Source organism: Lissotriton vulgaris, chromosome 4_1 (genome assembly GCF_964263255.1).
Source record: "Lissotriton vulgaris chromosome 4_1, aLisVul1.2, whole genome shotgun sequence".
In the NCBI taxonomy this organism is placed as follows: Eukaryota; Metazoa; Chordata; class Amphibia; order Caudata; family Salamandridae; genus Lissotriton; species Lissotriton vulgaris.
In genome coordinates this window covers 1927228284-1927300372 of record NC_141691.1, presented here as the reverse complement: position 1 = coordinate 1927300372, position 72089 = coordinate 1927228284, and positions in this window count along the sequence as shown.

Here is a 72089-nt window from a genome sequence, read left to right as displayed (position 1 = left end):
CCCCAGGGGTCCGATCTTCATGATCTTGGCCTCTTCTTGATCACGGTGGCGCTCTCCCGCCACTGGGAGCACTCTCCTTTGCCCTCTGTGTCTCTGAGAGGGGGGTTCAGCAGGGAGCTGTCTTCACTGGCTCCCTACACCAGCCTTTTACCTGTTCTCCTCCTGGGCCTCTCTTCTTTCTGCGTAGAGGCCCCTGCTTCTGTTCACTGTCCCTGGACTCTTCTCCTGGTGCTGTTCAGGATCCTGGGGGCAGTCAGGGGGTTCCTCCTTCCAACTTCCCATTGCTCCAGGCTCCAGCACCTTCTGCTTCAGCAAACCACACCCCAGAGAGAGCTTCTCTTCCTGTGCAAGCACTTTTTAAAAGTTTAGGAGGGGGGGCAGGAAGCCTCTGTTTGTCCTATCAAACAGCGAGACATCACTTCACTGCGCCTGCTCCCCCCTTCCTGCCCAGCCTCTGGGTTTGTTCAAAATGGCGTTGTCCAGGGTCTCCTGCCACATGGTCCCTGAAGCCCCTTCCCTTCACACTGCCTTCCCTCCCTGGTGCAGCTTGGTGCCTGGCACCCAGTGATAGCGGCTGAATGATGAGCCTCTAGACCCACCAATCTTCTCTTCATGGAGAGGAGGTCTTAGCTTGTGGAAGAAAGGTTATCAATCTAGCCTGCTGAGGTCTGCCCTTAGCCAGGCCCTGGTTATGGTTGACTCAGAGAAATGTGAGATTTCTGGATGACCCAAAAGTACAAATAGGACTTTGGACTCTGCAGAATACTTCTTCTCACACCAGTTACAGTGGACTTCAGTGCGTGTCTGGAATCTGTAGGCCTTAGGAAAGTTAATCTAGCCCATGAGCTCCACATCCCCATAGGTGAATAATTAAGTGAAAAACAGTAATACACACTGACTTTTCCTGGCATGTTTCTTCCCAGTGTATAATGCCTATTCCATGTCACCACCCCTTTCTGCATAAGTCCTGCCACACAAGTCTATATGCACCTGCTCTTTGGCTGTGCACGCTAGGAATCTCCCATGCAGTCTCCTACATCCTGAGTTCACTGTTGGTGAGCCCCAACTTATGAGGCTCGCCCACAGTAAAAGCTCAACAATTAGGTGCTCAAAAAGCAAAAAAATCCAGGCGGCCCATAGTGTCAGAATCACCGTCTAACATATGCTTTCCTGGCTATAATGCCTTTTCTAAAGCTTGCAAACACGGTTTTGTATTCAGACAGAGCCTCTGGGTCGTATGCTTTATGCCAGGCTCTCTCGAACTGGTGCAGTGTTTGTTTCTTCCCTCCTAAAGCCTAATTGAACCAGGTGGTCCCTTTGCCTTTGTTCCTCATACTTTCCCTACATGCAAGAGCTACTTTGTTAAAGGCATTGCTCAGCGAGAGTGATAAGGACTCACTTTCCTGGGCAAGGTTTCACTGTTCTAGCCTCATTGGGGCTGAGTTACGCAGGGTCCCGACAAAGTCATATTCTTTTTTTTTTCACCCAAGCAGCACTTTGCACTCAGGGGGAGGATGGACCACTTAATCAGTATGCGGAATCAGGCTCCTGATCAGAAAGTGATCAGACCATGCGCAGGGACTGATATCCGTCAGGCTAGCTGATGGGTGAGTGGTCCAAACCAGGTCAAGGGTGTGACCCTTGTCATGGGTGGGGGCGTTTACGAGTTGTTTGAATTCCAAGGTAGACAGCGCCTCATTCAACTGTTGGGCACAACAGTGTCTGGGTATCTGATCCCAGTGACAGTTAAAATCCCCCATCAACAAGATGCACTGAAACCGGGAGTGGAGGTCACTGTCTAACTCAATAAAAAGCTCCGTGAGGGGGTTGGTAAACCACCAGAATTATTTGACAAGTTGTCTGGGAAGAAATCTTTTCTCCCAGAACATCTTGACACTCAATGTTTTCTTGTATTCAGTGATCTGGATCGTGGCTTTGAGGGCATTCTCTACCATGGTGATCTTACTGATAAGGTCATCAGCCAAATGTCTGGCAGTATTGATGATAAGGATAAGCCAGTCCCTGGTACACTTCCATGCTACCAGGGACCATACCCATCTGAAGACCCTGTCCTCTATAAAGATGTGGTTTAGCATGTTCCTCACGATTAGGCTCCCAGGAGGCAATGTTGGCACTTCAGATATTCTGTCAAATGCAGACCGTGTAATATAATCTTTACGAGAGTATTTTCATTGTGGCCAGTGTGCCCGGGGTAGAGCCCTTTACTCAGTAATGTTGGTGCTATGAGTATCTCAGATACCATGTCGTCGTCAAAGGAGAGAACCTGGGGGAATTCAATGATGAGGAATGATACCCTGAAACCAATCCCAGGATGCTTGTTTCCACTCCAGGGAGGACTTGGCATGGCAGTTTGGACTGGACTGTTCCCATGGGGAGCAGGGTTAAGACTGATTTGCATATGGCTGCGTCCAAACTGGAATGGCATAGTGAAAAAAAACCCAAAGGGTCTTTAGCCTAGATCTCTGTAATGGGGGTGAAGGTTTGACACTGCTCAGCATTCTGTCCATCAATTGCTCTTTTTGCATTTGTCAACCTAAGTGGGAGTGGTATGCCCATAGAAGGGTCCTATGCTTGTCATGCCACTGGAGTCAAGAGTGCCTGGAAGATGAATTTTGATACCCCAAAACTGGTCAGAGATGCTAATCTCTGGTCCAGGGAGGACCTAGTCCAGCAGTTTGGCCTGGGCTATTCCCTTGGGGAGTACGGACAAGACTGATTTGCATATAGCTGGTTCCAAACTGCAATGGCATAGTAAGCAACAAAATTATGGATTTAGTCCCAAATCTCTGTACTTGTGATGAATGTTTGACATTGTTCAGCATTCTATCTATAAACTGTTCTTTTTGTATTTGTCACCCTAAGTGGGACTGGTATAGCCAGACATGGGTCTCGTGCTTGCCATGCCACTCGAGTCAAGTTTGCCTGCCTGATGAGGGATGATACCCTGAAACTGGTACTGGGATGCCTATTTCCGGTTCATGGAGGGCCTGACCTGGCAGTTTGGACTGGGATGTGCCCTTAGCGAGCAGGGCCAAGACTGATTTTCATATGGCGGGTTCCAAACTGAAATGGCATAGTGAGCAAATAATTTGTGGATTTAGTCCCAGATCTTGTATTGGGGTGAATGTTGGACATTGTTCAGCATTCCGTCCATTAATTGTTCTTTTTTCACTTGTCGCCCTAAGTGGGATGGGTATACCCAGACATGTGTGCAATGCTCGCCATGCCACTGGAGTCAAACAAGCCTGGCTGATGAGGGATGGTAAACCAAAATTGGTCCTAGGATGCTTTTTTCTGGTCCGGGCAGAACATAGGGAGCAGGGACAAGACTAATTTCCATATGGCTGTGTTCAAACTGGAATGGCATGGTGAGCAAAAAAAAAAAATAGATTTAGCCCAGATCTCTGTACTGGGGTAGATGTTTGACATTGTTCAGCAATGCATCCTTCAATAGGTTTTTCTTACATATCTAAGTTTGCTGGGGCATTCCAGGACATAGATCGCAAATGGGAGCGGCAGGAAAGGATCGTGTGATCTTGCAGTTTTTCCTCCATTGAGAAAAGAATAATCCGTCCTGATAGTACAGTTCATACACACTTTATAATGACTACAAAGTAAGAAGCCCTGTAATTTATGTTCTTTAGTCATGTTGGTGATGGTGATATCACTGTGGACAAGTATGTCTCTAAGACTGCATCCTTTCCGATAGGTGATCTTTGAGTATATCCAATTTTTTGCCAATGATGCGATGGATGTTCACCCTCAATTGATATGCTGCTACGAGGATATACACAAGATTTATAGAGAACAGAGAAAAGTGGTTGATAGATCCAAACGATCTGTGATTTGCAAAGTTTGCTGTATGTATTTTCTAATAACTGTATGCACACCTCAATTGAAACTGAAACCATGTAAATTGGTATAAAAATGAACAGAGCATAATGTGATTTTAACATTACTGACTATATCAAGGCTGTCCTCTGAGTACAAAACAATTCCTTAACATCCACTCATCTCATTGAATGGCACGTGCTGCATGAGAGTAAGGGGACGCCTTGCTGTCTAGAGGAACCCAGAAGTAAAGCAAAAGGGTATCCCATATCTGAAGAGTTTCCGGAACAGCCACTACTCTAATTTGCGTTTTCAAACAATCACGGACTATTTTGAAATATCCGATCTGTCTTTCAAATGAAGTGAACCCGGAAATTAAACAAAGGGCAACACGATATTCAAGAGTGTGCAGAATAACCACTGCCTATATTCTGATTTCGGAACAGTTACGGACTACATTGAAATCCCAAGCTGTTTTCTTGTAAAGAAGTGAACAAAGGCAGTTCCCCAACAGAAAAAAAGCGCTATATTGGATGAAGATGTTTTCCTAACCGGGGATACACCTCGTTATCATGTATAATTTTGCAAAGACGAGAGTAAACAAAACACAGTCTTGATAAAGAAGGTGCTATAAGGATAAAACCTTTCGAAAATCGTTGATTGCAACTAAGTTGGCCACAAATCCAATTGCTGCACTATCACCCTAGTTAATCATAAATAGGTGGTAACTAGTAGGGCGTATAGGTCATAAAATTATTTAAAAAAACAAAAAACAATTTGATTGACAGAATGTTGATCAATGTCTTACATTCACCCCAGTACAAGGATCTGGGCCTAAATCCATCGTTTTTTGCACTCCACCCCACCCTGGGTCAGATAATGGCTTTATGCAAATCAGCTCTGACCCTGTGCCCCATGGGAACAGTCCAGTCCGAACTACAACAGCCATATCTTTCCCAGACCGGAATCAAGCATCCGAGGACCGGACCGGTTTCGAGGTAACACCTCTCATCAGCCCGGCTAGCTTGACTCCAGTGGTGTGGAGGCTCCGGGACCCACGTCTGAGCTACCCCAGTACACTCAGGGCTGGGACTGACTGGGATGAATGTGTGACATTGATCCACATTCGGTCCATCACCTGTTTTGTTTGCAATTGCCGCCATAAGTGCGCTGGGGATGCTCAGACGTGGGTCCCAGGCACTCCACACCACTGGAGTCAAGCTAGCCGGGCTGATGAGAGGTGTTACCTCGAAACCGGTCCGGTCCTCGGATGCTTGATTCCGTTCTGGGAAGGACATGGCTTTTGTAGTTCGGACTGGACTGTTCCCATGGGGCACAGGGTCAGAGCTGATTTGCATATCGCCATTGTCTAACCCAGGGTGGTGTGGAGTGCAAAAAAACAATGGATTTGGGCCCAGATCTTTTGACTGGGATGAATGTGTGACATTGATCCACATTCGGTCCATCACCTGTTTTGTTTATAAAATTATTTAGCAGCATCTAATTGTGGCATCTAATGACAAAGAATATAGTCTGTATAAACTCTCGTAGATATTGTGGTTTTGGCCCGCAAATATATTCGTGTTACTGTCTCAAACTATGATTATTTATATGTGAGAATGAAGTGTTTTTAAAACATATAATGATCTATGATGTTTTGGTACTCATAGAAAACATTTATCAAATATTGGTTGTTACAATAAATTTTATATTGCTTTTTACATATTTCTAGATATCTTGTGCCAATATTTGGGAGTCCATTGAGCACTAGTGGGAGGGCATGAGTGGTGAATGTGCCATACAATGAGATGAGTGGATGTTAAGGAATTGTTTTGTACCCAGAGGACAGCCTTGATATAGTTCGTACATGAACCCTAGTCCTTTGGGTTTCCAAGGGTCCCTCTCTTTTTTTTGATAATGTTAACATTACTTCCATGCTTATGTTAGTACTGTAATTTTAATTTTGATTGTAATTTCGCTCCATTTAGTGCTGAGAATCACTGGTTTAATTATTTAATACTACAGGTCCCATAATGCTGGATAATGGTTCAATTGGGCCACTGAATATAAATGGAAATGAAGGAAGGACTCACCAACCATGAACAAGACTGTTTATAAAAACGATAAGGTGTGGGGCTGAGACACGGGTTTTAATAAAATAAAACTACTGTGAATAGAAAAGTTTGTAAGTTGTAATGCAGTACTTTTCTTGTTTAGTAATATATATATATATATTCACTGAAAAAACCATAGGTTTGACACCAGTTATAGTTAGCTGGAAATTTTACTGACATAAAACCAATGAAATTCCACGTTATAGTTAGTTGGACTCACTATAACTTGCTTGTATTTTAACTTTACAGAAACACACAGACACTGGATGATGTCATCAGTGATGTCATCAGTGATGTCATTTGAGATGTCATCAGTGATGCAGTGGATTGCGGGCGCGCAAGTTATAGTGAGTCCAACTAACTATAACGTGGGAATTTCAATGGTTTTGTATGAGTAATATGTTCAGCTAACTATAACTGGTGTGAAACCTATGGTTTTTTCCGTGAATTTCAAAGGTTTTTTAAATGCTAATTCCTAACTATAACGATTGTGAAACCTATGTTTTTTCAGTGAATATATATATATATATATATATAATATAGGTATGTAATTCTTAAACTTTTTAGAAACCCTCAGTTACTGGATGATTTCATCAGTGATGTCATGAGTGATGTCACGTCATCAGTAGTGCATTGCGGGGGCGCAATTTATAGTAGCTGGGCTAACTATAACGGCTGAATTTCTATGGTTTTGTATGAGTGAAATTTCAGACTAAATATAACGTAACTGAAACCTGTGTTTTTTCAGTGAATATATATATATATATATATATATTTATATTACCTACTGGCGGTCGCCAGTAGGTAGTTATAGTTAGGATTGTTTTCCATAGGAAATCCTCAACATTCTATTTGGAATAACTTTGGCCCTGGTGGATGAATCTTTGTGAATTTCTCAAAGAAGATGGCTCGGTCCGCTGCGCTCATTTCCTGAAAGTTTGAGGGGGATTGATCAAGTGGGGGCTGAGATAAAAGGGGGTCCCAAAACATGTTTTCTCCATGTTTTTTTCCATAGGACCTTTAGACTCGGCTACAGGTCGAACGGCTGAATGGATTTATAAGAAATTTGCCAAAACTGTAGAGTCCGGTTCGCAGATTACGCTTTTTTTGAAATGGTGTAAATCCGTTCAGTAGTTGTTGAGAAAATTAAAGTTAAAGTCAATTATATATCTATAGGCGCGCACACGTGCGCGCACCCAAACGGCTGCGCGTGAGCGGAATTTTTTTTGGCTGCGTGACGTCTGTTAACGTTCGATTCGAAGGAAATCAGGAAGTTTTGTCCGCCATTTTGTCACTGCGAGTAAATATATTGTTCATTTCAAAGCGTTGAAACATGGAAAGGGGAGAAGTTAGAGATTGTTTTGCTGCGTAGCTTTTCTCAGGGTGTGCAGTAATGCCCTTAAACGCGAAAAGATATAATTTTCCCTCAAAAAAAAATACGGGGTGCGTTCACCCGGTCGCGCACACCTATTTACAAGAGTGTGAAAATGGAGATAAATCAGAAGTTTGAGTGCTTAGATATAAGGTGGCTCTGAAAAGAGCCCTTGTGTTACTTGAGTGTTTTCTGCATTTATAAGTAAGTACCGATGCAGAGCCTGATGTTCCAGAGGAAGATTCTGTTTCCCTCATTTGTGAAATGAACACCGTCTCTCCTATAGACGTCTTGCATGTGGTATCGCAAGTTGTTGTGGTAAATAGAACCCATGCTATAATCTCTGAGGAACGCAGAAACAGATTTATTTACATGTCTCCTTGCTTTCTCAAATTGTGCACAATGTTGATTGGACCAATTCCATTTCTGTCTTTGGCATATATTGGAATATACCAAGGCAGATCGAGGAAAAAGTGTCATCAATTGTCGAAAGGTGTCTTTTAGAAGCATTTCCAGACCTACCCCAGTGATTGTGCCTAGATCGTTCCCACCACAGTGCACAATTATAAGGTCTGGTTCTGGGAGATGCATAAAAGTTTTCACCAATGGAATCAATTGGTGACATTTCAATCCTCTTTTGGAAATCCATGTTATGTGTACATTTGGTAAGCTGAGGTTGCAAATTCGTCTGCTTACTGCATATTTTTCACTCCAGTGAATATAACTGTGTCCTATTAGCCAGACCTTCATTTTCAAGGGATTTGTAGTCGTCCTCCGATCGGTTCTGGAAGTGGAATGGTAGTTAGAAGTTGAAATTCTAAATAAAGAAAAAGGAAGAGGCTGGGTGTGGTTTAAAAAATAAAAATGATTGGTTGATTGTAACAAGTGGAGATTGAACAGGTTAATGTTTATGTTAAACGAAAAGTACTATTGGGTGTGAAAAAACAAGATATGTAACAGAGCTGTGTATTGGTAGGTGTTTCTGGAGGGAAAATAGTGTTCTTAGTTTGTTGTAGAACGTTAAGACATGAACTTTTGACCTGTGCCTTCAGCAAGGTGCAGAATGAGCTGTAACCATGGAAACAGCCGGAGATGGCAGTTGGTGATGGGTTCACTCTTTGGTGCCTCTGCATTTGAGTCTGTTCTCTGGTGGCAGGCGGACAACTGTTTGTTATTGTGGAGATGAAAGGGTGATAAGGAGAGAAATACGACATAGCGTTTGGCCTGTAGAAGCGTGGGAGCAGTGATTAACTCTGAGTGAAGCGGAACTGTGTCGGTGCTTAGTAACAGAAAAAAAAATGTTAACAGTGGTATAACTGTCTTTACGGTGCGCGACCTACTAAGAAAGAGTTCACGGGCCGTAATTGGCTTGCAGGTTCTAGTATCAGTAAGTGAGGTTGAGAAAAGAAAACATTCTGGACTTGCGCCACCGGTGCGTTACTTTTTCCCATTTTAAAAAATGAGGCACTGGCGGCGGAAGGTCTTCATAAATAAGGTCCTCAGTGACTACAGTTAAGGTTATGTGGAACCCATGAATAGTTTTTCAATATGAAATCATTTCAGTTGAGATTATGGATTAAAAGAGAAACCATGAATATTTGAAATGTTTATTTAGAAATGTACTGTTTTAAAGGCAAATCATTATGTAATATGAGTACAGAAATTGCAAAAAACACAGTAATTGGTATTGTCAATAGTACATGGAATACAAACGCTATAGTTGAAGAAAAATGAATATAGTTGGAAAAAAACATTGTACAGTCTTATAAGGAAGTATATTATATTTTAATAAATGGAAGAAGGTCTCTGGCCTTTCAGTTTAGGAACGATATATGAAAATGCAAGTGGTTATACATCATTACTTTATGAATCAGCTGTCAAACAACACGAAATCATAATGTCCACTGTTAGTAAAGCAAATAGGTCTGTTCTTCAAAAGAAAATATGGAAAAGAACGTGAAGAATATAGAAAACCAAAAGGAAATGAGGACGTCAATGGCTTGTTTGAGAGTTATTGAAGCATTGTTTAGGCAAAATAGGTAGCTTCTGCTTGTAACAGGAAATCAGTTTTATCATTTGAAAGTATGTCAGCTATCCAATGGAAAAGAGTAAAGCAGTACTCATGATCTGTTAAAATCGGAGCCTCCTTTATTATCAGAGGGCAGCTCGGTGGGTTTTCGATGTAGCTCGCTGTTAGGAAAGAGTTAACCGTCCATTGTGTAGACAAAGTATGCAGCAAGTGCCTCTAACATGAAATCATTGTTATCATCTGAAAACATGTCAGCCATCCAATTGAGAAGATGAAAGGAGCATTTATGATCTGTCATTATTGGGGCGTCTTTTACCATCATAGGGCAGCTCGGTGGGTTTTCGATGTAGCTCTCTGTTAGGAAATCTTGCGCCGCTGCGAATATATTCCAATGACCCAGAACTCCTTGTATCGCTGCAAAGGCCATAAACCCTCCGTTGTAACAAAGCTGTTCATGATCAAGTAACGGATTCATGAGGTGATTGTAATTCGGTTCAGGAGGTACCAAATTGCAGAGACATAAATCCAGGGCCCACGTGAAATCACAGCTCAGGCAATGAAATACAGGCTGCACACAGGTGAAATACGAATATCGAAATGATAATCGATATGAAGTATTCAAAGTTGAGAGTGGTAAGGTGCCGTAGTACAGAAGCATTCTCTGTCGAAATAGTTCCAAGTAGTCCGGTTCGTTTGCGAAGGCAGGAGGGACATCTATTTTGAATTTCCCAAGATGGTACAGGAAACGGCACAGCACTGCCGGTTGTATAGCAACTCCACAGAATTAGGTCGCCGGCTATGCAGTGGAGAGGAGCAGAATGACTTGATACATTTTCTAGGAGTCTAGTCACTTATATATTGCTTAGTGCTTATCAAAAAAGTAGCTTTTTTTGAACTGGAGGATGCGTTAAAAAATAAGGGAGTGATTTGAGGGAGTTGTAAAGCAAGGTTAATTTTTTTTTACATCAATGCTCTTTTCTGTGAATGTTAGCTTAGTGAAAGATATGTGTGTGAGCAGATGCAACGTTCAGTTTTAAATGTGACAATGGCGGTCTTGTTCATGTCTTCCGATTCAAGGTCGGTATTCGCTGCCAAATAGAAAGATTAGGAAACGCATGCGTGGGGTACATAGTGTGCATTCTTAAAGGAAAGCAAATGAAGGGTTATTTTTACCGCGTTAGCATTGTCGTTTAAAAAGTTATAGTGATTTCTATTATATGTGAAGAAAGTGTCACTGATGAAGACTGAAAATAAATCCTTATAAATGATAGGGACTGGTGTATTTTAGAAAAGGTGTGTAACATTACATGAATTGTGGAAAAAAAAATAATGTAATTAAAAGTGTATGGTTTGAAAATGAAAAGTAGAGGTTTATAGTTCATGTTTTGAAAGCAGTTCTAGAGGGTCAGATGAAAGTGTATGGTTTGAAAATGAAAAGTAGAGGTTTATAGTTCACGTTTTGAAAGCAGTTGTAGAGGGTCAGATGCATGATAGATTTATAAAAAATAGAACATGTTTTTAAATAGTATTTTGGAAAAAGTATGTGCCTTTATGTACTATTTACATTATCTGCCTGTTGCGTATTTTCGAGTTTTAGTAATCCTGTGTCTTATAAGTTTTCTAGGGGCGGTTTGAGGTTCGTGGTGGGTTTGGGCAGGGAGGGTAGGTTGGGGGTTTGTAATAGGGGGTTCGGGTGGGGTGGAGTGCGGAGTTTAGTGAAAAGTGAGGGGGCGTGGAGTTACGGTGTTTGGTAATGGAGCAGAGTCAGAGAACGCCACATTTGTGTTATGGGGTGCCACGGAAATATGTATTTATTCTCAGAGGTTTATTATATTAAGGATATATATCAACATGGTGGCTCTTGTCGTTTTGTGGTTCTGTGCATGTTTATAATGCTGGCCCTGTAGTTTTTGTTTATGGACCTTATTACGACATACAGGGGAGCTACGTTGCACAGTTGGAGATCAGAGACTTAGGAAATAAAACTTTATAATTGTAAGGGCTCTAAGCGATAGAAATCGCCCGTTCTCGGTGTAAAAAATATCACCGCTATTGGTGGTATTTTCTACGGTGTTAGTACTCGAAGGAGAATAGTAACATATATGTGAAATAAAATTATGTAATAGGCTCAGCATTTCACATTATCGCGTGAAAACAAAAGTTGCTTTTACATAGCAATAAGTCTCTTATAATTAAGGTACGGAGTGTATATAGTGCTATTTAGTACTATGCTATGTGATTGATGTCGAATATTTCATAAGAGGAGGCTTTAAAAGTTTTTCGATAAACCGGTTTTCTAGGGAAGTGGGTGGAGTGTTCCGTGTAAATTGCAGAATAGAAACAAGTAAGAACCAATTGGAAGTGTTGTTTTAAAGTCACATGACTGCACATGCGTGTCTCGACGCCTGTAGGCGATAGGTGGGTGCGCGCACCCGGTCGCGCACTATAAGAAAGCGGCGAAAAAACATCTCATAATATGTTCTTGGAGCACGTTTTGGTAGAAAGAGTTAGTTCTGAAAAGAACTTTTTTTTTTTTTTTTTTTTTGGAAACAAGTGTTTTGATGCTTTTGATTTCTTAAAGTTGCTACGACATTTTTCAGTATGTCATACTATCCAAATAAAGTGAAGAAATTTAACTTTTCTTGGAGCATTTATGACTCTCAATTGTGTGTTTAATTAGAGTAAAGCTTTGCTCTCCGTATACAAGAAGTTCTCCACAGTTCGTGCATTTCATGTGCACGTTCGCAAGATATGGTCTCAAGTCCATTTCAGCACTCAATGGAGATACAGGTCGTCCTCCGGAAGATGTGCTGATTACTTCTGATGGTAATAGCGTCGCCTCTGTTTTTCTTGTCAAAGGTGGTCGCTCATTTCCTTCAGATTCGGAAGATAAATGCGGAACGGTAGCCATTGTAGCGAAGTCTTCGGGAAGATGTTCGACATTGTTCTCTCTTGAGAGTAGAAAAGAAAGTGATGGAAGTGGGTGGAGTGCTGCGTGTAAATTCCAGAATAGAAACTACCAAGAACCAATTAGAAGTGTTGTTTAGAAGTCACATGACTTCACATGCAAGTGTCAGGTCCTGTACGCGATAGGAGGGTGCGTGCACCCGGTCGCGCACTACAATGAAGCGGCGAAAAAACATGTCATAAGATGCTCTTGGAGCATGTTTTGGTAGAAATAGTTAGTTCTGAAAAGAACTTTTTTTTTTTTTTTTTTTGGAAACAAGTCGTATGATGATTTCGATTTCTTAAAGTTTGTACTGCATTTTTCAGTATGTAATACTATGAAAGTGAAGTGAAGAAATTTATCTTTTCTTGGGGCATTTATGACTTTCAATTTTGAGTTGATAAGAACGAGGCTCTGCTCTCCGTACAAAAGAATTTCTCCACACTCGATTGAAATACCTGCATACATTAACTGGATCCAAAGAACAGTTCTCCAGGTGTCTTGTATTCAATATTTTCAATGTTTTAATTTGGCTCTCGTAGAAATTCAAGTAAGTCTTCCCAAGCATACTCAGCACAGCTAAGAGTGAGGAACCATGTAGGAGTTCCTAAGTTTCTTAGCATACATTTCAATTCCCCATGACGATGGTACCAATACTCATTAGTACCACGCTGACATGCCATGAGATTAATTAGCTGAGATTCCAAAACACTGTCTTGCAGTTTCACTTTAGCCATAAAATCCCTTGCTGAAATATTTTGTAGATGTGTTCCACTTTTCTGTTTATGTTTTCCTGTATAGGAAAGTCCAGACAAGTCACTCTCAAATAGTAGATGGAACAAATATGGAATGCATTGACGAAACCTTGGATCTTCTGCATATAATCTTGACGTCCGATATTCAGATGCAGGATTTTGAACAGGTCGGTCGTCATATCGTCCACCTTCACCTGTTGGAAATAACTGTGGAAAACAACGAGCTTCGAAACTTTCTTCCCATACACTAATGGGACTTCCTTCGGCTTTTTTCATCTGAAACAAGTCAATAGCATTCCCCATTACTTCTTTGGAATGCAACGGATGAACACTATAATGTTCGTACATTTCTTCACTTCTAGAGACATCAACTTTTTCTATTTGTCCAGGAGAGACATCAGTGTTGTCTTGTACAGTTGTTTCCTCATCTCCCACATACACATTTTTATAGTACTGATTATTTTTTACCAGATACAACATTGCCTTTTTGACTTTTCTAACATCCACTAATTCTTGCCAGATTTTCTTACTTTTTGTCGGAACACCATTAACTAGAATAACCAGAGGTTCCTCTTCTACTTTTTCAACACCAATTGTATCAATATTTTTCTTAAAATCTAGAGGCAAATAAACAACTCTTCCCTTTAATCCTCTCTGTAAATCTGAAGGAGGCAATTTCCCTGTCTTAGGCTCCATGCAAACAATAGCCTGAAAAAGATGCACACATTGAATCAGAATAGACTCATAGGTATTTAAATCCATCAATTCAGAAGGAATGTCTACCAACTCAAGATTATTATGAACAGCTCTAGCAGGCATTTTGTTTTCATTTAATTTATTATAGCAATATGTACAAATATGTTGATCAGAGCCCAAATCAAAACAATTTTCAACCAACAAGTAAGTTGAAAAATCCTTCCACTCATCATTATTTATCTTTTCGCTTTTTACATATAAATCAACTAATCTAGTCTGATGCTTATAATGAGTCCGTCGACAACAAACACAAGAATAATTAGGCCTTTCACTTGAATTGACTTTAAACTTTATAATTTCATTTTCAAATATTTCTGTACTTAAAATCTCTACATTCTCTTCTACATTACCTTCCATTAATGGATGAATTTCTGCACTAACCACTTTTTCACCAAAGTAACAAAATTCAATTTCATCACATATATTTTTGACATCTAATTCAGTTCCATGCAAAAGAGCACTGTTTAACTGTTTTAGTTTAAGTGCTGGACTTTTTGCATAGTACAACCTTCTCACTAATTTCCTCACTTTATTATGATGCACTGCTAACATCCTAAAATGGTGAAAAACACTCTGACATACTTTTCTAGAAAGACAAGCCAGTGAATGACCATGAAAACCTGTTTTTTCCCTCACTCTACAAGGATCTAACTCTTGTAAAATTTTCATTTTTTGTTTCAGACTTTTTTTTAGTGTATGTCCGTAAGAAAGTGCGATACAAATCAATTGATTCCTGTCAGACACTACAAATACTACTACAATTCCATGTATATACTGAAGCCTTAGGACATCTCCCTAAAACTTCATCAGCTAACAACTCTTCTGTATTTCTAAGCACAATCTCTTCTTTTTCAACCGGACAACCGTCCTTCACCTCATATGCTCGACCACTGGTATCAACTGCATGTACCAAATCATTATCCTGAAAGTAACTTTCTTCATTAAAAAGTGGCTCAGAACTTGAACTATGCCTTCATTCTCCAGAAAAAACATCACAGAAATTAGTTCGATTAATTACTCTCTTCCACTTACATTTTGATTTAAACACATTGATTATCTTATCAAGTGTACGAATTCTATTCATTACTAAACAAAACAATTTATTTTTCACTTTAAATGCTTCATCCACGATCTTAACTATGTTTTTTTTTCTTGTAAAAAGCTGTCTTTTTTTTATAACTTTTTACATTTTTTAATAAATTTAATACAATTCTGTTGTAAAACATTCGTCTACGAATGTCAGAAAATTGTTTGCTTCTTCTATTGCTTTGCAAGATATCGTCTCCTTCTACACGTCTAACATTTTTAAAAGTACTTCCTGTCTTTTTTGAAATAACAGGTGTTTCATTCTTCTTAGTAAAAAAACTTTTTTTTGCTTGACATTTCAATAACTTCCTGAGAAAAGTTTTACTTTGCTTACCAGGAGCATTTTTCTTTTTCTCTGAAGATTTTATTTTGGTTGGTTCTTAATTTCCTTTTTCCTTAGACCATAATTTTCTCTTATAATTTTTTTCTCTTCTTGTTTTAGAAGGCATCTTTTTGTTTGTTTGTATAGATGATTATAATCTGTGGAAAACAAAAAATAACGAAATCTATTACATTTTCAGAAACAGAGATGGTATATTACATGTAATATCGTGCACATGTGCCTAACATCACACCAAATCTATTGCATTTTCAAAGCTTGTTTACTTTGGTTCCATCAAGAAGGCATTCAGAGGTGTCACACATTTCCCATAAATTCTGAATGATTGACATTAATGCTGGTCCAGAGATAGTGTGAAGGTTTCATTGGCATACTTACAAGTCCCTTCCGCAATTTTAGATATAATTTACTAATTAATGTTATATCTTGTTTATATATAGGTGACCTGTTTTTGTCCTGTAGATACAGAGAAATAATTTGTGCAGAGACACACATACTGCTGGCAGAGACAGAGATGGTAGATTACATGTAATATCGTGGACATGTGCCTAACATCACATTCTGAGTGAAGCTTGATTTTAAATAGATGTGGATGTATCAGCTTTAATGTCAAACATTGCGCACGCAGCTTGTAAATATGCCAATGAAACCAATGCACTATCTTTGTATCAGCTTTAATGTCAAACATTGCGCAAAACTCTTGTAAATATGTCCCTCTTTATCTTATATTCCATCTCAATTGATACCATTCCTGAAATACTTTATGCATCTCCCACACCATTTAATATGGTTCTCTATCTGCTATTCCTATCCCTCTCCATACATTGACTGCTTCCACCCATGCTAAAGGTTGCACAAGGCGCTTCAAAAAAAGGAGCATATTTACAAGTCCAATGAAACCATTACACAATTTCGAAACCAGCATTGAATCCAAGCATAAAAACAATTTATAAAGAAGTCTACCTTATGAACACACAGCTATGTCAAAGATTGCGCACACAGCTTGTAAATATGCTTCTCTTTTTTTGTACATTCTATCTCAATTTATGCCATTAAAAAAAAGCTTTAAACATCTCTCACAGCATTTCATATTCTTGTCTGGGTGTACATTTAATGTTAGCACTCTAGTTGCTCATTATTTCAAGTTCAAGTTCAAGTTCAGGGATTTATATAGCGCACTACTCACCCAGAGGGTCTCAAGGCGCTTGGGGAGGGGGGGGATAATTTTTTGTCGAATAGCCAGGTTTTGAGTTTTTTTTCTGAAGGAGATGTGGTTCTGTGTAAGGTGGAGGTGAGTGGGGAGTGAGTTCCAGGTCTTGGCCGCCAAGTAGGAGAAGGATCTACCTCCCATGGTGGATCTTTGAATACGCAGGACTGCGGCGAGGGCTTGATTGGAGGATCTTAGTTGGCGGGTCGGTGTGTAGAAGGACAGTCGAGTGTTGAGGCATTCAGGTCCTAGTTTGTAAAGGGCCTTGTGTGCATGGGTGAGGAGACGGAACGTTATTCTCTTGTTGACGGGGAGCCAGTGGAGGTCTTTCAGGTGTCCGGTAATGTGATGTTGGCAAGGGATGTCCAAAATGAGTCTCGCTGATGCGTTTTGGATGCGTTGGAGTTTTTTCTGTAATTTGGCCGTGATTCCGGCATATAGAGTGTTTCCGTAGTCCAGCCGACTCGTGACCAGTGCGTGGGTGACAGTCTTTCTTTTCTCGGGGGGGATCCAACGGAAGATTTTTTTGAGCATACGAAGTACGTTGAAGCAGGAGGATGAGACTGCGTTGACTTGTCTGGACATCGAGAGTAAGGAGTCTAGGATGAAGCCAAGATTACGTGCGCGGTCTGTGGGTGTGGGTGCTGTGCCCAGAGCCGAAGGCCACCATGAGTCGTCCCATGCAGAGGGGGAGGATCCTAGGATGAGCACCTCCGTTTTGTCTGAGTTAAGTTTTAGGCGGCTGTGTTACATCCATTCGGCTACTTCTTTCATGCCTTCGTGAAGGTTCGTTTTGGCGGTGTTAGGGTCTTTGGTGAGGGAAAGGATTAGCTGGGTGTCGTCAGCGTAGGAGATGATGTTAAGGTTGTGTTGGCGCGCGATGGATGCGAGTGGGCTCATGTAAACGTTGAAGAGGGTAGGACTGAGTGATGATCCTTGTGGTACGCCGCAGATGACTTCAGTGGCCTCTGATTTGAATGGGGGAAGTCGGACCCTTTGAGTTCTCCCAGCGAGGAACGAGATGATCCAGTCCAAGGCTTTTCCTTGTATGCCGATGTTGCTGAGGCGTTGTATAAGGGTGCTGTGACAGACTGTGTCGAAAGCGGCGGAGCGGTCGAGAAGAATGAGGGCCACTGTTTCTCCGTTGTCCAGTAGTGTTCGGATGTCGTCTGTCGCTGCAATGAGGGCAGTTTCGGTGCTGTGTTTGGCTCGAAATCCTGACTGAGAGGGATCGAGGGAGTTGTTGGATTCAAGGAAGGCGGCGAGCTGGCTGTTGATGGCTTTCTCAATGACTTTGGCAGAGAATGGGAGGAGGGATATGGGGCGATAGTTTTTAAGTTCAGAGGGGTCTGCTGTGGGTTTCTTCCGGAGGGCGCTGACTTTGGCGTGTTTCCAGCTTTCTGGGAAGGTAGCAGATTTGAATGAGCAGTTGATGACATCGCGGAGATGGGGTGCAATGATGGAGTCTGCTTTGTTGAAGATGTGGTGGGGACAGGGGTCGGTTGGCGATCCAGAGTGGATTGAGTTCATTAGGCGGATGGTGTCTTTAGTGGTGATTGGGTTCCAAGCGCTGAGGTTGTTGGATGGCGGTGAAGGTTCTGATGGGGGTGGGGAGGATTGTTCGTGGGGAATGTTCTCGAAGCTGTTGTGAATGTCGACAAATTTGTTGTAGAAGAAAGAGGATAACGAGTTGCAGAGGTCTTGGGAGGGAGTAATGTCGTTTGAGGCTGCGGTGGGGTTGGTGAATTCTTTGACGATGTTGAAAAGTTCCTTGCTGTTATGGGCGTTGTTGTCGAGTCGATTCTTAAATGCTGATTTCTTGGTGGATCGAATCAGTTGGTGGTGTTTGCGGGTGGCTGCCTGGAAGGTGGTCATGTTGTCGGTGGTTGGGATTTTTCTCCATGTTTTCTCTAGGGTGCGGCATAGCTTCTTGGATTTCTTAAGGTCATCATTGAGCCAGGGAGCCTTTTTGTTACCTGATTTGATCTGGTGGTTTTTTAGGGGTGTTAGTTCGTCAGCGCTGTGAGTGATCCATTGCTTGAGTTTGGTGGCAGCTTGGTTTGGGTCCAATGAGGGGTACTGGGAGGGTTTTGGTTGAGTGATGTGAGGAGTTGGTAGGTGGTGATTTTGTTCCAGTTTCTTCGAGGAATAGGTTGTGGGTGGTTGTGGGTCGAGGTGGTTTTGTAGCTGAAGTGAACACAACTGTGGTCCGTCCAATAGAGAGCTGTGGTGTGATCGAAGGAAATGTGTTTGCAGGAGGTGAAAATAGGGTCAAGCGTATGTCCGGCTACATGGGTGGGGGAGTCAACCAGTTGTTTGAGTCCGAGATTGGCCCGGTTGTCCAGAAGGGTGGTGGTGTTGCTCTCGTTTTTGTTTTCCAGGTGAAAGTTGAGGTCTCCTAGTAGAATGTAGTTCTCGGAGGCGAAGGCATGTGAGCTGATGAAGTCAGTGATGTCATCGCTGAATTGTTTACGGGTTCCTGGAGGTCTGTAGATGAGGGTGCCTCTAAGTGTGGTCCTGGGGTCGGTGTGGATCTGGAAGTGGAGGTGTTCGACAGTTGCAAGGATATCATCGGAGCTGGTCGTGATTTTGATGGTGTTCTTATGGACGATGGCAATGCCTCCTCCTGTTTGATTGGTCTGGTCTTTTCGAATGATCTTGTAAGCGTCCGGGATGGCAATGGCGATGTCGGGTGCTGATGATGCGTTCATCCAGGTTTCTGTAAGGAAGGCGATGTCCGGTGACGCAGTGTCGAGTAGGTCCCAGAGTTCAGTGGCGTGTCTGTGGATCGAGCGGGTTTTCAGCAGGATGCACTACAGGCCGTTAGAGTCGGAGCTGTGTTTGGAGGAAGTGGATTTGGTGTGGGTTTTGATGCAGGCGTACTTGCAGGAGTGGCAGGCGAATCGACCGTGGGTACGTCCTGGGGCAGCCTCGTAGCATTGTGGTGTGCGTCCCGGGTTAAGGGCTAGGAGGGTGGCAGCGGCGTACGATATGCGGGAGGGGTACGAATTGCGGGGGCCAGGGGGTCTGGCGCTGGGCGTGGTCCAGGCGCGGACAGGCGTAGACGGGCTTACCTTTGGCGGACCTTCGGGGCACATGGGGCGCGACCGCTGCGCGTGGCCGCTGCGCAGGGAGACATCTGTCATATGTTGGTGTAAGGGGAGAAGCGAGGCAGGGTCAGCTGCGAGGCGGGCGCGGGGTGGAGCTACGTCCTAGAAAGCACAACAAGCCACAAAATGGCTGCAACTAGGGGAAAACGAAACTCGGCAAGCCTGGGGGCAAACAAAGCACAATCGAGCTCAATCGGGCCAAATAGACAAGCACTCTTCCAACAACAATGTGTATCTCCTTTCAAGCTTCACTCACTGTAATATTAGGCAGATTAATTGGATTTTAGATATAATGTACCATGTATGTCACTGCCAACAGTATGTCTGACACCAAGGGCAAGATCTATTGCATTTTCAATGCTTGCTTACTTTGGTTCCATCAAGAAGACATTCAGAGGTGTCACACATTTCCCATAAATTCTGAACGATTGACATTAATGCTGGTCCAGAGATAGTGTAAAAGTTTCATTGGCATACTTTCAAGCCGCTTCCACAATGTTAGATATAATTTAAAAATTAATGTTATATCTTGTTTATATATAGGTGGCCTGTTTTTGTCCTGTAGATACAGAGAAATCATTTGTGCAGAGACACATATACTGCTTGCAGAGACAGAGATGGTAGATTACATGTAATATCGTGGACATGTGCCTAACATCACATTATGAGTGAAGCTTGATTTTAAATGGATGTGAATGTATCAGCTTTAATGTCAAACATTGCTCACGCAGCTTGTAAATATGCCAATGAAACCAATACACAATCTCTGTATCAGCTTTAAAGTCAAGCATTGCACACGCGGCTTGTAAATATGCCAATGAAACCAATGCACTATCTTTGTATCAGCTTTAATGTCAAACATTGCGCAAAAGTCTTGTAAATATGTCCCTCTTTATCTTATATTCCATCTCAATTGATACCATTCCTGAAATACTTTATGCATCTCCCACACCATTTCATGTGGTTTTCTATCTGCTATTCCTATCCCTCTCCATACATTGACTGCTTCCACCCATGCTAAAGGTTGCACAAGGCGCTTCAAAAAAAGGAGCATATTTACAAGCCCAATGAAACCATTACACAATTTCGAAACCAGCATTGAATCCAAGCATAAAAAACAATTTATAAAGAAGTCTACCTTATAAACACACAGCTAACATTATGGAAAAAGGTAAAAATATAATTCCTTAATTCACTCACTATGATACTAGTCAAATATCTTTAAGCTCTCTATCTTTTTAAAAATAATCATTACTCACCTTTAAAAATGCTTTGGAAGATGTCAACAGATATTCTTAACAAGAATCTCTGAACAATGCTTCCTTCACTGGAGCCTTTCAATAATGGCACAGATTCTTTCTCATTTCAGAGCCATATTCGTGTACATAGCCAATAAAAATTGTTCCCACACAAATCAAAATGATATGCACTTTTTAATTGGTTGTACATTTCAAGACTTTGAGACTCACATAAAATTCACCCATCCCCCCAGTACTCATTCACCAAGTAACCATGGTAACTCCCTCTTAAACCAGCACACAGTTCACAAGTTCAGCATACTAAATTGCAAACAATCCTTCAAGGTTGTTTTACCTCTCAATCTACTAGCTAATGAAATGCAATATTTCTTTAAATGACTTTTTCTCAACCATTGAAATGACTTCTTACAAAAAAAAAGCATGCACCCTAATTTTAAGTGGAGATTTTTAACAAAGCACCAATCATTTCTGATTATTCAACTGCACTGATTCCCAAGGACTTTTTTTCATAATCAAACTGCCATTTCATTTCCACAACTCATCTGACTAGAAGACCATCCACCTTCAAAATGAAAAAAGTCTGGTTTGTGGGTCATAGCTATGTCCACTGGAGTCAAATTTACGCAGCTAACAGAGGTATTTACAATCTTTATTTACCAAATGTGGACATTGTATGATTTGGACAGAGAGGATTGAGGAGTCACCAATTGATACCATTGGTAAAATCCTTTATGCATTTACCACACCCTGACCTTATAATTGTGCAATGTGGTGGAAATGACTTGGGCACTTTGACTGGGGTAGGTCTGGAAATGCTTTTAAAGGACATCTTTGGACAATTGATGTCACTTTTTCCAAAAACTGTCTTGGTATTTTCTAATATATGTCAAAGGCAAAAATGGAACTGGTCAAACCAATTTTGTCCACAGATTGAAAAAGCAAGGAAACATGTAAATAAATCTGTTTCTGCTTACCTCAGAGACTATGGCATGGGTTCCATTTTCCACAACAACTTGCGTTACAACATGCAAGACATCTATAGGAGAGATGGTGTGCATTTTACAGATTAGGGGAATAGAGTTTTCCTCTTGAATATAAGACTCTGCATTGGTACCTAATTGTAGGTACAAAAAAAACCACATAACACAACAGCTCTTTTCAGAGCTAACTTACCTCTAAACACTTTACATTATTTTTTTCTCTATTTTTTTACACTGTTTTTCCCCGTGTTGCGCTCAGGGTGTGCGTACTGGAGAGCATACCGGAGAGCGCAGCCAGCGCTTACCCCGTGAATTTATTATTTTTTTTAAAAAGTTTTTTTGCCCTTCAAGGTCCTTCTAGGCCCCCCTCAGAAAACCTACGGGGTCAGGGGATGTCTACTCTGCCCCCTTTTAATCATTTCCCCCTTTCTTTTTCACCTCTTGTGTCTCGATTCTACCGAGACACAAGATGGCGGACTCTCCGGACTGTTTAGAATGTTGACAGACACCCGACAGCCAATCAGCTTTCCGCTCGTGCACTCCCGTAGTGCACCCGGTGTACTCCCCGGTACGCGCACCTGTGAGCGCTCAGAGCGCACCTATAGATATATATGTGTTTTTGAAGTACATTTTCGTAAAAACCACTGAAGCAATTTTCACCAAACATAGCAAAGGCAAATCTGCGTACCAGTCCCTACAATTTTGCCAAGTTTGGCGTAATTCCGTTCAGCGGTTCGGGCTGTAGACTTGTCAGACTGTCCTATGGAAATTAACATGGGGAAAACACGTTTTGGGACAGCCGTTTTTTCTCAGCCCCCACTTCACAAATCCCCCCGAAACTATCAGGGAAAGAGCGCAGCGGAGCTGGCTACAATTTTGGAAAATTACACACAAATTCCTCAACCGGCACCAGAGTTATTCCCAATAGAATATTGCGGATTTCCTATGGTAGCCATCCTAACTATAACTACCTACTGGCGACCGCCAGTAGGTAATATATATATATATATTACCTACTGGCGGTAGGCATTAAAGCCCCTCAAGAGAAGCACATGGAGCTTCGAAACTTGTCGGGCAGATCCATTACGGAGTAGCATCTACAAGCGGATCCCCATCCTCACCTACACATAAATTAAGCTGCTGCTCGTGTGCTACTCAAGAGGTGGACAACCTGGAGCGACAATTTACACGCGGCAGTCCAGCCGCAGAGTATGCACCACCCCGTTACCCTTGGGGGTCATGGAAGTGAAACAGCAGCCGTACATGGGATCGAGGACGGGCCCACTTGTGGGGTTCATACAGGACTTGATTTTGTAATTTCTGCACCACGCTTCCCATAATGCAGAGTCTCATCGGAGCCTCCCATCGGCGGGTGTGTCATATGGAAAGTGGAGAATTGTGTCAGCGGGTGCGCACACCGCTTCCGTTAAAGCCCCTGAAGAGAAGCAGATGGAGCTTTGAAACGCGTTGGGCAGATCCATTACGGAGAGGCATCTACAAGCGGATCCCCGTCCTCACCTACACATAAATTAAGCTGCTGCTCGTGTGCACCTCAAGAGGTGGACAACCTGGAGCGACAATTTACACGCGGCAGTCCAGCCGCGGAGTATGCACCACCCCGTTACCCTAGTGGGTCACGGAAGTGAAACAGCAGTCGTACATGGGATCGAGGACGGGCCCACTTTTGGGCTCCATACAAGACTTGATTGTGTGCTTTCAGCACGACACTTCCCATAATGCACGGTCTCATCGGAGCCTCTCATCGGCGGGTGTGTCATATGGAAATTGGAGAAGTGTGTCAGCGGGTGCGCACACCACTTCCGTTAAAGCCCCTGATGAGAAGCAGATGGAGCTTCGAAACGCGTCGGGCAGATCTATTATGGAGCGGCATCTACAAGCGGATCCCCGTCCTTACCTACACATAAATTAAGCTGCTGCTCGTGTGCACCTCAAGAGGTGGACAACCTGGAGCGACAATTTACACGCGGCAGTTCAGCCGCAGAATATGCACCACCCCGTTACCCTTGGGGGTCACGGAAGTGAAACAGCAGCCGTACATGGGATCGAGGACGGGCCCACTTGTGGGGTCCATAAAGGACTTGATTGTGTGCATTCCGCACCACACTTCCCATAATGCACAGTCTCATCGGAGCCTCCCATCGGAGGGTGTGTCATATGGAAATTGGAGAAGTGTGTCAGCGGGTGCGCACACCGCTTCCATTCAAGCCCCTGAAGAGAAGCAGATGGAGCTTCAAAACGCGTCGGGCAGATCCATTATGGAGCGGCATCTACAAGCGGATCCCCGTCCTCACCTACACATAAATTAAGCTGCTGCTCGTGTGCACCTCAAGAGGTGGACAACCTGGAGCGACAATTTACACGCGGCAGTTCAGCCGCAGAGTATGCACCACCCCGTTACCCTTGGGGGTCACGGAAGTGAAACAGCAGCCGTACATGGGATCGAGGACGGGCCCGCTTGTGGGGCCCATACATGACTTGATTGTGTGCTTTCCGCACCACACTTCCCATAATGCACAGTCTCATCGGAGCCTCCCATCGGCGGGTGTGTCATATGGAAATTGGAGAAAGGTGTCAGCGGGTGCACACACCGCTTCCGTTAAAGCCTCTGAAGAGAAGCAGATGGAGCTTCGAAACGCGTCGGGCAGATCCATTACGGAGGGGCATCTACAAGCGGATCCCCGTCCTCACCTACATATAAATTAAGCTGCTGTTCGTGGGCTACTCAAGAGGTGGACAACCTGGAGCGACAATATATATATATATACATATATATATTCTTCCACCCTTCTTTCTCAAGAAGAAAACAGAGTCGCACTCATGGGCACTTTCCAAGTGTTCTGTTTATTTTAGAGATTCCAAAATTATTTCACACAAATTATTTGTGCGAAATAATTTTAGAATCTCTAAAATACACAGAACACTTGGAAAGTGCCAGTGAGTGCGACTCCGTTTTCTTCTTGAGAAAGAAGGGTGGAAGAACATTTTACGGCGTGGCTCTGTCGTGGAGTTCGCTCTGCGAAAAGAAGCGCCAAAGCCCTTACGAAATTTGTGCTCCACAACAGAAGAAAAGGAGGCCAGAGGGGATCAACAGGTACAGTCAAGCTTTATTTGGCATGCATTCAGTGCTGGCGGCGAATGCATTTCGGCTCCTGGCCTTCCTCAGCGCCCTGCCATGCACAGTAAGTCCTCCACATAATGTCCCAATCCTGTAGCCCTGTAATGAAAGGTCCGGAAGCTCCTCCCCCGGCTGATTTTTCTCACCTGTTGGTGTCCAAAATCGGTCAGTGGACTCCAACTCCCAGAATGCACCGTAGGTGTGCAACTGGGTCGGCAGTGTGGGTAGTGCCTCGTGGTGCGTGAATGGCTCCGTCCGGCTCGTGCAAGTGGGTGGTGGGGGTCCCCACAGAACGCCGCCAAAGTCTGCGAGACCTCCCTGTGTCCCCTCGGTCCGCAGCTACCTCGGCGTCCAGGAAGGAAATATCGGCAGGGACAGCCGTCGGGCATAGTGTCCTAACGGAGGCAATTTCCTCCTTCCGCCTGGTACCTCCTGGTCAGTGAGGCGGACACCGGACGTCTCGGTCCCCCGAGTCCATGAAATCGCTGACTGAACAACGTTTTGCCAAACTTCGTCCGGGTCACTTGATGCTGCGGGGCCTTCCTATATGTATATATATATATATATCTATATATATATATATATATATATATATATATATATATATATATGCAGGCCTAGGGGGTCAGAGTGTTTCTATCCTGCCCGCTTTTCTTGTTTTTTTTATCTTTTTTCTTGTGACTTGGTTCAACCGAGTCACAGGTTGGCTGCCAATCAGTCATGCTCAAGATTGGGAGGGTTCGCATATCTTCAGCTGTCACCAGATATTAATATTTCTAAATATATGAATTTCTCAGGAACTACTGAATGGATTTACAGCATTTAACAAAAAGGTCGCTTTCTAAACCAAGAGCTACCTTTTTGCAAAATTTGGTGAAAATCCGTTCGGCAGTTTGGGCTGTAGCCTTGTCTAAAGTTTCCTATGGAAATTAACATGGAGAAAACACATTTTGGGACCCCCTCTTTTCTTGGCCTCTTCTTGATGAAGCACTTTGAAACTTAAAAGACAGTACCTGACCAGACCTCCCCATTAGTTGTAAAAATGTCATGAAGATTCGTCAAACAGTGCCAAAGATATTGGCAAGTCAAAAAACATTAAGATTCTTCTAACAAGTTGGGAGAGCTATTACTCGGGTTTCGTTCAGGGCTCCGGCACTCTGGATGATGGTGGGTTCTTCATGGAGGTTCCCCCCAGCATATGTGGGCTCTGACCTTACTTGGTACCCGGGTGATGGCCTAATCAGAAAGGCAGTAACTTCCTTTTCCCAGCAGCCACCTCTGACATACAAAGTCACTGATTTCACTGGTAGGCTCAGGTCTACCAGTTTCCCAGTAGACTGGGTAGGCTATTGCTGGAATATGCCTCAACCTATGAGTTACCCAGTATGGCTATAAAGTGAATTCCCCCCTCAGCCTGTAGGCTTCTGGCCATCATCTGCCTGGGCCTTCAATGTTTCCAGATAGGCTTCCCATATCAGGGCAATTGGGAACTTCTGGAGCCCACAGTTTTCTATTCTACGCAATGCATGTTCCAATGCCGCACCCCAGAGTAAGATCAGTTCCCGCCAACAGGTCCATAGTGCGGCTTGAGGAGACCTCCAGAGTCTAGTGATTTGTCGCTTGGCTAATAGGAGGGCCAAGTGAACAAAACGTGACAAACTTATAGAAGGTAAAGCTCCACAGTATTCCAGGGGGGGGGGGTCCTGCAAGTTCTGTTAAGGAGTGGTGGACTTTGTTCCGTAGGTCTTGAGGGAGGGACATGACCAGATCATGTGTCTGGTTGGCATCATACCACGTGCATATGGGGGATACTTTGGGGAATATTTTGTGAAATGTTTGTGCTTTGAAAAAGGCCCTGTGCACTAATAAAACTGAATACATTTGAATTGGTTATTATGGGTGATCATGGTATGGTATGCCATTAAAACCGCCTAATCCTCATCATTTAGGGCTCTACCGAGTTGCACTTCCCTATTTGTGCCAAGATGTGCTAGGGAGGCAATTCTTTGTTTAACCATTTGATTATATGCGTCCCGGCACTCATTTTGTATACTGCCTGGATGACGGAGTGTGTCTCTGGTTCTGTACCTGAGGGGGCCCTGTGTGTCGGGATATATCAGGAAATAGGTGCACGTGTCAAAAAGAGGGAGGTGGGCAAGTCGTGGGTTTGGGTAATGTCCTGGTAAGACATAAGGTTCTGGATTGATGTACAAGTCTCCTAATGTGTGAATGCCTGCAGACTCCCAAGGTTCAAGTTTAAGGGAGGTGAATGGCCCATTGGTGTCAGCAGCCCCAGCAGTAGTGTCTTTGGAGCATAATGTGGAGCAAATACTATGTATTCTAGAGCCTGTCTCCAGTATGTAAGAGCATTGCCTAAGGTAGTGGTAAGTGCAAAGGATGTGGTAAAAATTGTAAATGTAAATTGATACTTGTATAGCGCACTTCTCACCCGCAAGGGTCTCAAGGCACTTGTACAAATACCGCTGTTGAACCCATCCTGGCTTTCCCTGTGAGGCGTCCACTCCTGGGCACCCCCAAGGTGGAGGCTAGGCATCCTTAGCATTGTGGGGGCCGTTGTGGAGATTAAGCAAGCTGTTGCCCAGAGTTGCAGAGTGGGACTCCATGATTGGAATAGGCACCGAGGCGATAATTAGCAGGTCCGTGGAATTTTTGAGCCCAAGACCCGCCAAGGCGGGGAATTGAACCCTGGTCAGACCTCTGCATCAGGGTCTGCCGCTCTAACCATTGATTCAGAAAAGGGGGTGGTGATGGACAGAGTATCTGAATTAAGCAGAACACTCCTACCCAGTCAACAGATCATGGCTTGATCCATCACCGTTTTTTAGCTTACTGCACCATCCCAGCTCAGAACCTGGCTCCATGCAAATTGGTCAGTCCCTGGCCCAGTGCATCATGGGAACAGGGCAGAAAAAACTACCAAGCCAATTCTTTTACTGGAAAGGAAACAAGCTTCCGGGGACTGGTTTCTGGCATTACAGCCGTCTTCGGCCCGGCTTGCTTGAATCCTGATGGTGCAGTGAGCAAGGGACTCACATCTGAGCATACCCTTCCACGCTTATGGTGGACAAAACGATTCAGAAAAGGGGGTGGTGATGGACAGAGTATCTGAATTAAGCAGAGCACTCCTACCCAGTCAACAGATCAGGGCTTGATCCATCACAGTTTTTTTAGCTCACTGCACCATCCCAGCTCAGAACCTGGCTACATGCAAATTAGTCTGTCCCTGGCCCAGTGCATCATGGGAACAGGGCAGAAAAAACTACCAAGCCAATTCTTTTACTGGAAAGGAAACAAGCTTCCGGGGACCGGTTTCTGGCATTACAGCCGTCTTCGGCCGGGCTTGCTTGAATCCTGATGGTGCAGTGAGCAAGGGACTCACATCTGAGCATACCCTTCCACGCTTATGGTGGACAAAACGATTCAGAAAAGGGGGTGGTGATGGACAGAGTATCTGAATTAAGCAGAACACTCCTACCCAGTCAACAGATCAGGGCTTGATCCATCACCGTTTTTTAGCTCACTGCACCATCCCAGCTCTGAACCTGGCTACATGCAAATTAGTCTGTCCCTGGCCCAGTGCATCATGGGAACAGGGCAGAAAAAACTACCAAGCCAATTCTTTACTGGAAAGGAAACAAGCTTCTGGGGACCAGTTTCTGACATTACAGCCGTCTTCGGCCCGGCTTGCTTGAATCCTGATGGTGCAGTGAGCAAGGGACTCACATCTGAGCATACCCTTCCACGCTTATGGTGGACAAAACGATTCAGAAAAGGGGGTGGTGATAGACAGAGTATCTGAATTAAGCAGAACACTCCTACCCAGTCAACAGATCAGGGCTTGATCCATCACCGTTTTTTAGCTCACTGCACCATCCCAGCTCAGAACCTGGCTACATGCAAATTAGTCTGTCCCAGGCCCAGTGCATCATGGGAACAGGGCAGAAAAAACGACCAAGCCAATTCTTTTACTTGAAAGGAAACAAGCTTCCGGGGACCGGTTTCTGGCATTAGAGCCGTCTTCGGCCCGGCTTGCTTGAATCCTCATGGTGCAGTGAGCAAGAGACTCACATCTGAGCATACCCTTCCACGCTTATGGTGGACAAAACGATTCAGAAAAGGGGGTGGTGATAGACAGAGTATCTGAATTAAGCAGAACACTCCTACCCAGTCAACAGATCAGGGCTTGATCCATCACCGTTTTTTAGCTCACTGCACCATCCCAGCTCAGAACCTGGCTACATGCAAATTAGTCTGTCCCTGGCCCAGTGCATCATGAGAACAGGGCAGAAAAAACTACCAAGCCAATTCTTTTACTGGAAAGGAAACAAGCTTCCGGGGACCGGTTTCTGGCATTACAGCCGTCTTCGGCCCGGCTTGCTTGAATCCTCATGGTGCAGTGAGCAAGGGACTCACATCTGAGCATACCCTTCCACGCTTATGGTGGACAAAACGATTCAGAAAAGGGGGTGGTGATGGACAGAGTATCTGAATTAAGCAGAACACTCCTACCCAGTCAACAGATCAGGGCTTGATCCATCACCGTTTATTAGCTCACTGCACCATCCCAGCTCAGAACCTGGCTACATGCAAATTAGTCTGTGCCTGGCCCAGTGCATCATGGTAACAGGGCAGAAAAAACTACCAAGCCAATTCTTTTACTGGAAAGGAAACAAGCTTCCGGGGACCGGTCTCTGGCATTACAGCCGTCTTCGGCCCGGCTTGCTTGAATCCTGATGGTGCAGTGAGCAAGGGACTCACATCTGAGCATACCCTTCCACGCTTATGGTGGACAAAACGATTCAGAAAAGGGGGTGGTGATGGACAGAGTATCTGAATTAAGCAGAACACTCATACCCAGTCAACAGATCAGGTCTTGATCCATCACCGTTTTTTAGCTCACTGCACCATCCCAGCTCAGAACCTGGCTACATGCAAATTAGTCTGTCCCTGGCCCAGTGCATCATGGGAACAGGGCAGAAAAAACTACCAAGCCAATTCTTTTACTGGAAAGGAAACAAGCTTCCGGGGGGCGGTTTCTGGCATTACAGCCGTCTTCGGCCTGGCTTGCTTGAATCCTGATGGTGCAGTGAGCAAGGGACTCACATCTGAGCATACCCTTCCACGCTTATGGTGGACAAAACGATTCAGAAAAGGGGGTGGTGATGGACAGAGTATCTGAATTAAGCAGAACACTCCTACCCAGTCAACAGATCAGGGCTTGATCCATCACCGTTTTTTAGCTCACTGCACCATCCCAGCTCAGAATCTGGCTACATGCAAATTAGTCTGTCCCTGGCCCAGTGCATCATGGGAACAGGGCAGAAAAAACTACCAAGCCAATTCTTTTACTGGAAAGGAAACAAGCTTCCGGGGACCGGTTTCTGGCATTTCAGCCGTCTTCGGCCCGGCTTGCTTGAATCCTGATGGTGCAGTGAGCAAGGGACTCACATCTGAGCATACCCTTCCACGCTTATGGTGGACAAAACGATTCAGAAAAGGGGGTGGTGATGGACAGAGTATCTGAATTAAGCAGAACACTCCTACCCAGTCAACAGATCAGGGCTTGATCCATCACCGTTTTTTAGCTCACTGCACCATCCCAGCTCAGAACCTGGCTACATGCAAATTAGTCTGTCCCTGGCCCAGTGCATCATGGGAACAGGGCAGAAAAAAACTACCAAGCCAATTCTTTTACTGGAAATGAAACAAGCTTCCGGGGACCGGTTTCTGGCATTACAGCCGTCTTCGGCCCGACTTACTTGAATCCTGATGGTGCAGTGAGCAAGGGACTCACATCTGAGCATACCCTTCCACGCTTAAGGTGGACAAAACGATTCAGAAAAGGGGGTGGTGATGGACAGAGTATCTGAATTAAGCAGAACAATCCTACCCAGTCAACAGATCAGGGCTTGATCCATCACCGTTTTTTAGCTCACTGCACCATCCGAGCTCAGAACCTGGCTACATGCAAATTGGTCTGTCCCTGGCCCAGTGCATCATGGGAACAGGGCAGAAAAAACTACCAAGCCAATTCTTTTACTGGAAAGGAAACAATCTTCCGGGGACCAGTTTCTGGCATTACAGCCGTCTTCGGCCCGGCTTGCTTGAATCCTGATGGTGCAGTGAGCAAGGGACTCACATCTGAGCATACCCTTCCACGCTTATGGTGGAAAAAACGATTCAGAAAAGGGGGTGGTGATGGACAGAGTATCTGAATTAAGCAGAACACTCCTACCCAGTCAACAGATCAGGGCTTGATCCATCACCATTTTTTTTTAGCTCACTGCACCATCCCAGCTCAGAACCTGGCTACATGCAAATTAGTCTGTCCCTGGCCCAGTGCATCATGGGAACAGGGCAGAAAAAACTACCAAGCCAATTCTTTTACTGGAAAGGAAACAAGCTTCCGGGGACCAGTTTCTGGCATTACAGCCGTCTTCTTCCCGGCTTGCTTGAATCCTGATGGTGCAGTGAGCCACAGTTCTCCTGGTACACCTGTTAATAGTAGCATGTGTAGTTTACCCTGTCATAACATTCAAGGGGTATACTCCGTTTTGGTTAGATGGATGCCTGCTAACCAATATGCGAACCATTGTAGTTGGCCTGCATAGCAAAAGGCCTGCAAAATCAGGGGTGCCCATTCCATCCTTATCTGGGGGCCATTGTAGTTTAGGCAGGCACACTCTGTGTCTTCCTGTACCCAGGGTTCTCCAACCTTTTGTGAAATAAGAGCTACCTATGTTCAATGACAATCATTCAGAGTTACTAATCTTTGTGTTGCATAGGGACCACATCAGGGCGAGGAAGCAAAAGACACACAATTGATTGACGTGCTCACAACACCCCTGGATTCAACCTAGCCTGGCTGAGATGGGGTGATGCCCTGAAACCGGTCCCAGGATGCTTGTTTCCGGTCCAGGGAGGCCCTGATTTGGCAGTTTGGGCTGGACTGTTCCCATAAGGAACAGGATCATGACGGATTTGCATATAGCAGGGCTCAAACTGGAGTGGTTTGGTGAGCAAAAGAATGATGGATTAAATCCAGATCATTGTGACTGGGGAGAATGTTTGCATTGTCCAGCATGCCTGCCATAAATAATTTATTTTGCATATAATTATGATGGTAGCTGTGGGACTGCCACAAGACTGCCACCACTGCCAGGATCCAGGGTTCCACAGTGGTGGTGAGGAAAGCAGGCACGAATTGCATTGGCACCGGCAAGCCTATTATTACTTGCCTTTTCACCAACCATTTTATGGAGGTGACCCCACCATAAAATGCTTGGCAGAAAGGTATGTAAAGAGGACCACAACAGGCCCCCCAGGCAAATATGCCCATTGGGGTGCATGCAGGGTACACATGATGTGTCCCCCCCAAATGTACATGATTGTATGTGCACCGTGTGCCATGCACAACATGGTGCATGCCACGCAGTCCACCCAACTTGCACAAGGCGCTAACACAGCGGCAGTATAGTTTTTTGGGCTCTCTTATGAGCCAAACATTCCCAACCCCCTGACACCGCTGCCACCACACAACCAGTCCTGGATCACTGTTGTAATTCAGCAAGCAAGAATGCAGACAGCTTGGCGGTCTTCCTCAGACTGCAATGCCGCTGGTCCATCAGGAAGGATGCGAAAGTCGTTATCAGGCCCTATGAGTCCAATGTTTGTGAGTAGTCCTCTACTGGGATGAAAAAAACACCCTTTGCATGGGAATGGACATATAGCCTTTCCCTGAGTGCCCCAGATGCATTCATATCTGGATCACAGGTGATGTTTTTTGTTGTTGTGGGCAAACACAGATTATGCGTGTGCACCATAAAATAGGTCAGTCTCATGGATTGTGGTCTTGTTGGACCGGAAGGGACAACCAAAGTGCCACCCTCATAGTGGTGAAAGGCTTCTGCCTATTTAGGAGTTAAGCAGCCTGAACTTGGTGGTGGCAGCATACTGCCTAGTGATCAGTAGGAGTGAAGAGGCCTTTTTATCTATGTCACTCGCGCTCAGTCTCACTCATGTAACTTTCCTCTGTTTTGTGCTTAACACACCTTTGGACTATTTCTAGTTGGTATGTAGTGCTGCACAGTGCATGTGATGTTGCATGTGTGTCCTGTGTGTATGTGTGTCGTGTCAGTGAATAGTACAATAAATAAATGACTCTGGGTTCCATTTTGGGAGGCCCAGAGCTGACTGGAAGAGTATGAGGAAGTAATCCCCCATGCCAGATTTGTGGATTGCTGAATTCCTGAGAGCTGGGTGGACACACACTAGAGTAAGGAGAACCAGGCTCTTCAGTTCACTTCAAAGGGTGCTCCTTGATTCCGGGAGAGGTCATTCGAAAGGGACCTGCACATATTCCAGGAAGGATAGGGGGCTGACAACAGAATCATAAAGAGTAGGACTGAGGTCCTTCAGTAACTATTTGATGCACATATCACTGGGGCTGAAATTCAGGTCTGAAACCCTGGTTACTACTGTGGCCTGTGATGTGCGGCTATCAGATTTGGAGTCACTCCAGCTGTGACAGATTGTGTTATGGAGGAATTGCAGAACAGAGGAATAGGCACTTCAAAAGAAAGCAGACCCCCAACGCACATTTCAAAGACTCAGACCCCAAATCACATTGGGTGTCTGGAAATTGACCACAAGGTCTGTCAGATTTCTACTTTGATGTTGAATTCCTCTGCTTCAAGTTTTCAGCCACTGATACAAAACGTATCTCCTAGCTGATTAGCACGCATGGCTATAGGAATCATCAACCTTAGCCCCACGCATTAAACTGAAGATCCACGTCCCGTGATCAACAGTGGGCACGTGAAAAGGCTCAGTACCCAAACAGGTTGCCCCATCTTGTGCTGATGAAGATCCGCACGGCTGAGGATTAAACCTACCTCAAGGCCTTAAGACGGGTCAAAACGTCGATGCATCCCTTTGTCTAGCCTGGACCCCGTAATTTCCCCACATCCCATACTAGAATGGATGTCTAGTCTAATTTGGAAATTGTATGATTAGATTGTATACTATTGAGTGATATCACTGAGTAGGGATCAATATTCCTTTCTTAAAATGAAGGTCTAGGACCATTGTTTTTTGTATCGCATTGCACCCAGGTCCTTGGCTATTGGGTTACCCCATTTCTGTCATGGTGCTCGTAATCAGGGCCTTAGTCTTTGTTTCATACTTACACTGTATCAACTAAAAAGGGTTCACTCACTTTTCATACTTCCACTTTGAAACATCAAACATATGGGGAGGAGGAACAGAATAGACACCCATAGTGGTCCGAACACCTTACAAAGTCAAAGGTCCTGTAGGACTACTGCCTGCCTGCTGGATAGGAAAGCCCTGGTAAATCTGTTCCCATTTTTATATGAATTGAATTTACGAGTAAATGAAGTAGTTCTAAGAAAGCAGCATTTCGCAATCTTATAAATGCCTTTTTTGCATTGGGCCCAATATGTTCAGTTTTAAATATAATCTCTGTTCCCTGCTACAGTTGCTCTGTAATTTTCACTTATAAACCCAACTTTTGCACAAGGCCCTTGGCATCTGTGTGGCCTATTTCTTTGTAGTACTAAAAGCCCCAAACCATTAAATACATGTGAGACTGGTCTGTGGCCAAGAACGATTATAGACACAAAATAAATGAATTGTCAACAAACTCCCAAATTTTTGCATACTTACAATCGGTAGTGATCTGTACAGGAAGCTTTTTGCATCCACTCAATACATGTGTATAGCTGTCCTGTTTTCTCTGACTCTGCCGTCCTGAATGTCTGGCCTATTGATGGACAGGGAGCAGTTAGAGTCTAGCCTCAAACCTTCGGCACTAATGGAACTCCCTTAGGAAGCTCATTTTATGTCACATTGCTACAGGGCAGGCATTCTTTTGATAAATGAGCCTGGAACCAGCAGTGTAATGGATTTCAGTGGAATGACGTACAGTAAATGTACCCAGCTGTAATAACATTACTGTACACTGCGCTTTCATTTTTTAGCAATATATTTTATTTTTGAAGTAGTTGGTGTGTGTGCAATAATGGTAAGTAGTTAGATCAATACCTCGCAGGAGTGATTTACTTTCCAAGTGTGCTTGAAAATGAGCCTTGCCTTGATTTTAGAAGGCCCTTCTGGTAATTCGGGACTTTGTATTTTCTGATTGCGTTCTGCTTCTCATATCTTGTTGATTGTGTCTTAATTTGTACCGGCAGCTCACCATAATTAGAGAGAACACCCATTTATTAGAGAACACATATTCAAACAGGATATATTGATTGTATCACTTAATTATATTTTAAGTGCATACATTTGCAAATGCTGGCACATCGAGTTTTTTAAAGGATCCCCACTATACAGGCTATTCGCAGCCCAGAGCGAACATATAATTCCACTGTTGATTGTCACACATTATAATTATAAAGTGAGAAGCTTTGTAGAGAGAGGCACATACAATATATTTACCTAATTTAACCATAGTGACTACACTAACACACAACAGCCAGTAAGAAAAGTAATCCGTCTCCACCTATTTTTTGTGCAAAACTTAACATTCCTGTGGTCCTGTAAGTCCGTTGTAAAACGTTATCTTGGTGATACAACAGCAATCAAAGATTGAGCATTTGCAAAAGCAACAGATCATATATATATTTTTTTAATTGGCTGTGAGTTGATAAGCGATTTGGTATGTTTCAAGATTCGTGAATAAGTGAATGTGAGAATGACCATAAGGTGATTGGATGGGGCGAGTGAGTGAGTATATGGGGACCTAATAGGTGTGCCACTGAGTGCATGTATGTTTGGATGAATGGATAAGCATATACGTGGAAGGATGCAAAAGTGTGAGTGCATCCATAGATGAAAGCTTGAAGACATGGATGAATGAATCAACAAGATGACGAGTGAGAGAATGGATTTCTGAGGCAGGGAGGTTGGAAGTTGCGATGGCCCCTTTGTTGTAAAACACAGTTTCATTATAGATAGTAAATCATGCATACAAAGGAAAATCTGTTCTATAAAGCTTTTTAACCAGATAATTAGTTAATACACCAGGACTAATGTCAAATCAGGCACAAATCGGTATTTTGAATGCAATTCATTTATTCATTGCATATTTTATATTGCAGAATATTTGAAATATAGCGCTCAAATAGTGTCAAATAAGAATCAATTGAATGAAAAGAACGTGCAGTGACAAGTGTGTGATAAAAACATGCATCAACTAACAGACACACAGTGTATAACTCCTTGGATTATTTTTTTTCCATTAAAGAAGTAGTTGGTATGTTTACAGTCAACGGCGTTTCGACCTTTATTGATGTGAGGTGATCATCGGGCCCCTTGATGGCCCAATTCAGGGTGGCCTCCTGAACGGAACGACCATGGGTGTAGGAGCGACTGCCTACTTACTCACCAGATCTTAGGTGCTCACACACATTGTCCTGATGATGACCTCACATCTAAAGAGGCTAGAAACGGTCAACTATAAACATACCGACTCCTTTTTTACTGTATAAAAATGATCAAAGAAGTCATATATTGAGCTTCTGTTAATTGATGCTTGTTTTTATCCCACATGTCACTGCACATTCTGTTCACCTAATTGTGAGCACCGTACCTTATTAAACACTATTTGATGGATGTACTTCAAATATTGTGCAATATAAAATATGCAATGAATAAAATAATTGCAGTAAAAATACCGTTTTTGTGCCTACCTCAACATTTGCATTAGTGTACTAACTAAGTTTTAAAGACCAGATTTTCTATTGTTTACATGATTTACTATCTTTACTGAACCACAGTTTTTTACAATACAGTTTATAACCTCAGGTTCTCTAAAATTGATGGGGTCATCCATGTTACTAAATATATTGCCCCTTGGTTGGCAGCTCTGTCCTTTTCTCTGTTTCTCACAAACTCATAAATTCACAAAATCATCCAATCATGCATACATTACATATACAAGTCCCTTGTCCCTTCATTTTCTGTGGAATCACTCATCAATCCATTAATCCATTCATTGGCCTGTTCTTGGGCGAAAAGTTGAAAATGAGAAAAAGGTTTGGGCGCCTTCAGAGAAAAGATGACACTGAGGCCCAAAAGAGGATATGCTATTCTTATTGGAGGTAAAGCAGAGTGAGAAGAGTAGAGAACCAAGGATAGAATCTTAGGGATATTCACAGGAAGTGAGATGGTTGCACACACGCAAACACACACACAAACACACACTGGCTAACTGATGAAGAAGCCTTGTTCATAGATATACGATTTGCAGACTTTTTTTACATTTTACGCCTGGATGTGCACTTATCTTTTGCGTATATCTATCTAATTTTTTGCTTCCACTTGCCTCTCACACTTACATGGTCTATTACCAGAAAACTATAGAGAGGAAATACACAACCTCGATTCCCCTAGCTCTTGCCTCATTGATGTTGCCCTATCCCTTTTGAATGTTGTTGTAATGCTTAGGGCCTTGTTACAATGCTGGTCGGACCGAACGTACGACCGCCGCAGCGTGATCCAATTCTCAACGCCGAGGGCAGTAAAGTTCCCCCACTGCATTACAATTCAACCGCTCCTACTGCGGTGTACATACCCCTGAATATGTCGCTGGAAGTGCGTGCAAACTCACAGGAAACTTGTGATATGTGCACACATGCATGACAACTGTGAGGATATGCCTTGTGCTGCATGTACCCCATTGCTGGAGTGCGGCAACCTGTGCTCAGTCCAGTCAACGGGGATACATGCCACCTATGGACATCTGCGTTCCAGCATCTATAGGGTTGTAGTTTAGTTCAGCTGCTGCAGTGGAGGAATGGAGATGCTGATTTGGGTGAGTATGCACCACAAATCCTTTAGTTCTGAAGAGTCGAGGCAACTGGTGAGACGGACTTGTGCAACTTGTCAGAAATGCACACTGTAATCAAGGCGGTGGTTAGAACTCCCTGTACAGCTCTATGTCTGCTGCTTTTCTCTGACTACCATCTCAGCGGTCAGAGAAAGCTGTCGGAGTCAGGCCTTAGACCCTTGAGTGGACACTTTACATTTAACTTTAGCAGTAGCAATAGAGATATGAAATGTGGTGGGTCACAAAGTCTCTTCCCCTTTGGTCGGGCAGGGGTGTCATGATCTGTGGAAAAGACTCACCCTCTCATATTGGCTTGTTAGCCAAGAGCAAAACACAAGTCCTGCACTCATTCCAGAGAATCAAATCAATTTCCCTGTGGTCTAGAGTGTCCTTGCTAGTAAATCAAGATACCCTGTTATGAGTCATTTAGGTAAACCTTGACAATATGTTTGTGTTGGAAAACATAATTGGAAGTTGAAGATGGATACAGAGAAGTATTTCAAGCAATCATGTCGTATTTTTAAAACAAGCTTTGATGTGTTAAAATTTATTTTACCAAGATTAACTTGAAAGAGTCTACATTGTACATATCTGTTACTTATTTGGTTTCTAAAACTAAATGAGAAACTGACGGGAAACTCAACTCACTTAAAGTCTGTTGATACCCATTATGCGTATAAATTGTAACTAAGTTAGCAATATAAACTCAAGGAGATGATTAATTAATTTGAATGAACACTATATAATCCTGACAAATGTTATTACGTTTTCAGTTTATGAAACACTTCCATGTATGTCAAAAGTAGAAAACTTGAACTCAAGAAACGTGAGGTATTTGCATTGAGTGCGAGCAGGAGTTAATGTAAAAACAAGTAAACCAATCTCATTTGTTGTTGTTTATGTTTCAGTTCAAGGAATGCCCAAGTTCATCCATATTGCAGTATCAGAGGTTTAGAGATTATTTGGAGGTATACCATTTATTATAAACAACTATTTGAAGAGTATACATTTAGAAAATGTAACAAAGCTAAAAATATGTGCCTTTAGATTTTCAATTATGACCCAAGTAGATGGCAGCATTCAGTTGAGTGATCAGTTAGAGGGGTTATATCTAGTGTCTCCTTTTTCTGTTTTGTCCACGTCCCTTTCTCCATGGTCTAAAGCTAATCATTATTTTACTGTTGTAAATGGTTGCCCTTAATGCGGTGAGGACTGGAACTGTAAATTCTTACTGTTAGACCTGGAAATCGGGCTATTGCATTCTGAGAATTGGAGTTATTTGATCCTCATCAGAGCTAATGCTGGCACCTCAGGCAGCTAGGTACAAAACATTTGTAGATTGCATTACTTCCTTTGCAGATAACATGTAGGGCGGTGGAGTTTGCTAGTATTCCGCCAAGCTGATGGAATTCCCCTGTCATATTTAGATGTGTGCTGGCTGAACCGCTGTCCGCGGTGACAGTGTTTTCCATTGCGTAAATGGTCCACTGTTGTTGATGTGGCAGACTTCTCTGCTGGCTAACATTACTCGGTCACCATCAAGGTGGTGGGAATGCCCGAGCCTATAGATTTCACAGTTGTGCAGTGCTAGTGGCGTACTGCCAACGGAGTGATTTTGTAACAAGACGCGTTCAACATTGGACTATTTCTGTGGCTTTTGGATGGATGCTAGCATTACATACCTGATGTGTTTTAGCTAATTGTGTTTTCCTGCATGCCACACTATAAAACACACTCCATTTCAGACTGTGATCCTAAGTCATTCCACTGCACCGCAACATTTTCAAGCAGAACATTTGCCAGTTTTTATTTTTTTGCTTTCTCTGTTTCTTGTCACTTATTTCTTCTCTCATTTATTTCCCTCTGGCTCATAACATTTATTTAATGTTAGTTTGATAACGACAGGGAGAAATCCCCATTTTACAGAGGGAGAATTGTGATTCAAGTGGATGAAATTATTAGGGTTCAGCCACGATTGTTTGGAGCCAAGTACAAAACACAACCATATCCCAGAAAAGGCAAATGTGGGCCAGAATATTTAACAGGGTTAATGCTGTAGCAAACAATATGCACACACAGCACAAAATTAGGGAGAGGTGGAACAACATACAAGCAAGAGCGTGTTCCCTGGCCTCCAAACATCACCTGGAGGACCAGAGGACTGGTGTTGGTTCTCCTAGCCCCCACTGTGCAACTTTTTCACTGGGAGGAGAATGTCTTGCAGATCCTACATCCTGAAGGCCTGACAGAAATCCCTGGTGGAGTGGAGACTGGTGAGTTACACTTTTGAATGTGTCTCTAAACCTAAATCTCAATTTTCATTTTTGGTTAGCTGTTGCTAATGCGTTTTGGACCTTTTGGAAACATACAAACATATATACATATGTTTATCAATTCTTTTTTTGTCTTGCTTGTTTGAATGTATTTTGTTGTTTTAAAAGATTACAGGTTTCATTCTCCATAAAAATGCACATGACATAATGTTGCCTGTAAATGTTTTTACACCAAATAATATATTGCGTATATGTTTTTTTTATATTGAAAATGCCTTTCTTTTTAACAGCATAATTTCACTAGGTATTAATAACTTACAAATGTGCAAGTGCTCTTAATGTTTAATTGAAATGACTACAACTACCATGATGCTTTTTTTTGTTTTGTAAAAATAATATTGCGATGGTATTTTGCTCTATTTCCTATCAAATTTTCACATATGTCAAACTGTTATGTATTGATCAATCTCTTTATCATGTTATGTTTTAAATGTTGTTGTGTTAAATTTTGTATGTTGTCCTATCCCTGTTATTAAATGAAATTGGTGTTATTTGTTTCACAAAGTTTATTTACTAAAAGATTTTAAGGTATTTATGTTTGTATGCTGGATATAAGTGGATATTTTTGTGAAAATGTACTTTGCAAAGTTCATACAATAATTTATGCTATGTACCCTTCTAAGTTATGTGAATGTCAGAATATCATCCTTTAGGCCTTGGAATGTTTTAATTCACATTTCACCTCTCTACTGTGTTTGTAGAATGTTTGGATTATTTTATGTATACTTTCTAATCATTTTATTGCATCTCAGGACATCTTTTCACCTGCTTTTTTGAAGTAGTTTTTTGTCTCATTCAAACGCTTTGTGTAACTTATTATAATGCCACTGAAAGGTACAATCATAATAATCTTTTACTTTTTACTTTTAGGTTGCTTCATATTTTTACTTCAAAATAATTAGATGTATAATGTAAAGTTTTAAAATTTGTATTTGTAATAATTTATAATAGTCCCAGAAGCCAGAGTACATGGACAACCATCTACCACTGAGGATACCTCCACTCCAGACCAGGATCAAGCCTTCAGTGAGAACTACATTCCTGCAAGTCCTGCTGACAAGGAGCAGCCAGGTCCATATTGTCTGTCAGGGCAGCCTGCTACAGTGCGTCTCACTCGGCCCACACCTACACCTCCCATGATAACTCTTACCACACTTCAGCCTAAGGATACCTCCACTTCCTGTATATAAACCAACATCCACACCAATCTTGTGCCCCTCACTCTTGCCTGCTGTTGATACACCAACACAACTCCCTCCTCTTTAGTCAGGAACTGGTGGGATGGTGTTGAAGGGCACAGAGTAGTGGGGGTGGGGATTGTGTGAGGAAATCTGTGAGCCAGCAAAGTGAGACCACTGGGTTCATTGTCAATCAGGCATTCATCGACCAAGGCTTGGGATTCCTCCATCAGTCCCAAGACACAATGGCGTAGGTCCTGACAGAGCTCCCGAAGATGAAGCAGTTGCAGATGGACCACAATGGAGAAAATTGAGAATCTGAACTCCAATTTTGGCTCCCTGACTGGGGTACTGAATGCTATTTTCACCCATATTTGCAGGGGGTTTCTAGTAACATCTTACCCTTTTGGTGATACAACTACATCTGGCCCAACTACATCCACCTCCCCCACAGTTTGGGAGGCCCTGCAACAAGAGGAAATAGCTGCGCCCACCTCAGTCCCTGCAACTGTGGATGCACCACCCCGCTCCCTCAGGAGGGGGCATTTTGGCGGACCACCAGGAGAAAATGGCAACACTTCCACCAGCAAGAGAGCTGAACCTAATTTTCGCCAGTGTGTGACTACCATTCACTCTGTGGACAATTTTCTGGACCCATTTATCTCCCTGATGCCAGTTGTATTTTGAACATTGGATTTCAAACAATTTTGGCTTGGCAATAATAGTTTCATTCACTATGGTTAACTGTTTTAATTTTAGACTTTGTTTTTTGTTTTCATCTTGTGTTTTTCTTTTAATCACTGGCATAATTTCCCCGGACACAATATCGACCTACAATTATTTGGACACAAAAATATCGACCACATTAATATCGATAGTATATACTTGTTTAACCCCTTCCATGCGGCCGCGGTTCTGCGCCTGTACGGCAGAATCAGGAGTGGGTGGGTTTATGACGGCCCATTATGTCTTTAATGGAGAATCAAATTTGTAGTCTACATCTGTTGCAGTGGGAGAACTAGCCCATTGTATCCATCGTGGATGTAGTGCTTTTGCGTTTGTAATGTTTGGTTTTGATAACAGTGTCTAAGGTTGGCACTGGAATTACGACAATTATTCATTTCCCATGAGCTAGTGCTCTTTCTCTCACTACAGCAGTCTATACTACTGTCCGTATTTTTTCTGTGATGTGAAACGCATTTCAGCGTTTGTGTACAAATGAGATTTGCATGCAATAGGTACTGTTTCACCTTCACTGTAGATTAGATACGTGTATCCTGACTGACATGCTATTACACGGGTCACCAAGTTCATAGTGTTTACATGTGTGTGTAAGTGCTTGCAAGCTATCCTGTCAGCTTGTAAGGAATGGAAAATTTCTGTGTGCTCCTGTGCCCAATGTCAAACTGAAAATCAGGTCAATTTAAATCGTAGAAAGATTTTACCTTTTCTATGCAATCCAAAATGTATGTTCTGCCAAAATTTAGGAATCCTAAAATGTATTGTAAGATTTTCAGAGTCTTTGGAGGTTTGAGCAGCACATATTGTTCAAAAATGTTAGCTGCCAGGCTTTTTCCTTGACTTGAGAGCTCATATCCTAAAAATAGGACATTGAGGTGGGCAATCTTTGATTTTTTAAAGTTAAATTTGTAACCCCAGAATTATGTTGCTCACCCTGTTCAAATGATCCAATAATTCATCATTCATCAGATAAATATCATCTTCATAGGACAATGCCTCTTCATTACAATTTTGATGTAAATCTGATACTGTTACTGAGAACAACCCAGGGCTTTCTTATACCCTTGCAGCAGTCTACAGAATTGGTTCTGAGAACCTAGGGCTGAAAATGCTATCAAATATCTGATTTAGGGGCTATATTTTAGCAAAAGAATACATTTGAGATATCTAGTGTTGTTTCCTATTTTTTTCTGTACAATGTTATTCATTAATGCAGCAATATGTGCAAATGTTTTTGTGCATGTGTTCAAATGCCTGTAGTCTAAAACTAGATGGTATGAATTGTTGGGTTTCATTATGGGAAAATAAAGATAATTTGTGGAAGATGTGCAATTTTCAATAACACCTTGATATCCAAGTTGATCTAAGATCTCCCTGACTTGCTTTTTTGCGCCATGTTTTAATGGGTACTGTCTCTGTGGAGTTGGAGTAGTTTTAACTGGGATTTCCTGGTGAGGTGACTCAGCATCCCATATTGGTGGTATAATGCGGGAGCTAGTGCTACCACCTACTCCTACGCGTATGTGTGCTTTAGTGATTCTGGAACGAGGTCGGAGAAGACTGTAAAATTACCTCTTCCCCCTTTGGGCAGTCCATGATAAACTCTGGCAGCCAATCTCTTTCAGCCAAAAGGATATTGTATCCAACAGTCAGGTTCTCCCAAAACAGACCCTTCACTTTCGTGGGTATGTCCCCCTCCAGTTGCAGCAGCGTTATCTTGTGTAAATGATGTGGGGCACTTGCCCATGTATCAGGTGTTCCCACCATGATGTGTTCATTCAACACTGCTGTCACTAGAAATCCCATCAGGTTCTGGTGAGCTATTGTTACTTCTGCTGCACTGTCTAGCATCGTCAGAGCCCATCCCTGTTCAGTAGCGGAGTCCTCAGTAGCCGGGGTATTTCTTATTTTAAGGCCAGATACCATCTTCTTTTTAAATTGAGGTTTAGATTTTGATTTATCTTCTTGTTTGATAATGTGATCTGAAGTGCGATGTGTGTTTCATTGCTTGACTCGCTCTTCTCATCTGCGTTCTGATCGTCCTTCCTTCTCTGAGTTTTTGGATGAACCCTGAAAGGATCAAGAGGAACGTTTATCAGTATCCTCATACCTGTCAGGTTTCTTAATGTTATCACGGTTTGTAAGGTTATATTTCCTGTCAGAAGGTTCCTGTTGAGGAGTCCCACACCGTGATTGTAATGTATTCTTCTTATTACATTTTGATTGTTTGTTGTCCCATTCCTTTTAGAAGAATTGGGTGCTTGCTTTGAGTTGGCTACCCAGCGAAACATAGGTATCTTCGTACATTTTAGGTAAGTCGTGCTCCTTTTGTGCAGGATTGTATTCCCTCAGGTGTTGGCGCATAGCCACGGCTGCAGCCTCCCCTTTTATGTTAGCTAACTTAATTATGGGTTCCTGGCCAAAATTGCCAATCAATTTCATCCCCAAGTCTAGGGAAAGTTCTGCCCCATACTCATTCTGTATTTGTTTCAATACTTCTGGTATGACTGTTATTGAGGAGATACCATGAGTCCTGGTGTAAATGGCAGGAAAAACTGTAACCTGAGTGGTACAATCCTCTATTGAGGGAACTATCTCCATTGGCAAGCAAATAGTCAGTATTCAATGTTTTTCTTGTGGGCCTGTGTGGGGAAAAACTGCCTCAAGCTGTTCTATTTTCTGTGCGATCCAGAACAGCATTTGCTCAAGTTTAGGGGGCATTGTTCCCATAATCGAGTTCAGTTGTTGCAGTTCCTTGTAGCTGACCAGCTTGAGTGACCCTTGTAGGTTGAATTGTAAGTGTTTGCATTACAAACTGTGTAAGATTTCTGTACAGTTTCATTATTTCTTTGTAATTGGACGCAGGTCTGCTATTGACAATGTATCAATCTCTAGATGCGGTGTCTACGCAGCTAGGACCGGCAAAGTCGCTCCGTCTCTGATGAACGGACCGAGTCTCACTTTTTTTGTGGTATGGGGAGGGAGCCTTTAAGCCCATTTATATGCTCTTGGTAAGTTAACAGGACTTCTATGTCCTTGGATGGAAAGTATTCATCTGGAATTTCATCTGGAATGTAACAGTGAAAAACATGTGTGCGCACATCTGCAGGTGCGTGTGCCTCAATCACAAAGAAAACGGTCCCACCTAACGCGGCAAAACCATCATTTTCTAATTTTATATCAAGTGCATTTCTGCAATTTTCTGAAATGTTTGGAGCACCCTCTTGCTCAGCTTCCTCCCTACTAGCATCACTAGCACCAGTGTCTGTGGTGAGAGACATTATGGGTGGAAGTTTTATAGAAAAAGAGATACGGTTTTGCACAATGTGGGGAACTAGGGGGCATATTATCAAGCCTGTGCGCTAAAATTATCGCCGCTTTATCGGCCGAAAACGGCCGATAAAGCGGCGATAATGGGCTTGATAATATGCTCTGTGGAATTCCAATCGAAGCCCATGTTAGATGTCTTCACATCTAACATGTGCTTCGATTGGAATTCCATAGAGCATATTATCAAGCCCATTATCGCCGCTTTATCGGCCGTTTTCGGCCGATAAAGCGGCGATAATTTTAGCGCACAGACTTGATAATATGCCCCTATATTCCTTCAATCTTGAACAAACTACAGCCAATACATAGGGTATACCTACTCAGCTGTGGCGGATTTTCCCTCCTCACTCCAGACATATCTGGGTTAATGTGAGTTGGGGTCACTGAGAAAGCACATCTGAACTACTCAGATTTGACATATAAGTTAGAACCAAAACCAACGTTGGCGGCGCCATGTCATGTAGTTCTTATAAATCTATGTAGGATCTGCACGTTTAGACAATCTGGGATTGGTGTCCAGACTGATTCCAGACACCGCTGTAGGATAGTTTAGCCTTTAGTCCAGTTAGCTCACAGTGCCACTATAAGCCCCCTAACCTTAAGAAGGAGCGAATAGTTTCTGGCAACTATCGAACATGACAACCCTTGATCCTTCAGGGATCGTGGAAGCAATGTACTGCTTTCCGCTCAATCACCCGCGCTCACTTCTTCTCAGAGAAATACATAGAATAACCAATGGGGATGTTTTCAATAAGCTTTTTGAACGAGCGTCATTCTAGTATAAAATAAGTGTGCTGCAACAACCATTAGACAAAACCAGATATATACTATTACGAGCTCCATCAGAGTAAATTAAAGATAGAATGCTCCCATGGTGCTAAAATAGTGAATATAAGTAGGTTTATAGTTACATGGCAGTAATCAAGCATACTCCTAAGATGAAAACCCTAGCTAAACGCACTTAAGTGTACCTAGCATATATGTAGGTGTAAAGCCAAGAATCCCCATAGGAAAAAAGACAACCCCATTACCTGATGGGAAAGAACAAAGGACCCTGTCTTGGCCTTGAGTCGGACACCCCACAAGGGATGTCAGACTACTGTGTGCTGGAGTTTCTAACTGCAGGGACTTCAGTGTTTTGTGTCAGCATGGAAGTTTCTCCTCTGGTTTGCCCAGCAAAGATCAGTTGCTCATATACCCAAAAGGTACCCTCAGGCCTTCCACCTAGATGTGTAATGGCACTATGGGACTGTCGTCCAAGGATGACGTTAGCGATGGCTTTTGGACAGAGTTAATATACAGAAGATGATAATCCTACTGTGTGATACTAAGAATCCACAGACATAATAAATGAAGCTAGTTTTTGAAAAAAATGATACAACATTTATTTGACACATAACTAGGCAAAAGGTCAGTGCCAGAGCTGTTATGTAGAACAAGGTAGGGCAAATGTAGGTAGAAGGTCGTTCAGCTACATAGGCCATATTGGGGTACTTCAGGGCTCTTAACACTCTGTTTCCTTTGCCTGAACTTCCTCTGGGGTTCTACCTTTCTCCACCAATCTCTTAGTGACATTCTCCAGGTATCCCCTCTTGCCAGGAACAGATGGAAGACCCGTGGTTTTAGCAATAGCATTAAAGCCAGCTTGATTGGAAGTACCAACTGCTGATATTTCAAGAAATTTGAGGAAACTTTTCAGATTTTGGGAGTTATAAAATTCTTTGGATTTCTCTTTACAGTAATGTACATTTACACAAGCTCTAGGAACCCAAATTCAGTGTCCTATTCAAAAGGTTTTGGCCCATTGACCCAAAAAGATATTCTGTGTCATGTTTGTTTCATGTAATACATTTGCTGAGATATTCATCTTGTAGGACTTATGCTGATAATGGGTGTGTGTGAATGCTGACATAACAACATGTCTTACTGCTGCCTCAGAAAGCAGTGAAGTATGGGTCTAGGAGCGTCCTTCTATGGTCCACAGCTAAGAACTAATTCTATGCAATTGCTTTAGTGGTGTGACAAGTTCAACTTCCAATTTTAGAAGATCAGGGAAGAAAGACAAATGGAAGGAAATCGTCTGACCCTTTTCATCAATCTCAAGGACACTGACAAATCTAATAATGTCACATCTACTCTTGTTCTCCAATTCGATGATCTTCATATGCAGGTCTGCTCTCATGGTCCACAGCACAGTTTAATTGCTCCTAAATTACTTGCAGTTGTTTCTGTTTCATGTCCATTTGAGAATGAAAAAAAACTAAAGCTCATTCATTTTGGGGCATATTTACAAGAGGATTGCACCAACGGAACATCACTTTTTCCAACGTTCTGGTGGCGCAATGCCCTGCACCATATTTACCAAGTGGTGAAAAGCCACTATACATGGCTTACAGTTGTTTTTTCAAATATGGCACCCTTTCACGCAGATGTCTGCTGAAATGGGCTTGCAATGGGTGTTCCTTTGGGTGTTCCGCCACAACACCCATTGCTTTTTGACGCTGCCTCAGATTTACAGGGATATGTAAATCTGTAGTAACTGAGTCCAGGCTGATTGTAGTACTTCAGGAGACTTTACTATAGTTGGTTACAAGTTCACTATTTCAGTTCAGGACTAGCCCCACCAGGAGCAGACAGCATGATGCTTAGCCCCTGTCAACCGTGACTTTCTGTGACAAGCTCCCAAGATTCCATAACGCATTATCACGGGAACATCAACTGGTAGAGCATATGATAAATAACAATAAGGACAGGATACTACATATGTTAATCTGAGGCAGCTCCAAAAAGTAACAACATACAAAGCAGGCGTTAGATTGTTTTTGCTCTATCTATGTGTACTACATTTTCCAGCACACATAGAATTAGCAAATCGCCTTTAAAGATTGCTTATGTGCAGGAAGGGCTCCCTTCCTGCACATAGACAATCATTCCCTGCAACACAGGCACCTTTGCACCATGGTGCAAGGGTGCCTGTGTTGCAGGAAATAATCGCTGAAGCAGGCACCCTTGCACTATGCTGCAAGAGTGTCTCTGTTGGTGCTAGGCAGCTGTTTATAGCACCAGTATAAGAAAAACACAGGGGTGTGCCGTACGCTTGAGAATATGGTGCATCCCTGCATTTTTCAAATGATGCAAACTAGCACTGCAAATTTTGTGGCAACGCTGCACTAAGTCATTTCCTTGTGAAATAACCCCCTCATCTCAGCAACTGTCATGGACATGATGCTCTCTACTTACTAGTCTTATTGAAGGTCAGTTCTATATTCAGGGAATCCAACGTGGATTCTGTCATTTGTGCTTGGAATCTGCTTGCCCAACATAGATTTTCTTTCCACCAACTGATTATCCAATAGTTTCCTTAGGATGCTGGGCTTAGGCATGGAGAAGGTGCAGGCAGAGCAGGCAATCTCAAGAAGCAAGAAGGGGTTTTCTGTCTAAATTTAAGAGTGTGCTGGTTACTGGAATCCCGCAACTGTGGAAGGAAAAAATATTGAACATCACAGGTGCCCATAGAAGGGTCACTTATTTGATGTGTGATAGAATATAGTGAAATCTGCAATGGGGGATAGTGTTTGTGAACATCTGACTTTTAAAACTGACAGCACTATTTTAAAACTCCCTTTCCATTCAGCCAGGGAATTTCAGTTAGCTCCCCATTCTGGTCAATGTACATCTGTATTCTGGAGACAGTATTGAGTAGTGGTTCTCAAATGACATCCTCAACACCAGTAAATTGGAGACTGTGGCAGTGATATTCTGAGAGGCAGTGCAGGATACGCTGGAGTTGTGTTTGACGTTACCTCAGTAGAGGTCATGATGTGCTGTATCTGCCTTCACTAAGATTGAGAGACACTCACTAGGAGAGTGGATCACATGTCCTATACCATACATTATTCACAAATAAAGTATCCACGGTCTGTGGTACATAGTATAGTCCGTCCACTTACCGTTGGAGAGCTCGTTTGCCTTTCACCCTTTGGTCAGTGGATCAATGCAGGGTTATACCTATAGCCATTACCCCAAAACACTAATGTCAAATGCAAATGTGCCTTATTTCCACTCATCCTCCATCATCACCGCTCATCAATTATGGCCGGGACGCCCGTCACCCCCTCCCAACACAATCCCCAAGGATGGGAAGTCGGACGCAGGCTTGAACTTTTGGAAGGCGGGAGGGAGTCACCCTCCCGGCCGTATTTATTAAAATATGAAACAAAATTTAAAACATTAAATAAAAGTTTCATAATCATGTACAATTTTACATTTATTACATTTCGATGAAGACATGTTCTTTGGCTAACCTTAACAGATCTCTAATACAAAGGTTTCCTAGCCGAGTCTAACATCCTGCAAAAGCATACATTCTAAATTAAAATTGTACATCCTAGCATTAAGGGCCAATGGCAAGGTCTTAACCGGTGTCAGATCCCTACTACCAAAACTCTCGCCCTCACGGTGTGAGTGGCGCATGCGCAGAGGACTGTACCTTCATTGCCAACTGTAATTTCCCTTGTCGTGGTGGGGGCCCCCTTTCCACTCAACGCCATCTTAAAGGTCGTCTGAGTTCCCGTGTGAGGTATCTGTAGGAAGGACAGCGTGGACTCCCCCCATCCCCACACTCTCTATCCGCCGTCGCGGATATCCGGCCCCCGGGAAATTAGTAGGAGGGGCATATAGCCGCCTCCTCCCCTGGGAGGGGCCTATGGCCGTCTCCCCTTAGGCGACCGCCTCCCCGTGGGAGGGGCCAATGGCCGCCGCCCCCGGGCGCTCCCATCCATTCTGGGGGGCGCCCCCCTCTAGGGACCTTGAAATTACTGCTCACCGATCATGACCTTACCGCCCGACCAAAAAATAAATACGACAGTTGTTTACCTACTAAGGAAGGAAGAAATTCATCATACCTAATTGTATCAAGACTGTTTACTCCTAAAAAGAAAAAACAGTATCCTACAGACAGAAGTCACACCCTCAACTAAAACATTCCTTTACTTTTCTACAAAGGAAAAAAGGGGCCTAACTCAGCAAAACTTTATTACAAAACAAACATTGCCATAAGGGGCTGGTGGGTGGGTCAAAATTGCTGCTTGTTCCGTCGAGGGCTCACAAGCAACGAGTGGGTGCAGCCTTCAGAGCACAGGAACAAGACGACGCTTCTTCGGATTTCCGCTCTATTTATTCTTCTGCGGGAGGGCGTGTGCCCTCCTCCGGAACGCTTACTGGGCGTGGTCATCGGTGTAGGTGTCTCGGACAACCCCTCTTGGGCGGGAAAAGGCGCACCCCGGCTACGCCGCTTCGGGCATACCAGCCGAGACACGCCCCCTGCCCAAAATGGTTTCCCGGGAGGATCGGGGCACCCAACCATACGTTCGGGGGGGACCGAGTGGTCGCCCCTTTCCATATGGCCGGGATGCCTGTCACCCCCTCCCAACACAATCCCCAAGATTGGGAAGTCAGACGCAGGCTTGAACTTTTGGAAGGCGGGAGGGAGTCACCCTCCCGGACGTATTTATTAAAATATGAAACAAAATTTAAAACATTAAATAAAAGTTTCATAATCATGTACAATTTTACATTTATTACATTTCGATGAAGACATGTTCTTTGGCTAACCTTAACAGATCTCTAATACAAAGGTTTCCTAGCCGAGTCTAACATCCTGCAAAAGCATACATTCTAAATTAAAATTGTACATCCTAGCATTAAGGGCCAACGGCAAGGTCTTAACCGGTGTCAGATCCCTACTACCAAAACTCTCGCCCTCACGGTGTGAGTGGCGCATGCGCAGGGGACTGTACCCTCATTGCCAACTGTAATTTCCCTTGTCGTGGTGGGGGCCCCCTTTCCACTCGACGCCATCTTAAAGGTCGTCCGAGTTCCCGTGTGAGGTATCTGTAGGAAGGACAGCATGGACTCCCCCCCATCCCCACACTCTCTATCCGCCGTCGCGGATATCCGGCCCCCGGGAAATTAGTAGGAGGGGCATGTAGCCGCCTCCTCCCCTGGGAGGGGCCTATGGCCGTCTCCCCTTAGGCGACCCATCCTTAGTGGGTGCCGCCTCCCAGTGGGAGGGGCCAATGGCCACCTCCCCCCGGGCGCTCCCATCTATTCTGGGTGGCGCCCCCCTCTAGGGACCTTGAAATAACTGCTCACCGATCATGACCTTACAGCCACAGGCCGGATAGTTGACCGACTATCCAGCCCCCCCAACTCCTCCTAAAGGTCATGCTTCCTCAAACCCCTTAGCCATGCTATGAAGTCTCCTATGAGTAAAACATTCCCCTCCCGGGACAGGTGAACCCCATCATTCAGATACATGTGATCACCCCGAATACACCCATGAGGAATGCTATGCAACTGCGCAGAGCGAAACAATCTACCAATTTTATTGTTTACCTTCTTCACCGAATGGTTCAGTGCAGACACCGAAAGGCCCCCCGCCATACTTTCCTGGGAATCATGTGGGACCAGGCAATCGTGCACCCCGGGATTCTTTTTGCCAACCAGCTAACAGCAGACAAAACTTGTTCAAACAACACTCGTCTACCCAGTGTCACCAAGTCATTACCCCCCAGGTGTACTATGACTACAGATGGCGGTGACCTTTGCCGCCCTAAGAGTCCCTCAACAAATGACTCGAATTGGTCAAAACAGAGCCCGCCCTTCCCATGGAAGGTCACTCTTTACCCGTATTCCCCAGCTGCGCGAGTCGCGTCATCTGCTTTGAATACGTCCCGGCGCGCCTCACGTAAGAGTGGCCCACGACCCATACCACTCTCTCTCTAGACGGTGATCCATGACCGCTGGTCTCCTGGTACTTGGTCGACTGCAAATTCCGCCCCGCGTGACAGGCTCGCGAAACTGTAATTCAGACAAAAGACAAGAAGCGTGAGTGCATGTCAATTGACTTTACAACATGTCAATCAATCAATCAATCAAAGACATTTGTAGAGCGCACTACTTACCCGTAGGGTCTCAAGGCGCTGGGGGCAGGGGGGTGCCGCTACTGCTCGAACATCCAGGTCTTCAGCTTCTTCCTGAAGGAGAGGTGGTCTTGGGTCAGGCTCAGGTCGGTCGGGAGGGAGTTCCAGGTCTTGGCGGCCAGGTAGGAGAAGGACCTTCCTCCTGTTGTCGCTCTTCGGATGCGGGGGACGGCGGCGAGGGCGTGGTTGGCTGATCGGAGGTGGCGTTTGGGAACGTAGAAGTTGATTCGGTTGTTGAGGTAGCTCGGGCCTTGGTCGTGTAGGGCTTTGTGTGCATGGGTGAGGAGGCGGAAGGTGATTCTTTTGTTGACGGGGAGCCAATGCAGGTCTCTCAGATGTCCGGAGATGTGGCCCGTTCGTGGGATGTCGAGGATGAGTCTGGCTGATGCGTTCTGGATCCGCTGGAGTCTCTTCTGGAGCTTGGCGGTGGTACCGGCGTAGAGGGCGTTGCCGTAGTCCAGTCGACTGGTGACGAGGGCCTGGGTGACGGTCTTCCTGGTCTCTGTGGGGATCCACCAGAAGATCTTCCGTAGCATGCGGAGGATGTTGAAGCACGCCGAGGAGACGGCGTTGACTTGCCTGGTCATGGAGAGGGAGGAGTCCAGGATGAAGCCCAGGTTACTTGCGTGGTCTGTCGGTTTGGGTGCGGTGCCCAGGGCGGGGGGCCACCAGGAGTTGTCCCAGGCGAAGAGCCCAGGATGAGGACCTCCGTCTTGTCTGAGTTCAGTTTCAGACGGCTGGTCATCATCCACTTGGCTACATCTTTCATCCCTTCGTGCAGATTGGCTCTGGCCGCGGCGGGGTCGTTGGTCAGGGAGAGGATCAGCTGGGTGTCATTGGCGTAGGAGATTATGTTGAGGTTGTGTTTGCGTGCGATGGCCGCGAGGGGGCTCATGTAGACGTTGAAGAGGGTGGGGCTCAGGGAGGATCCTTGAGGGACGCCGCAGATGACATCGGTGGCCTCTGACTTGTACGGTGGTAGGCGGACTCTCTGTGTTCTTCCGTCGAGGAAGGAGATGATTAATTCCAGTGCCTTCTCCTGGATTCCGACGTAGCTGAGGCGCTGTACTAGGGTGCGGTGGCAGACAGTGTCGAATGCCGCGGAGAGGTCTAGGAGGATGAGGGCCGCTGTGTCTCCGTTGTCCATCAGGGCTCGGATGTCGTCGGTGGCGGCGATGAGGGCGGTCTCCGTGCTGTGGTTGGCTCGGAAGCCCGACTGCGAGGGGTCGAGGGATCCATTCATCTGAAGGAAGGCGGCCAGCTGCTTGTTGACGGTCTTCTCGATGACTTTGGCTGGAAACGGGAGGAGCGAGATGGGGCGGTAGGGGTCCGCTGTGGGTTTCTTGAGTAGAGCGCTGAGTTCGGCGTGCTTCCAGCTCTCAGGGAAGGTGGCGGTGTCGAAGGAGGTGTTGATAATGTCTCGCAGGTGGGGTGCGATGACAGCGTCAGCCTTGTTGAAGACGTGGTGGGGGCAGGGGTCGGTCGGAGATCCGGAGTGGACGGAGTTCATCATGCGGACGGTGTCTTCGGTGCTGATCGGAGTCCATGCGCGGAGGGTGGTGGTAGGGGGCGGTGGTTCGGTCGCGGTGTGCGTTGGTTGGGTGCTGAAGCTGTTGTGTATGTCCGCGATCTTGTTGTGGAAGTATGAGGCGAGGGAGTTGCAGAGGTCTTGCGATGGGGTGATGTTGTTGTTTCCTGCGCTGGGGTTGGATAGCTCTTTCACGATGTTGAAGAGTTCCTTGTAGTTGTGTGCGCACATACCTTCTGAAGCAATTTGAGGACCATTGTCCCAACTGTTTCACTTCATCCGCACTCTGACCCCTGGCTGTAGCCTCAGTAGCAGCCCCTATCCTAAAGGAGTGGGTCCCGAAATTGCCCGGGTCCATGCCCGCAGCAGCGATTGTCAGTGCTAGCACCCTCTGGAACTGAAACCTCGTCAGTGGGGTGCCATCATTGTGCCTCAGCAAACTCCCCCCCATGTATCCGCTCTTAGTGCCAAGTATTCCTCTGTACACATTATCGGGCACGTGGGGGACCCTCGCACGCGCTGCACAACAACACTATTTCCCGTAGCCCCCTGGTCGGTCTTGGACCTGGCTATCGTGACTACCATCGAATCACCCCTAATTAGGATGTGATCCCTGCACAAGCCTCCCTCAACGTCTTTCTTATTCCTTGCGACCAGTTCGCTCACCCGCATAGCCCCATGGAACGCTAATGCGAAAGCTGCCCAGGACAGAACTGCTTCGTGCTGGGAAGAGCATGTCTCGACTAGTTTCGCCATGAGTATGGACAACCTTTCTAAGCCAATCGGGCGCCTCTCATCTTGCTTGCGACCCTCGAGGCGCTGCCAGCCGCGAAGGGCTTTTTTCACCAAAAAGGAACCTGTTGGGTCTTTTATGCCATGCACCTGCGCCATGAATGAAATGGCCGCCCTATGCCTATTGGCCGTTGCCGCTGATCGGCCTTCTCTGTGTAGTGCTACCAAGAACCCCAGGAAGGATTCCTCCTGACCCCAGTTCTGATTCCCTGTCGGACCCAAAAATGTGCAATAGGAACGAAACGCTCCTTCGTATGCTTTCCTCGTCCTGGGGGCTAAGCTTGCTGCCACGAGGTCTTGTAATCCGGGGCACCGATTAGCCAAAGTGCTTCGGGGAATGGTGCCGCCACTAGGTCCGCTGTAGGTAGATAATCCCTGAACGCCTGCATATGTGAACGAGAGAGTGCATCAGCCGCATGATTCAGTACGCCCGGCACATGTTTCGCCCTGAACTGTACATTCAATCTCATGCAACGCAGCACAACTTCTTTCAACAATCTCAAGATCCATTTGCAGCGTGCTGCCTGTTGGTTAATGCATTCGACAACAGACATATTATCAGACCAAAATACCACAGAGCGGTCTCTGAACTCGTCTGGCCATGCCATCAGAGCAACAAAAATAGGGAATAGCTCCAGGAACCCAATGTTACTTGTGAGACCGCTGGAGTGCCACCACGCCGGCCATGTTTGCGCCGACCATCGGTTACCAAAAATGGCGCCAAATCCCACGCTCCCCGCCCAGTCAGTCCACAAACCTAGCTCGTCTGAAGACGCTGGCGGCTTGCTCCATACTACTCGACCGTTGAAGTCCGCCAGAAATGCCAACCAAATGCGCATTTCCTGGCGAACCTCTGCAGACAGTTTCGTACGGTGGTGTCCTTCTTTGAGACCAACCATAGCCTGTGCAATAGAGCGTGAGAAGGGGCGCGCCATTGGTATAAGTTAAGCTGACCCACTGTTTGCTGTAACTGGTGCAGGGTAACTTTCTCCTTACTAAGGCATAGCTTCAGGGAAGCCCTAAATTTGGCTACCTTTCCCACTGGCAAACGGAAACATCTCTCCACAGAATCGAGCTCAATCCCCAGAAACTCCAGTGAAGTAGATGGTCCAACCGTCTTATCTGGTGCCAATGGGACTCCAAACTCCCTCATGAGGATGCAAAAGTCATGTAGCGCCTGCGCACATTTTGTGTCGCCGGCCGCTCCTAAGAACAGGAAGTCATCTAGATAATGCATTACATGCCTATGCCCTGTGGCCTTGGTGAATGCCCACTCTAGAAAACAGCTGAACTTTTCAAAATAGGCACAAGAAATGGAGCAACCCATCGGCATGCATTTATCCATGTAATAACTCCCTTGGAATGCAAAACCTAGCAAGCGCTGATCCTGTGGGTGTACCGGGAGCAACCGGAACGCCGATTCGATATCCGATTTCGCCATCAGCGTCCCGGGGCTCAGGCAATTTAACATGGCAACGGCATCATCGAATGATGCGTACCACACCGAACAGACTTCTGGGTCAATGGCCTCGTTCACCGAGGAACCCCTTGGAGCGGACAGGTTATGGATAAGCCTAAACTCCCCCGGGTCTTTCTTCGGGACCACCCCTAACGGGGAACAGATGAAATCCGCCACCGGTGGGCGATGAAAAGGCCCTGCCACTCGCCCCAAGCTGACTTCTTTCGCAATTTTCCTCTCTACCACACTTGGATTATGTTGCGCCGATAACTGTTTTTTACAAAAGGAGTCCCCTCGAAAATCCCCCGCCGGGATGTGGAAGCCGTGCAAGAATCCCTTCCTCAACACCCCAGCGGAGACATAATCAGGGTATTTGTTTAACCAAGGAGTCATAGCCATGAGATCAACGGGTGTAGGCAATTGGTCACAACGATCTACCTCACTCCTGCTTGGACCCTCCCTTTCCTCCCGCCCCGTTATTTTTCGATCTACATGAACTCTCTGGGTGTGAGGAATTCCCACAGCCCGCACACACATGCTTGAACCTACATGTTCCTTGCGGTCTGTTACAGTTGCCTCGATTGAAGCCCCAACAGACCCCCCGCTTTCCACCATTCCCGCCGGTTTTCGGCTGGTGATCGCCACCGGCGCCTGCTCGAAAGGGCACCGCAGGCTTTTGGCGGGAAACCCCTGACCCACTCCCGCCCGGCAAGGATGTACCTGCCGCCCCCGGCAGGAGCTGCTTATGCCATGAGACCGAGTCGAGGCAGTCCCATGTCAGAGAGGCATCATATTCTTTTGCTTTTCGGAATTTCATGTTGTAACCTTTCCATTCCTCTCCCTCATACATTGCATAGAAATCCATAATACGAGTTTGATAGCAAGATAGTTCAGTTAATACTTCGGGTTTACGTTCCCCCATAACTGCAGTAAATATTGCAAAGGCCTTCCCCCAATTCGTTATTGTTTCATCCACCCTGAACTCCGCCATCTTGGCGCGCCACACGCTCGGGTGCCACAAATCTTTCTGGGTTTTGGCATCTTCCATCTCGCGATGGTCAGTTAATAACGAAAACATATTGACATACTTGTCCCCCCATATCAACTCTTTTGTGGCCATAGGGATGTGCTGTGCCACCCTCTCCCGCCTTGAGGGTAATAAGCCCTCCCCTGCCATTGGCAAAGCGAGCTTACCTGGTTCGGTCGTTGTTCCCGCCGTTTTCTCGAGACCAACTGCCGGTCCTACCGGTGTCACCTGTGGGGAAACAAGAGGAAGATTCGCCTTCGCGGTATCTCGCGACTGCCGCAACTGCTGTATTAGTAACTTGGCCTCTTCGGCCGTGTCTCCGGGCGCCTTGGCACCCCCTGCTTTCTTATTGAGCCATGCGGCCAACTGGGTGGCCAATTCAGGAGGCATATCCTCATCGTTAGCGGGGGTAATCACAACCGGGATCGGTTGACCCGCGTCTGGGATTGGTACCGGGCCGTCAGCTGGTGTGACCGGGGTGGCCGGGGGCACTGCAGGGACCGGGACCTCCCCTGAAACCGCCCTCTTTTTGACCCGCTTCCTTCCACCCTCGGGGACGATTCCCGGCAAGGCAGGGCCTATTACCTTCTTAGGGTTACCAGGATTGCTCAGTGCAGCCAGTTGCTTTTTGACGTCCGCCAGGCCTCGACCGATCGACGGGACTTGTCCGAGTTTCCGCTCCATGCCAGCCATTCGGTTCATCAGCAGGCGTAGCACCTTATCCGTCTCGGAACCCTTTCCTGCTTTCTTGCCAGCCATGGTTTCGATTATCGGCTCCTTAGACGAGCAACGAAGTCCTGGACTCTTCGCCTTCGAGTAACTGAAAGAAAAACAACAAGATTACAAGTTCTCAAAATTGCTGCTTGTTCCGTCGAGGGCTCACGAGCAACGAGTGGGTGCAGCCTTCAGAGCACAGGAACAAACGGACGCTTCTTCGGATTTCCGCTCTATTTATTCTTCTGCGGGAGGGCGTGTACCCTCCTCCGGAACGCCTACTGGGCGTGGTCATCGGCGTAGGTGTCTAGGACAACCCCTCTTGGGCGGGAAAAGGCGCGCCCCGGCTACGCCGCTTCGGGCATACCAGCCGAGACACGCCCCCCACCCAAAATGGTTTCCCGGGAGGATCGGGGCACCCAACCATACGTTCGGGGGGACCGAGTGGTCGCCCCTTTCCAGTCTACCCGGGACCCAGGATTACCCGGGACTATGGTCTTGGTGGCCAAGTGCTTCTGCGGAGCGGTGTGGATGTTGTGTTCAGCAGCTGAAATGCCAGATGTTTGGTGGGATCCACTGAGTAATGTGCCAAGTTAGGCCCTCGGCAGATGGGGGATGGGCACCACCTCTACAAGTGATGATGCTGGGAGTGTACGACCTGTGAAATTCTGGCAGCACCCTCTTATGTCTGCTCAGTACCCTCATCATGCCACCGCATTATAGAATTTCTATGTCTCTGGCAATTGAATAAAAGGGTGATGGTAAGACCGGGCATCTAGGATTACTAAGGAATCATGTCTGCTCTCTACCCAACGCATTTTAATGTTGCTACAAGGCCTTGCAAGCAAGCTCAAGTAAACTACACGTTTCTTCTGTTGCAGCCAACTTCTAAATGTACTACCCAAATGGCAATCTCATTGTACCTCTTATACTTTGATGACTAACCTAGCAGTTACTTTTTTGATACTTTATTATGATGCACTCTCAAGAGAATGAAAAGCGCCATTCTTGGCGCTCTATACGGAAAATAAAAATTAGGTGTATAGCAACGAAATGTAAATCTTTTACATTTTAAAAGCACAAGTAAGACGGTGGTAAAGGGAAGAGGATTATCAGATTTTACTAGCGCTTTATTGTTTAAATGAATTTCCAGCCGCTTCCTTCCTCTGGTGTTCAGGGTGTTGCAGCAAGGCGGCTTTGCTTTTTAATTGCAATGACAGTGTAAGGTTGTAAGCTTCACAGGTGCACCGTGGCGTGATTCCCTAAGAAACAGAAAGTAATGATGAAGGCAGAACGCTGCGCTCCGTGTGATTGTGTGGGAGGAAATCAGTCTCCTGGTGTGATCCTCTCTTGTGGAGCCGAGTAATAAAAATAAGAATAAAACAGCTGGACTCCCAAGCACTGCGCGGGAAAATTATCTGTCATACAAGGGACATTCCAAGCAGAAACTCCTGCTCTGTAATTACAATAAACACAAACTCTCTAATCAATGCTAACTGAATGAGAAGGTTTAGTCTGAGAAGCAACCGGAGGCAGCCCGACCCCCCAGCATGATACAGCACCTCGGAAGACGGAAGAATGCGCTGGTGACGGCTTCAAACCGACGACAGAGCCACAGACGTCAGCAGTCTTTCAGGGCAGGAGAGCCGCCTTCCGGGACTCGGGAGGAGTCAGCTTTCTGTGCAAGACTCCCGCGGGCGGTAACGCTCTGTCCATTAGTAATAAAACACAGCAAAATGTACTAATAAAAACTGTCTACTTCCTGCCCACGGGTATGCTTGCGGTTACAGGACTCCATAGTACTCTGTGCTATATACTATTGCAGTAACTGCTATATTCCTGCTAGCTAGCCTGCTCTTTCTTACTTCTAATGTTTGGAAGGAACAGGTTTATGATTTTTTTGTTCGAGGTATATGCTTACTCATTTGATTTTTCATCTGTAACCATGAGTATCTTATGTTTTGCATAAGTACATCTTTGTTTTAGTAATATTTTCACAACGTTAAAGGAATCTGCCCTAACCATCTTAAAACAGTAACTCTCTTCAGTTTGATCTTATAAAGTGTTTTCTGCTTTATTTTTTGAAAGATATGTTGTCTTTGCAGCTATTAAACACGGTTGTATATGAAGACACCAAGGGACAGAGTTCCTACTTTTTCATTCAATGTTGGGCAGAAAGCAAAGTTGCTTCGCTGCATTGCGCGGAAGGGAGACAACAGAAATGCACCATAATCAAACAAGATATGGGACATTTCTGCTGTCTCCTAGCACGAGCATGCTATGTGCTGTCTGGTGCCAAAGCAGGCACCTATGCACCATAGCTTAAGAGTCCCTGCATTACAGGAAGGAATGTTTTTGTGAAGCAAGGGACAGGAATACCAAAATAAAAAAAACACCAGCAAATCACTAACACACCTTTCGCTAAGATACTGATTGCTCTCTACTGACATTAGTAAGTAACTAACATTATGAAAGTGACACACAAAAAAACAGGGAATGCTGTTTAAGGAGCTTCTATTCAAAAGTAAACATAAATGGAATTTCCCATTCATTCTGATCTACACAACCATAAATCCGCAGCACACTGTTTTTCACCTTGCGCAAGTGATCAAAGATGAGATTACAAACAACATACATGCTCAAACTGTTGTCCTGCATTTACTTGTACCCCTGTACTCAGTGACCACTATGTCTGGCCTTCGATCACAATCTGCATCCTGCCCCTCACCGGGACTGTGTACCTCAACCGCCACCTCTCCTTCCATACACCCACCAGACAACTCCGCTCCATCCAACTGGCCCTGGCCACTTTCCCACCTTCTCCTACCTCGCTGCAAAGACCTGGAATTCTCTACCTCTATGTCTCAGGCAATCACCTTCACGGCCTCAATTCAGGATGGACCTCAAGATCTGGCTCTTAGACCAAACTGCAGAATCCCACCTCTCAGCGCATTGAGACCCTAACGGGTGATTAGGTGTGCTCTATAAGAACCCTGATTGATTGAATCCCTAGAATGTTTGAAACACTGACTTTGTAAGTGGTAAACAGGTTCTGGAACCAGAACATAACCTGCGGGCATGTACTTCAAAAAAGTGCCAGGTCACTAAGCCCTGGTGTAACAGCCACAGATCCGATGGAACCATTTTTCATCACACGTCAGAGGGGCGCATTGCACTAATTTCTATTCACTTAAGAAATAGATTGATTAATTCCCAAAAGGGTTGTGCATGTGGTCTTTTAGATGATCTCCTCTAGCTTTTTTTGTGCAATGATAAAAAGAAGTGTGCAATACTATACCATATAAAGTATGAGGATATATACTGGTATGGACACGCATTAAAAACGCATCCATTTCTTTATAGGTCTACTATAATAATATCGACCTATGACACAAATGCTTATTAATGGCATAAAACTATTTGACCAAATATTCATGGTGATCTGCTGGAAACCAATACAACTATGACACACCAAAAAAAATTAACTCTAGCAGGGAGATTAGAGGAGGCCGGAACACTAAGTGCTATGTATACAATAAAATGCATATAGACCTGAATTGGCAATGATCCCCTCAAAACAAATCTTCTTTATGCACAAAACTTGAAAAGGAGTGATCAATAATAACTAATGTGCATTTCAAAGGTGAGAAGAAAATAAATTGGGGGATGCCCTGCTCTTAAATGGAAAATACACCCACAATGTGAACTGTGCTCATATCCAGCAAGCATGTAATATATTTTGCATGCTTCTTAAAAAAAGTATTAGTGAAAAAGTTATTTGTAGAAAAATCCTTATTTGCAACTGGTGTTCATGGAATAAAATGAATGGCAAAAAAACAGTAAGATTAAACAATGGGTGATGAAATACCATCTCCTCCAAACTCATAGTCTCCAAACCCAATTTAGAAGGGGTTGAGCCAACAATTTGACGACAAAAGAGCCTAGTCTGGCAACATAATCCTCTGACAGCAGGGGCTCCATCGGAATATCGGAGGTTAGCCATCTGACTGTCTGGTCAATTTACTGTCGGTGGTCCGATGGCTTTTTTCCTTTCCATCACTTCCAGGTAAAACCTGTCAATGATGGACAGTAAAAACAAACAAATTACCCCCAGACCATGGAAGAAACTGCCAGGGGCGGCCTTAGGCATATGCAAGCTGTGCACCTGCACAGGGCCACCAAACCCCAGGGGCCACCACGCCCAATATATATCCATAATATAATAATCCTCTGAGGATGTATGCATATTTGCGTGGGGAAACAACCTTTATAGTGTAACTTTTACAACGCACTACCATTACAACAAAACTTTTACAACTGAAGATCCATTACATCTCATCCCATTACAACTCAACCATTACAACACATGACATTACAACGCAGTCATTACAACGCATACCATTACAACGCATACCATCACAACGCATAGTACCCTTACACTATCCAACACTTACCCTACTGTTGCACCCCCTGAAGTTAGAATAGTAATTTTTACCCCTACACTATCCAACACTTACCCTACTGTTGCATCCCCCTGGAGTTGGAATAGTAATTTTTATCTCTACACTATCCAATACTTACCATACATGCAATGTAACGGTATGCATTGTAATGGTATGCATTGTAAAGGTAGTATGCGTTGTAATGGAATGCGTTGTAAAGGTAGTTTTATAAAAATCGCTGTAATGGCATGCGTTGTAATGGAATGCGTCGTAATGGATGTTGCATTGTAAAAAATGCGTTGCAAAGGTATGCGTTGTAAAAGTATGCATTGTTACCTCATACATCCATTTGCGTGGCGGCCCCTGGCAGGGATTTGGCGGCCTCTGGCTCTGTTCCACTTCCAAGCATCCTGACCCCCCCCCTCTTCACTGACCTCCGCGCTCCGCCCCACCGGACCCCCTCTTCCGGGGCCCCCTACCTACGCTGCCTGCCCAGGGCCGCCATGAGCCTAGAGCCGCCCCTGGAACTGCTATGATATTGGGACCAATAGTGTTACTCTTTTCAAAAGCAATCTCCTCTTTGGGAGTTTGTTTTTGATCAAATTAAAAGTTTGTATAAGTTTGACGACTTGTCTGTCTGACAGAGCCATCCGTCAAACCTTTATAACAAGAACAACTGTGATGGCGGTTCCTGCCAATGTTAAAAGTTGTCCGTGGAGCCCGTGAACATCTCTAAACTTGGGAGATGGGATGCACATCAAAGTGACAGTGTAATGTACTCCTTTGCCCTAGTGGGCATTACTCCATCCTTCATACTCTTGATTTGGCCCTGTGTCTGATTTGTCTGAAAAAACGAATTGAACTTTCTTTCTACTTTCTATAGGCTGTGCAAACTTTTACGAAAATAAGTACTGCAGTTAATGTATGTGAGCTCTTTTTAAATATAACCTTAGTCTCAAAGGGTAGAAGAACATTATCAGATAAAATAGCACCCTCATTCAGGGGTTTGGAAATCCTAGTGAAATGATCAATCCAGTTTTGTGAGGATATCATAGAATCTATTGAAGGGAGTGCTTTGTCTTATAAAAAAGAGGAAATTATTATTTTTCGGAACCGGATAGGCAATATCCAATAAACTGAGAGGTACAATCCATACTCATATAGGCATGATCTGATTTCACAAAACATAAAATGTCAGTGACATGGTGCCCCAGGCAAATTCAGTGCTTGCCTTTCCATGGACACAGAAGATTTAAGGCCAGTGGTATAACAAAACTTGAGGGGGTTCCCGGCAAAGTACATGGTGCCACCCGTCTAACACCTACCACCTTTGATGAGGGAGCCCCCTGGAGATCGAGCCCCTCTGCATGGGGCCTGCTAGGGTTTATGTTGCGCCACTGTTTAAGCCATGGGCTGCCACCCACAGAGCATTGAAATATAACTCAATACTGGTGATCCTACATCATAAATTACCTACACATTTGTTTTGATTAAGATACGTTAAGTAAGTCATTCAAATGTAATATCTGTTTATTCAAAAAAAAAAAACAAGTTAAATTCCCAAAACAATAATTCAAAGCAAGGGTCTATCATCAAATATGTTCCTAAAATTTCAAAAGTTAGAGTCTTATTGTAAGCACTGTCGCCCTTTATTCCGGCATGATTGACTTCCTGTCCAGCGGAGTTACTGATCATAAAGGCGATGGACTTATTCGCTTTGTGCTACATGCTAGTTGAATTCAATGTGAACATTTGAGAGTGGAGTCCCACTCTATCACTAACTGCTCTTCTAACGTTCATTGGTAGGGGCATCTCGACCATGATGAACCATATCATATCCTCATCGAACCAATAATAACTTGTGTCAAGCTTCAGATTAAGGAAATTGTACTAGAGGCCATAACCCCATGATATTAACATTGAAGGCTGTATTACGCCAGTGACCTACAGAAGTGAGTGTTCACAACACCAAAGTAAATAGGATTAGGATGAAGTGGTCAGGAGTTAATGTAGACAACTTTACTGGTACTATAGTTACAATGTTAATTCATGATGTAATGATCTGTTCAGTCAGGGCTTCATATTAACCTTCTGTCAAACAAGCTCATGTAAATATATCGAGAGCAATTAATTCCTTGGTAATGAGAAGAGGACCAGGTAACACCCGAGGTCCTAAAGGACATGTACAACTAGTGGCTGCTCGCCGTAGGGCGAGCCAGGGGAGGGGTACGGAGGGGTGATGCTGCGCACGTATTGTAAATTGTTTTATTGTTTTAATTACTTACCTTACTCCTGTCCATCATATGTCGGACTCCACTGCCCCCCCCCACTATGCCCTCCCCCGCCCTACCACCCCGCAGCACTCCCAAGGGCGAGCCGCCACTGCGTACAACAGCTAACAGACATTTGAAAATGTCCCTCAAGACAAAACCTATAGATAGGCTAAAAATCCAATTAGTCCAAAATACAAGCAAGCTCTTTCTGTTAGGAAAACACTATTACCAGAACAATCCTGTTCTTAATTGCCAATAATAATGATCCCACTTAGTTCTGGAAAGAAACAAAGCGCTCCCTTCATTAGATTCTGAGATTTCTTTACAAAACTGGATTGATTATTTCACTTTGATTTTCAACTCCCTAAACGAGGGTACTATTTTATCTGATAATGATTTTCCACCTTTGGAGACTACGGTTGTATTTACAATTAATCAAGGTAACTTATCTTTAAAATAAAGCTCCAAAGAAAAGGCTGCCTACCCAGACGGTGTCCCAGTGGACATATATAAAAACCTTCTTTAACTCTGGTCTCCAGTTCTAACTGGTTTTAAATGGGAGCAGATTTTCTCCCACCGTCATGGTCAGAAACAGTAATAATCCCTATTTTTAGGAAAGATAACAAAGGAGATCCATCCTGTTACCTTCCTATATCCCTCCTTTATTCCTCGTCCAAGCTAATAAGGAGGGTTATTTTTGAGAGGCTCAAGCTCTGGGTGGAAAAACAATATATACAAATTGAAGCCCAGTTCGGTTTCAGGAAGGGACTGGGAACCGTAGAGCAGACATTAAAGCTTAATTTGCGAGTAGGAATATATATGAGGGTAAAAGGTGGCACTCTGCATCTTTGTTTCATGAATGTGAGTAGCACATTGAACTTGGTTAATCATAATACGCTTTGGATCACCATGCTTAGGAGCGCCTGAGAAATGTGTTATTTTACTCACCAGGATGTTTGCAAATTTAACTGCGAGGGTACGTTTTGGCCCAAAAGTGGGGTACACTCCAACTTTTGATATAAGAGGGTTGCAAGGCAGGGTTACGCATTGGCGCCCTTCCTCTTCTCTGTTTATATCAATGGGGTGGATGCAGAACGTCAGGTAATTCTGACTGCCCTAAAGTGGGGTCTCGGAAGGTCCCTGTCTCAATATATGGAGACTATGCTGTTTTACATTTGCAAATGGATTACAAAAGCTTATTCATGCTTTGACTACATATATTGAGGACAGAGACTTAAAGGTTAACGTGAAGAAACTTTTTCAATGGTTTGTGGAAAAGGAAGGCCTGAGACATGTCCACACCCCATACAGTTCATATAGCGATAATCTCAATGTTCTCATATTCGGGTATTTCGTGTTCAGACTCAAATCCATGGACTAACCACAGAAAACATGTTAGTACAAACCAAATAATATAACCGGAACACGTTTTTAGATTTTCACCTAAACTGGGGTCTAACCCGATAACAGAAATGTTGCCGATATACAAAAGCAAGTGTCTTCCTGGGACCGTATATGGGGCAGGCCTTTGGGGTTTTTATGTAAATACAATTATTCAGAGGCACAAATATAAGTTCCTTAGGTGATTATTAGCCTTGCCACAATCTACCCATGTGTCCAGTATTCATAGGGAGCTGGGCATGTCTTATAATAAAGACTATGGGGCAGATTTATGTTGGGAATGTGCCACGTTTGCGTCAGACATCTGCGGCGTAAACGTGGCGCATCCCTACGACCCATTTACAACGTGACGCATCTAGGCATATGCGTTACGTTGTAAAGCCCTGCGCCACTTGTGGGCGTTCCGGCGCACGGTGGGCGTTCCGGGGCAGGTGCGCCTTGCAAAAGTGTCTGAGTGAAATCTATAAGATTTTACTCAGTCACTTTCAGGCCAATGCTGCGTCAAAACCCTGCGCCTGCTTGAAGCAGGCGTAGGTCTTGACGCAGCATTGTAAAGATGGGGCACCCCCGAGCCATGCTGGAGCCGCGTCGCGCTTGCGACGCAACTCCAGCAATGCGGCGCCTTTACGGCACAGATGTGTCACGCATCTGTGCCGTTTTTGCCCCATGGTGCGCCGCATTGTAAATGCGGCGCACCATGGGTGGCGGAGCAGCGGCGCAAAATAACTGGCGCATCCCTGGGGATGCGCCAGTTATCATAAATCTGCCCCATTATATATGCAAAACCAGCCATGCAAGGGAAGTTGGTGAGGTCTAAACCAGGAAAGCAGCAGAGAACAAACTAGAGCTGGTCCAATCCTACAAATACCTAGGATTGGTCCTGGAATCCAGACTAAAGTTTAAAGGGCACCTAGTTCAAAGAAGGGCTCAGGCCATTAAATTGTGTTTCACGCATAACACACTGCGAACAAAGCTGGGGTGCATGTCCCACTCCAATCTACTTCAAGTAATAGAAGCTACTACACCTCTTTGCGCCGCAATTGCGTCACTTTATTTGACGCAACGGCGGCACAAACAATGCGCCCTATTTACAACGTGACGCATCTAGGAGATGCATCATGTCTTAAAGCCCTGCGCCATAAGGAGGCGTGCCTGCACAGGGGGGGGGCGTTCCTGCGCAGGGCGCCTTCTGAAAGTGGCTGAGTGAAATCTATGAGATTTCACTCAGTCACTTTCAGGCCAATGCTGCGTCAAAACCCTGCGCCTGCTTGAAGCAGGCGTAGGTCTTGACGCAGCATTGTGAAGATGGGGCACCTCCGAGGCTTGCTGGAGCTGCGTTGCGCTTGCGACGCAACTGCAGCAATGCGCCACCTTTCCGGCACAGATGCGTCACGCATCTGTGCCGTTTTTGCACCATGGTGTGCCGCATTATAAATGCGGCGCATCATGGTGTTAAAATCTGGTCTGCAGTGTCAACTTATCGGCGCCATCTTGTCCCCCTTTTTGAATCCATTCGTGCGCGTAAGCGGCAGCCATTTTAAATACCACAGCCACTTTCCCCATCGCCAACAGCCAGCGCGTCTCTCTCTCTCTCTCCTGACCTCGCAGACATCTCCCGCGCGCTGACAACCCCCGCTCCCACATGTTTGGGCCATAAACCCCTCTTCAGCGCAACCCTGCCTCGGAACCACATCCTGTTCCGAGCTCAACACCTCCCTCCATTCCTTTCATGATCCCGGGTCCTTTGATAAAACCCCCTTTCCTCTGTACCCGATTGTCTTACTCGTTCCCAGGCCGCCACCTGGCCCTGCGGATGCTGTTTATTGCCCCCCCCATACAGTAGGAAGCTTCTCCCATCAAAGGATCCACGAGTTGATCAAAGCCCCCACCCCATGAGATCCAATCGACCACATACATTCCGTGAATCGGCGGAATGTCCAGCTGCGCGACAATCGTCACCTGTTGTGACCGGGGTGGGGACTTCTACTGTAAATGTGTGTGGGAACGGGCCTGAAGTGGGGATTCCGAGGATGCCTTTCCGTACTTCAAAGTATTTACGACAATGTGCCTCATGCAATAAACTGTAATAAAGATAATAAACCGGTGCATAAGAGGCCAGGCCTCAGAGATGCGGTTAGAGCACCTCGTGAAGATACCCTGTTGTCTGAATTGATGTGTTCTGCTCCATCGGAATAAAACTTCTGTTTCCTGCCTTCCAGTCTCCAGCGCCTGCCTCTTTGTTTGGTAACTTGAGTGGTATTAGAGGCGGTTAGCGCCGGGCAACTTTGAAAAAGCTCATCGGCCCGTACCTTTTTCCACAATTGGCGGCCACAGTGGGGCCCATCAGCGACTCGTGGACCCAGTGGGAGAGGTCCTGACGACAGAGTGAACGACTGCAACGATCGGGAGAGCTCCTGTCCGATAGACCCTCGTCTGACAGCCGATCATCCGAACTTCACTGGTTCCGAACAGACCTCTCCCGAGTGATCTACGGTCCTGACTGGGAACCATCAGGAGTGCCGCGACGGTCACGAAGAGTAGAGGACGATCGGGCGCTAAATTCGGAAGACAAGAAACTGTCCATGCGGTCCGGGTAAGGTCGTGTAACACGACAAATTGTGAAATGATTGTTTGATTTGGAAAATACTAGTATTACTCTTTGAATTGTTGGTTCTTTTGGAGATTCGCTGTCTGCAAACGGAGAAGAACAGGTTCTCTCTTTGCAGGTAGTGAAGGATAGGTAACGCAGACTTTTGTCCCCATTGTAATCCGTCGTGCCTATCTTCCTCCCCCACTGATTGATTGTTTGGCTCGAACTGTTGTTTGCGGATTGTTTTCTGGAGATTCTCTGTCTGCAAACGGAGAAGAACAGGTTCTCTCTTTGCAGGTAGTGAAAGGGTAGGTAATGCAGACTTTTGTCCCCGTTGTAACCCGTCGTGCCTACTTATTCTCCCGATTGATTGTTTGATTGACCGAACATTGACTGTTCGATATTGGTTCTTTTGAGGTATTCACCGCCTGCAAATAACGAAGAATAGAAATATTCTGTCTAGTCTTTGCAGGCAGTGATAAGATAGGTAGTGCAGACTTTTGTCCCCATTGTAATCCGTCATGCCTATCTTCTCCCCACTGATTGGTAGCCTGTTTAGCCCGGACCGCTTATTAGAGATGAACCATCCAGCTCCACTGGAGGGCACCCCTAATAAGGACATGTTTATGAAGCATGGATTGACCGCTATAGCCTATAGCAAGCTGTGGCATAAATATACGAAGAAGGATCAGAAAAGTCAGTGGCCACTGATAGGATCCTTCGACGAGGATAAAATAAGCGCGCTAGAAACAGCCCTTGGGAAACACAAGACAACGCCCACTATGCTCGATAGTCTCGGCATATGGCGCAAAGAAACAGAACAACGTAAAAAGAGAAATGAAAGTAGGTTGGAAAAAGAGCTGCGAAAGGCAGCCCACCTAGCTGTTAAGAAATTAGAAGAAGAGATTAAGGAGAGAGAAGAAGCCAAACAGAAACAAGAGTTAGCGACATCAAGCCAGTGTCCGGTTAGAACACCCTCTACGCTCTACCCTGAATTACCCTCGAAACAGCGAGCCAACAATGATCTTTTGTTAGGTCCTCCGATCATCTACATGCCCCCTCCATATGCCCCTTCCCAACCTTTAGCACAGCACCCACCACCCTCAAGCACAGACGAGAGTAGTACCAGAGCTTCGGTCCCCATGGCCTCCGCGCCGGCCGAACCCCTTGTACTAGAGACAGAACAAGCAACAGTGTTAGATGACCCAGAGGCCCGAAAAACAGATTCCACAAGAACCAACAGGTTAAGCAAAGATGAGCGAGCAGGGATCGACAAGGTAGTGAGGACACTGGTAGAAAGAAAGGAGAGTGGGGAGCACATCACGGATATGTTCAACTCGTATGCAGGGAGCCACAGACGGCACTTTGCCGTACGACTGTGTTATCATGCCCTGAATGCGTATGAGGACCGATATCGAGACAAAGGTCCCGAGAGCCTAACGACTCTGTATAGAAAGGTCGATATCGGGGATTAGGGCGAGTGTGACGTGACGGACCTCATTGAACAAGAATCGGAAGCTAAACCTACAACACCCGTAGCGACCGAATCATGAACCGAGCGAGCTAGCACCATGATGCCAATAAGAGAGGCTGCCCCCTAGTGGGTTCCCCCACGAGGTCTGGGAACACACGATGACGTCAACCACCAAGATGCAAGAGGGAGGGTAGTGTACAACTGGGTCTACCAGCCATGGGATCGGCAAGATATTCTGATGTTCCGGAAGTCTCTGCCCGATTTACGTAAAAACCCCACTGCCTTCTACACTGAATTAGGTACAGCCCTAGGTTCAACGATTATGACCCTGGCTGACATCGACTTGTTTTTCGGGTTATGTCTGCCAGCTGATGTGTGGAAGCAAATACGGAAAGTCGACCACCTTGAGCTGTTCGGACATACCTGGTCACAACTCGATGGCATAGATAGGCAACGAGAACCTGGACAGAAGCCTTTGAAATCCATTTTAGAACTCCCAGACAAAATTGTACAGAAATTTAAAACACTGATCCCAGAAAAGAAAGTGGACTGGTCGATAGTAACGGCCTGTCGTCAGAAACCCCAGGAAGACGTATCGGAATACTTCTCCCAGTTTGAAACGGTGTTCTCCGATTACAGCGGCCAGGACATGACCACTGCAACCGGACACCATCTGTTTGTCCAGAATCATGTAAAAGGTTTGTCGCAGGAGGTCTCTCAGAAACTGCAGGCCAGCGAGAGTAGTTGGGCAGCCTCCAAACCCGCGGCTATCCTCCAGATGGCCCAATATTACGAGCACCAGAAAAATGAAAACGATAGAGCGACAGAGAAGAAGAAGAAAGACTTAAAAGAAAGGGTGATGATTGCTCAATTGCAAGGAGTGACTGTAGGACGAGAGCAATACAAAGGGAACTTTCAGACAAATGTCCCTAGGAACGCACCCCCTAAAGACCGCACCCCAACACCCCATGTTGGACGTAGAGACATTAGCGAGGACCCGTGTGCTTTCTGCAAAGGATTCGGCCATTGGAAATCCCAGTGTCCGGTTCTGTTGGAGATGAACAGAAATAGGGACCCCAAGGACGTAGCGGGTGGACCGAGAAATAGAGGACAGCAACGGGGGTCCACGAATGACACGACTAACGATAGATCAAACAGACCGAATACATTTGAACGTCCCCGACAGAACCAGTACCAGCAGTCTGACTGCGACGATGCCCGCGACTACGCATAGGACTGCCTAGGGCAAGGGAGGGATCCAGTCGAGCTCTATGTTGACCAGCAAGGTCCTTATGTCACCGCTAAGGTCCTGGGTACAAAGTCTCCATTTCTGGTAGACACTGGCGCGACACGTAGTGCGTTATCTAAATGACTGATTCCAAGGGCACCCTTGTCTGGCTCGCTTGTAACATCGATAGGTTTCGATGGAACGCCCTCCACTAACCCTTTGTCCACGCCGATCTCCTTTGACTTAGAGAACAACACAACTGACACAACGTTTTTGCTTTCCGCCAATACTCCTGACGCCATTATGGGACTTGACTTGCTGAAACATTTCCGAGCTACTATTAGATGTTCACAAGACGGAGTTCGAGTTTTCCTGTACGACAACCCAATTCTGCTCAGACATTGCCCTTCCTGACGCATGTTTTCCATCACTGACACTGACTCGTCCCTACTTGACACTCTGCCTCCGTATTTGTGGACAAAGACAGATTTGGACGTAGGACGCATGATGATTGACCCAGTGCACATCACTGTTCGACAGGACGCAATACTCCCGAAACTTCCACAATATCGGATATCGCCCGAGGGCGCGAAGGCATTGGTAAAGATTATTCAGTCACTGATAGACGCAGGAGTGGTAGAGGAAGTGGTTAGCAATGTTTGCAACAACCCTATCTTGCCCATCATCAAGAAACAAGGAGAGGGAGATGAGAAAGCGTACCGCTTCATCATCGACCTTCGAGAGATCAACAAAGTAGTTGTACACCAGTACCCCGT